Here is a 72,089-nt window from a genome sequence, read left to right as displayed (position 1 = left end):
ATTTCCTAAAATTTCTACAATAACGCTTTTGATAAGATCATGCATTGTAAGAGAGAAGATGCGAAATTCCAGTCATGGGGTATCAAATCCATAAACTATTACGAATAGATTTGCCAAGCAGGTTGTCCACATAAATCAAACCATAAGAAATCTCCTATATAGGAAGACAGATAGACAATTGAACATTTTTTCATATCTAAATTCCCATAAATACAACCTTTAAGTAATCTATAGGAAACTGATTCAACCATCCTTTGACATAGCATCCATTGTGCCAGAGAAGGCCTTCATAATCGAAATTAAATAAACTAATAGTTGATTATTCACAAACCATGTGTTTATGATTTCAAGTACCCAACAAATTTACCAACCCCACCAAAACAGAGCATAGATTTCAATGCCATCAAACCCTAGGTCTCAGTCCTGGAGATTTAGGGCGTATTCATATACATGGTTATTGCATTGCAAGTATCAATTTTGAATTTTTTTCCAAATAGACAAGAAACAAAGAAAATAGGTCAAAGATACAAGGGCAAGGGCAATATGGAAATCTTCCTATGGTGCATTGATGAAGACATTAAATGATTGGGAGAGTTGAAAGGTTCAATCTTTATTACATTTGGTTTTTGTATCAACTGAAATAAAAATTTAATAATTTTTGTAAAATTGTGCAAGGACCATATGATCGATCCTCTTACCTCCATTGAGAAGAGTTGCTAAGGTGCATTTTCATGAAATATTTGCAGAGAGCTTGCAATATTACCTTTGTATCCTTGAAATACTTCACTCATTCTCCCCGCCTATTCAAACAGCAAATCCAAAAAAAATTATGGATCAATCGGGAAGATCAATCGAACATATCCACCGATCTCCCCAAGCATATAGGAGAAATCTCCTTGGAAAGTAATATCGTGACGTGCTCTAGTCTACTGGCCTTCCTTTGTGAAAAATGGTGGGAAAGTGGATTATCATCAATTGTAATCTTAAAATCTTCTTTTAAAAATGGTGGGAAAGCAGATAACCAATTGTAATCTTAAACTCTTCTTTTACTTTTGTTTACATTTATTTGTTCTCAAACTCTCCCACATGCTCTTCTTTGTTGGCCTTCCTTTGTGAAAAATGGTGGGAAATCTGATTAATAATTATAATCTTAAACCCTTCTTTTACTTTTTTTTTATACTTATTTTTTTTCAAACTCTCCCATCCTGTCCCAAACATATAGAAACCCAAGTAAAATAACAATCTTATTTTGACCTTTTATTTATATCTAGTTTTTATTTTCTTTATATATCCAATAGCATTATTAATTTATATTATTAATTATAAACTTAATTTAGAGTCGATATATTTATAATATTGTTTAAACAATAATATTTTGTGATTTATGGTGTTTTTTTAATAATTTTTTTTTAAAGAAGTTTTTCTAGTTCAAAGACATGTAATGAGTTAATTTGAGTGGTTGAGTGTTGTAGATTACAAGTAGGAGTTTGTGGTATTAAATCCCTTGGATATCATCCTCATAGTTTAGATATTATTTTAGGAATGAGGAAAATTATGTGGTGAATTTTGTATACATTTATATAGAAAAAAAGATTTTATTATCAAGAGAATACTCTATTGATATGAAATTTATATTTTCTTTATTATACTCTTAAAGGATATTATAAAATAATGGTTCCAATGTTTTTTGAGAAAAGATGGAGTTTTGTTGCTTTCGCACTTTCTCTGACAACAAGTTTGTATACTCTCTTTCTTTTTCCCAAGGGTTTTCATTGTCTCGGCTGTCAGACAATGGGTCATATCAACAATTAATTCTATCCCGCCACAATTTTGAATGGAATTTGAATTAATTCTATCCCACCACAATTTCAAATGGAAGTTGATATTGTTGATTATGAACTCAATCATGTCCAGAGGATGCATTAAATCCCATGATGAATTTACAGGTTACACTTCATTGTCTTGATAGATCATCTCGAACCAAATCACGATTTGTTTCCAAAATGGATGGTGTTCCAAGGTATATATTTAATCTGAACATGAGTTGTCCAAGGTTGTTTTCATTTCAAGCAAAGATAGTAGTGCAAAAGAGATAAGCTCTCATTCTACTTTTGAGGTAGAAAAGTCTCAACCAAACTCCCTTTCATTTAAACCTTTTAAGCTTCTATTGGTCCCCCATGGTTCGAGAGCTTTTCCTAAGCCAAATTTCTATGTTAGAGTGAAACAAGATAAGTTTTCAATGGTCATTGGTAAGGATATCAAGTTCGAGGACATCCCAAACTTGTTAGAAACTACTTTGGTAGGAAGATTTTATGGTAAGACAATGCAAAAGGCATCTCTCATGGCATGGGTTTTGGACAATTGGATGTCAACCATGGGTTATATGTTGGTTTTCCATGGATTTGTTCATAGTTGGATATTCTTTCAATTTTGGTTGAGGGGGGACTATAATAAGATCAAGGAGGCAAAATGGGATTGGGGGCCATCGGGCCTAGTCCTAGAAACATGGCTGGTGGATTGTGATCTCACTGCAACAACTTTGGGCTATATTGTTGAACCCTCCCCTTGTCTTCTAGAGAGAGGAAGTCCTTCACATTATTGGAAAGAAGTTTGGTAGATTTATTTCTCTAGACCCTAATTGGTATGTTTCAATTAATAGGCATTGGGTCTGGATTCTAGTCAAAGTAGATATCAAAGATATTTTATTCAAGGCCATTGAATTGGTTTACGAGGAAAAAGTCTAGACCCATAACATTGATTATTGGAAAATCTCATTTCATTATTTCAATTGTTACAAAGTTGGACATGTTCAGACCTAGTGGTTAGAGTTGAAGGCACTTTTCTTCGACAACAAGTAAAGTTTTTCATGTACTCTCTTTCTTTTTCCCAAGGGTTTTCACTGTCTTGGTTGTCGGACAATGGGTCCTGTCAACAATTAATTACGTCCTGCCACAATTTCGAATGGAAGTTGATATTGTTAATTATGAGCCCAATCATGTCCACAGGAGGCATTCAAATCCTAGTATGAATTTACAAGTGACACTTCATTGTCTTAACAGATCATCTCCAACCAAATCATGAGGTGTTTCCAAGATGGATGGTGTTCCAAGGTAGATATTTAATTTGAGCATGAGTTGTCCTAGGTTGTTTTTCGTTTTGAGCAAAAATGGTAGTTTAAAAGTGCTAAGCTCTCATTCTAGCTTTGAGGTAGTAGCTATCCCTAAGTCTCAGCCAAACTCCCTTTCATTTAATCCTTTTAAGCCTCTTTGGTTCCCCCATGGTTCCAGAGCTTTGTCTAAGCCAAAGCTCTATGTTAGAGTGAAACAAGATAAGTTTTCAATGGTTATTAGTAAGGATATCAGGTTTGAGGATATCCCAAACTTGTTAGAAACTAATTTGGTAGGAGGATTTTATGGTAAGATAGTGCAAAAGGCATATCTCGCATCATGCGTTTTGGACAATTGGATGTCAGCCCTAGGTTATATGTTAGTTTTCCATGGATTTGTTCACGGTTGGATAGGCTTTCAATTTTGGCTGAGGGTGGACTATAATAAGATGAAGGAGATAGAATGGGATTGGGGGCCATCGAGCCTAGTCCTGGAAACATGGTTGGTGGATTTTGATCTCACTCACAAACATATCTCGATGAAACAACTTTGGGCTATTTTGTGGAGCCCTCCCCCTATTTTCTAGACAGAGGAGGCCCTTCACACTATTGGAAAGAAGCTTGGTAGATTTATTTTTGTGGACCCTAATTGGTATGTTTTTATTAATAGGCATTGGGTCTAGATTCTAGTCAAAGTAGATATCAAAGAGTGTTTATTCAAGGCCATTGAATTAGTTTACAAGGAAAAAGTCTAGACCCATAAGATTGATTATTGGAAAATCTCATTTCATTGTTTCAATCGTTACAAAGTCGGACATGTTTAGACCCAATGGTTAGAGTTGAAGGCTCCCATTTTGAGGAAAAAGAGAATTTGGAAGCAAGTTAGAAGCAAGTTTGAACGAAAATCTACATTTTCAAATAATCAAAAATTTCATGTTAGGTTGGAACCTATCCTTAAGATTTAGCGAGAAGTTCAAGTAAACATTAATTCCCCTTCATATTCTTGTTTGGTATTATCTCTTCATATAAATTCTTTTACTTTGATGGGTTTCCCTATTATTTTGAATTCTCCTCTCCATCTTCCCTCTCTTGTCCTTGCCCCTTCTATTCCTAATCTTATCTCCCCCTCCTTTGACCTTGAATTGTCAAGCCTCCCTAAAGAGGTTCAAATTGTAGTGAATAAGCCTAAACATTCAAATTTCCCCAGCACTCTCAAGCCTAAGGTTAGACTAATGGAAGAATGTTTATCGAAAGGAGGATTAGCTTCAGAAACACAAATCTCAAATGGAGCAGGTTGAAAATCTCACCTTCTTAACGCATAACAAAAATCATGACAAAATATTAAAAGTGGAAAAGGAAAAGGAAAATGAAAGACCTTTCAAAGACATTGGGAAAAATAAGACTTGTAGGAGGCAAGCCTACGACTGTAATAAGGGGTTGGGAAAAATTAGTTTCAGATAAAGGGAGACTTTGGGCTATGCATAACACTATTTTTTCAATGACTTGGCTGGGTTCCGAAATCACAAAAAAAGTAAGGCTATCTATAAGGGCATGATAACTAGGAAGTGCCAAAGTGTGATAGGGAATGACAAGAAGTGCTAACACATGTTAGACAGTTCCAAGACATGTTAGGCATTCCAAGACATGCCAAGATGTGTCAGGTTCTAGGGTGTGGCACCAACACATGTTAGGGAGTGCTAGGGAAACACAAGGGAGCACTAGTTTCAATTGCATGGAAGTGAATGAATAAGATTGTGTCATAGGGAGTGTTAGCGAGTTCCAAGTGTGCTAAGGAGGATCAACCCCACAAAATTTAAGCACACTAGCCCAAGGATAATCCAAGGATCCAATGACCCAAATTGCAACTAGATACAAAACCCATTTAAAAATACTCAACCTAGATGATTTCTAAGGAAATACATGTGTCAGATACTGAATTCATCAATTCTAAAAAAAAGAAACAACTCGGTTTAATTCTAAGGAAAATATGCGCTGGAGCTACAGACCTGTATTTCTGTCGACCCTCGGCATAAACCTCTGCCTAGTACTTGGTCTTACATATATCTAAGGGATACAATATGGTAGTGTTGATGAGCCTTGCTATGGATCCTGTAGTTGTGTTTGTCAAATATTCAAAATCAACCCCTATTGCATATAAATTCCACCGAATAAGATCTCTAATCTACTATATATATATATATGTCTACTCTGGGGGTACAAAATCAAGTATTCAGAACCCAAAGTGCGAATACAAAAAATTGATGATTGATGCTGGAAGTCCAATAATAAGAAGTTGGGTTGCTCGCAACTGAGATTCCAAATTAAAAAAAAAATCTCCCTAAGGGATTAGAACAGAGAAAAATCAACATGTTTAACTAATCCAATATATGGGAGTTTGATGCAAGTGATGACATTGGCTCTTGACTTACCTGGCTATCAGTTACAACGAAGTTTAGATTGCAGCCGTTGTTGATGATTTTGACGGTGTGGTACACGGTAGCATTGGATGTTTGGTGTCTCAATTAACCAAGCTGCAAAAAGTTCGAATGCATCCCTGTTCTGATTTGGATTGAAGTTAGAGTTTTTTTATGAAGCTAATTTTAAAATTGGGTGGGACCGTTTCATGTAACTACATGTAATGGTTCACGACGCTATTGAATGAGGTACTATGCACTAGTCAAGTGGACTTGGAATTGGAATTCAACATTGTTATTAGATTTATTTTAGATTTGGATTAATCAAGTATTCAAGAATTTAGATAGGTTAAATTTCTTTTTATTTTTAATAAGGAAAAAATTATTGATTTTCATTAATAAAAAGTAGATATATACTTTGGTATTTCATTGTTAATTTTTTTGAATGCCATATATTAGATTTTAAAATAAAATGGTTAAATTTCTAATTATCTTATTACTCTAAATTATAGTTCTTTTATTTCTGAAAATTGTCTACTATATCAATTTTCACAAAAAAAGCTTAAAGTTTTTTATGATGAAAAATATAACATATATGATTCAAACATGACAAAAGCATATCATGATCTATGAAAAATTTCATGGACAGATGACAAATAAATGAGATGAAGGAAAAAATTTCAAGGGCATCCCTTTATAAGTTAAAACTCCCTGAGTTGCAAAAGGATTCCTTTGTCGAAAACTGAGTAGAAAATCCTCCTTGGAACACAATTGCATCCCTTCTTTGATAGGAGATTTGCCACTTGATTCTACTCTCTATAGACAATATTAGAGGCCAATCTTTGAAAGGTATTCATAAAAGATCTTATGCATTGCATCCAAAAAGTAAGGGAAGGTGGTCCAAATTTTCTTCTAAATTGTACCCAATCTAGGATCATCTTGGAATCTCCAAACATAGGTAAATATTCAATTGTAAGCTAGATAGAACATAGAAGAGCCCCCAAGAGTATGATTAGCTCAACTCTGTTATTTGACCCTGTGCCACTATACCACTATACCAACTGAAATGGAAGGTGTTATCTAGCTTCAAAACCAAATGTGTCCCACTTCCACAAACCCTATTGGTGGATGCTCCATAAAAAAAAAAAAAAAAGTATGACAATAGCTCCATGAATCGAAAATGTATTCTAGGTTGTTCCTCCTTCATTATCCATATCTCCATAAAATATGAAAATATCTTTCAATAGGCGTCTCTAGTATCTGGTTCTGTTTTTTCAAAAATCTTCTCATTCCTGCTTCTCCATATGCCCCACAAAATATAGAAAGGCAAGGAACGATATGTCTTGAAACCTTAAAACCATTGAGTGAGACATCTCTAAATGGAAACCATGTTCCAAATTACATGTATTTAAAGTGTTTGAAGAACCCTACTCCATACCGAGATCGCAAAAGGACATGTTAGAAATAGATGTTTCACATCTTCTAAATATTCTTTCCATAAAGAGCATCTTCCAAGATCTTGAAAGCCCCTTTTATGGATATTATCCCAAGTTAGAATATTATTGTGGACCACCAGCCACATAAAACATTTTAATTTGATAGGTATATCGCATCTCCACATGTTATGAAACCAAAAAGCATTATCATTCAAGCCACATCCATGAGAAATATGTTTATAAATCTCTTTAACCGATATTTGTTCATTATACATAACACCTTCCCACTCTAGCTTTTATTTCTTCTCAATGAGTTTTAAACCTGTTAGTCTTCGTTGTGTTGTGAAATGTGCCCATTCCACAAATAGATCCTCTAGAAATCCAAGTTCAAATGCATTAAGCCAATAACTTCTAACAAAAGAAGATACTCAATCACAAGATATTTAGTTCATAAAGTAAAGCCTTTTCTTATGTAAATTTTCAAGGATGTGAATAGAAAGAGTATGTATTCCCTCCACTCCTTTGATATCATCTAGTCCTATTTCTATCCTATTCCCGCTTCCAACCTCCCATCTCAGATTTTGTAGTAGCCAATATTTGTTTCTCATCATGCTTCTCCATATATAAGATGCCACCTTATTCTTTGGAGCCACCTCTTTAATCCATTCCTTAAGCTGTCTATTTTTTATATATTTCTCTTTAATAACCTATTTCCAAGTACCTTTTCCCGGGAAAGGTTTTTATAATTTCTTGAAAATTAAAACCTTACTAAAACATTATGTGTCCTTTACACCCCACCCTCAATCCTTCTCATGTCTCACAAGCACCTCTAAATAGACCAAAAGTATCTTATTTGTTGATTTAGGCCTAGCCCAAAGTCACCTAGCTATAATAGCATGAATTATTTTGGTCTGAAGATACTGAGGGGGAAAAGATACTAAGGTTTGAGCCCTCTAATTGTGATATAATCACCTCCTCCCCATTTTCCATGAAATGATTTGAAGATGTCAATTGTTTAGGGTTTTGTAAAAAAGTACAGGAAGTAGGTTACCATGAGCATCTCATAGGTATATTTTCCCTCACCTTGAAGGAAGACAAGGACTAATTTCATGTTTTCAGTGGATGCCATCTCTCAAGCTACAGGCATACCAAACCATGGTGAAAACTAGTTCAAAGGCATGAACCTAGACCTAGAAGGTTACAAACCCTACTTGAAATCATAATACAAAGGAGCTCACTCACATGCTTTCCCATTCAGATATTTGTCGGAGAGATATGCACCATTGATGAAGGTTTTCATGAAGTTATTCACATGTGAGGGTAGATTTTCTAAGCTATATCAATACTACATAAGACTGCTCATGCACTTTACACCTGCCAAGTCTCTAAATTTATCCAACTACTTGTATAGGAGCCTAACCAAAATGTATGAAAGGGTACAATTGAAAGGAAAAGTGCATTATCCCAACCTCTTTCACCATAGCCTGATAAAGGTTATAGTACTCCATTAGTTGAAAGAGAAGAACATGAAGTGGGACACCTTCATTAAGGCAGCCTTGAAAACACGTATAACCACTTCACCAAGCCAGCACCAAACCATGTCAGTACAACCCATGGAGTTGGGGTCATCAAGCAAACATGATGAGACTAAATTTTCCAAAATCCACCTGAGGCTAGCTATCTAGCCTAAACTCCTTTACATTTCAGTCATCTCTTAGCTATGATTTCATAGAGAGAGCCCTCTTTGGTTTGGTAGGGTTAGCTACCAAACTAAGAGCTTGGTCTATGGCTACCTCTGTCGATCTCCTCATCAGCCTAGGATATTGTGGAGGATAACAGAGGGCATGACAAGTAGGGAATGCCACGGTGTTCTACTAGTGAATGTAAAGTTCCCAAGTCATGGAAAAATGTAATTCTAGTTGTGAGGTCATGACTAAGAAGGTGTGTTAGGGAATGCTAGGGCATGCTAACATGTGCTAGATAGTATGAAGACATGTCAAACAAGCTAAGATGTGCCAAGTGCTAAGGCATGCCAAGATGTACAAGGGTGTGACAATGCATGCCAGGGACTTTCAAGGCAACAAAAGGGAGGAAAAAGTTAAACTACAAGGAAATGAGCACATAATAGGGTTAATAAGTCATCAATTTACCTTTTCCATGAGGGGCATGCTAGGAACACCAACACTAGGTGCCAATAGGTGCCAAGTGCCAAGTGTCAATGCATTCTAAGTGCCAAATCTTCCTCCATTTCTTCTCATCTAGTTTCCAATAATTGATCTCAAATAACTTTAATATTAAACCATGCCAAAGCATACCAAGTCATCTCAACGCATGCCAAACATGCTAAGACTTGCCAAGTGCCAACACGTCTCTAGTGCCAATGTGCGTTAGGGAGTGTGATGCATGCTATGAAGTGGAAGAGCATATCGAAGAGTGCTAAGGTGTGCTAGAGTGTGCTAATGCATGCTGAGGAGTGTTAGGAAGTAGTAGAACAACACAAGGGATCACTAGGTAAAAATGCATGGAAGTGAATGATTATGAGTGTGTGTGTGGGAGTGTCAATGAGTGCTAGTTGTCATGCCAAGGAGGGAGTGACAAGGTATGCTAAGCACGGGTAAGGCATGCCAGGGAATATCAGGGAATGTCAAGAATTTATAGAGTGTGCTAGGTAGTTCCGGGGTGTGCTAACATGTGTCAAATAGTGCCAAGGCATGCCAAGTGCTAAGACATGCTAGGATGTGTAGGGTGCCAGAGTATGCCAATACATGTCAAGGAGTTTTAAGTAAAAAAAAGGAATAACCAAGCTAAAATGCAAGGAAATTAGCACATAATAGGTTTAATAAGTGATCAATTTACCTTTTCCATGAGGGGAATGCTAGGCACACCAACACTAGGTGCCAATAGGTGCCAAGTGCCAAGTGTCAATGCATTCTAAGTGCCAAATCTTCCTCCGTTTCTTCTAATCTAGTTTACAATAATTGATCTCAAATAACTTTAACATTAAACCATGCCAAAGCATACCAAGTCATCTCAACGCATGCCAAACATGTTAAGACTTGCCAAGTGCAAATTGCCAATGTGAGTTAGGGATTGTGATGCATGCTATGAAGTGGCAGAGCATATCAAAGAGTGATAAGGTGTGCTAGAGAGTGCCAATGCATGTTGAGGAGTGTTAGGGAGTACTAGGACAACACAAGGGAGCACTAGGTCAAAATGCATGTAAGTGAATGAATATGAGAGTGTGTCGGGGAGTGTTAATGAGTGTTAGCTGTCATGCCAAGGAGGGAGTGACAAGGTATGCTAAGCATGGGTAAGGCATGCCAAGTAATATCAGGGAATGTCAATAAGTGCTATAGTGTGCTAAGTAGTTACATGGTGTGCTAACATGTGCCAAATAGTGCCAAGGCATGCCAGGTGATAAGACATATGCTAGGATGTGCAGGGTGTCAGAGTATGCTAATATGCGTCAAGGAGTTTCAAGGAAGAAAAGGAATAACCAAGCTAAAATGCAAGGAAATGAGCACATAATAGGGTTAATAAGTCATCAATTTACCTTTTCCATGAGGAGCATGCTAGGCACACCAACACTAGGTGCCAATAGGTGCCAAGTGCCAAGTGTCAATGTATTCTAAGTGCCAAATCTTCCTCTGTTTCTGCTCATCTGTTTCCAATAATTGATCTCAAATAACTTTAATATTAAACCATGCCAAATCATACCAAGTCATCTCAACGCATGCCAAACATGCTAAGACTTGCCAAAAGCCAACATGTGCCAAGTGCTAATGTGCGTTAGGTAGTGTGATGCACGCTATGAAGTGGTAGAGCATATCGAAGAGTGATAACGTGTGCTAGAGAGTGCTAATGCATGCTGAGGAGTGTTATGGAATACTAGGACAACACAGGGGAGAACTAGGTCAAAATGCATGGAAGTGAATGAATATGAGGGTGTGTCAGGGAGTGTCAATGGGTTCTAGGTGTCATGTGAAGGAGGGAGTGACAAGGTATGATAAACACGAGTAAGGCATGCTAGGGAATATCAGGGAATGTCAAGAAGTGCTAGAGAGTGCTAGGTAGTTTCTGGGTGTGCTAACATGTGCCAAATAGTGCCAAGGCATGCCAGGTGCTAAGACATGCTAGGATATGCAGGGTGCCAAAGTATGCCAATATGCGTCATAGAGTTTGAAGGCAAGAAAAGGAATAAGCAAGCTAAAATGCAAGGAAATGAACACATAAGAGGGTTAATAATTCATGACTTTATCTTTTTCAAAAGGGGCATGCTAGGCACACTAATAATATGTTCCAATGCATGCCAAGTACCAATGTGTGCCAAGTGATAATGTTTGTCAATGCAATATTATGCCAAGGTGTTCTAGGGCATGCTAGGGACTACAGCGCATGCGAACAATACATGATAGGGGAGTGCTATGCTAGGGACTGCCAACATGTGCTTGGGTGTCCTACTCATGGCAAGATGTTCTAGGTACAAAGATGTTCCAAGACATGCGATGTGCCAAGGAATGTTAGTGTATTGTTCCAAAGCATGTTAAGGTGTGCCATGAGTGTTGAGAAGTGCTAGGTCTCTCTCATTAATAGAAATTATAGAGCTTAATTATGTGTTAAATAATATAGTTCCTACATACACTAGTGGAACTTTATTTAAAGGAAATGTGCTAGATAATAAACCTAATAGAGATGAATCATGTGTTGACTCATAGGAAAACTATATTCTTATGACTTGAGGGACATGATACACACTAATTACTTCTTAACAAATTGACTCACTATTATAACCACTATGACCTTGGACACATAATGAAAACGACTCCACAAAAATGGTTTTAAATCATTATCTTTTAACAAAAAATTTAGTAACATGTACATAGTGTCATAAAAAACTCATTGGAATGATCAATGATGATGAACATTTTTTGACCGTCACCAAAAGTAACCAAAAAGAGCATTGGTGAGGGTCAATAAAAGATCGTCACTAGAAGTGTCACCAAAGAGAGAATTAGTGACGGGCCTTTAATGACCCTCTCAAAAAGTGTCACCAAAGAGAAGAATTAGTGACGGGCCTTTAACGTCCCTCACCATAAGTGTCATTGAAAATGGTTTTGGTGACAAACCTTAAAGGGCCATCACTATATACACTTAAAACAATGATTTTTTAAATACCGACACCATATGTGACATTGGTGATGGACCTTAAAGGTCTGTCACAAGCATGAAGTGTCATCACAAACTCATTGGAATGATCAATGATGATGAACATTTATTGACCATCACCAAAAGTAAAAAAAAATATTGTTGGTGACGGTCAATGAAAGATCGTCACTAGAAGTGTCACCAAAGAGAGAATTGTTGATGGGCCTTTAACGACCGTCACCAAAAGTGTCAGCAAAGAGAGAATTAGTGACGGGCCTTTAACGACCCTCACCAAAAGTGTCATTGAAAATGGCTTTGGTGACAAACCTTCAGGACCATCACTATATACACTTACAACAACGCTTTTTTAAAGACCGTCACCATATGCCACATTGGTGACAGGCCTTAAAGGTCTATCACAGGCATGACCCTCACCAATGAACTTTTTTCTTGTAGTGGTACTTGGAACATCTTTGTACCTAGAACATGTTTCCATGAGTAGGATGCCCAGACACATGTTGGTATGCCATGGCATAGCATAACACTCCCCTAGCATGTCTTGGCATGCCCTATAGTCCCTAACATCCCTTGGAACACCTTGGCATAATATTTAATTGACATACATTAGCACTTGGCACACATTGGCACTTGGCATGTATTGGAACATATTATTAGTGTACCTAGCATGCCCATTTTGAAAAAGATAAAGTCCCAACTTATTAACGCTATTATGTGTTCATTTCCTTGCATTTTGGCTTGGTTATTCATTTTGTTGCCATGAAACTCCTTGACACATATTGGCATAATCTAGCACCCTGCACATCCTAGCATGTCTTAGCATCTGACATGTCTCGGCATGCCTTGGCACTATTTGGCACATGTTAGCACACCCCATAGCTACCTAGCACACTCTAGCACTTCTTGACATGCCTTGATATTCTCTAGCATGCCTTACCCATGATTATCATACCTTGTCACTCCCTCCTTGGCATGACAACTAACACTCATTGGCACTCACTGACACACCCTCATATTCATTTACTTCATTGCATTTTGACCTAGTTCTCCCTTGTGTTGTCCTAGTTCTCCCTAATACTCCTTAGCATGCATTGGCACTCTCTAGCACACCTTATCACTCTTCGACATGCTCTGCCACTTCATAGCATGCATCACACTCCCTGACACACATTGACACTTGGAAATTCTTAGCATGTTTGGCATGCATTGAGATGACTTGGTATGATTTGGAATGGTTTAATATTAAAGTTATTCGAGATCAATTATTGGAAAGTATATGAGAAGCAATGAAGGAAGATTTAGCACTTAGAATGCACTGACACTTGGCACTTGGCACCTAGTGTTGGTGTGCCTAGCATGCCCCTCATGCAAAAGATAAATTGATGACTGATTAACCTTATTATGTGTTCATTTCCTTGTAGTTTAACTTGTTCTTCCATTTTGTTTCCTTGACAGTGGATGGCATGCATTGTCACACCCTTGCACATCTTGGCATGCCTTAGCACTTAGCACATATTAGCTTGTTTGACATGTCTTCATACTATCTGGCACATGTTAGAATGCCCTAACATTCCCTAACACACCTTGGCAGTCATGCCCTCACAACTAACATTATATTTTTCCACGAATTGGGAACCTTACATTGCCTAGAACACCTTGGCACTCCCTAGTTTGTGACTTGGGAAGCCAACCAACTCATTTGCAAAAAAATATTGTGCCCAACCCAAAGTCTTCGTTTCTCTGAAATTTCTTTGTCCATGCCTTATCACAACCATAGGATTTCCTCCTACAAGTGCTACTCTGAACTTCTCCTAAAACACTTCATCCTTGGGACAACTGGAATTCACTTTCACTCCTTGGCACACACTCTTATTTGTTCATTTCCAAGAATTTCCACCTAGTTTTTCCTTGTGTTCCCCTGACACTCCCTAACACTCCTCAACATCCATTAACACTATCTGCCATGTGTTAGTACACATTTTCATTTCTTGGCATGCCTTGGCACTCCTTAGCTATCACACCTTCACAACTACCGTTACCTTTTTTTAGACTTGGGAACCCAACCAAGTCCTACCTAGAGTACAACAACTTAACCAAGTTACAACTACTACAAGTAGACTATGTCGTGTTCACTTAAGAAATGCCTATAACACATCTTAGTTTACTCATGTCCAATCTCATCTCATCCCACTTAACAAGTTACCAAGTCAAGGATCACGCATAACCGTGGCCATAAAACAACTAAGAATCATAGTTTACATCTTGACATGCCATAGCACTTGGAACATCTAACAATCCCTTAGCCCTATGTGGCACGTGTTAGCATCTCCTACATTTCTAGGCATGCTTTCCACTCCCTGGCACACCCCAGTGCTTCCTGACATGCCTTGGTACTACCTAGCATATAACCTTTTCACTCCCTCCTTAGAAAACTTGGAACTCATTGACATTCCTTATCACACACTCTTATCTCTTCATTTCCATGAATTTTGAACTAGTTCTACCTTGTGTTTCTATGGCACTCCATAACATTCCCTGGTACACATTATCACACCCTAGCACCGAGCACATTTTGGCATGTTTCCTTGGAACTCTAGCATTATAGAGTTCAGGCTTCTGTGATCCATATCAAGTTGTGAGAGATTTTTCAGTGTAAATCACATGGAATACCATTTGTCGACGCGTTTCGAACCAACTAGTGTGGTTCATTGTCAGGACAAGTTGAAGAAACAGATCCAGCCTAGCAAGTTAAATAGTCTGAGCAGAGCCTCCAACGGCTAACTAGGCCAACGACTAGTTTGACTCTAGGACCGGGGTCAAAATTATTTTATTAATTTAATTAGTAATCTCAGGGATCAATATAAATATATAAAAATTTTAATGGGTATTAGTCCAAAAAATATTATAAAAATAATAAGTTAATTAGTATTTAAAGGAAAACCAGGACCTTATAATATATGAATAAATTGAATAAATTAATTTTATTTAAAAGAATTATTAAAAATTATAAGTTAATTAGTTACATAAAGGGCATAAAATAAAGTAATAACCAAAGGGATGCTAGGTTAGTTAGAAAATTATTTAAAAATATAAGTTGATTAGAAATTAATTGGAAAATTAGTTATGAAAAGGACCTTATAATAAATTCTATGCATAAAATATATATATATAAATAATTGAAAAGGGGTGAATATTTAGAGGAATTATTAAAATTAAAAGAAAATTAGTACCAAAGGACCTAAGAGAGAATTAAAGAGTATAAATAAATAAATAATAATAATAATAATAAAATAAATAAATAAATAAAATAATAATAATAATAATAATAATAATATAAAAAATATGAAAATAATAAAATAAATTAATACATAAATAAATAAAAACAAAAATAAAAATAAAAATAAATAAATAACTAAATAACTAAAAAAAAAAAAATACAGATAAAAAAAATAAAAAATAAATAAATAAATAAAAATAAATAAAATAAAAAAATAAATAAAATAAATAAAAATCTCTCACAACTCTAACATTACTTTGCACTACCTAACATATCTTGTCACTCCCTCCTTATTAGACATAGAACTCACTAACACTCCCTGTCAGATAGTCTTATTCATTCATTTCCATGTATTTGAAACTAGTGATACCTTTCGTTTCCTTGGCACTCTGTAACAGTCCCTAGCATGCATTGGCACACCCTAGCACCTGGCACATCTTGGTATGTTTCCCTAACCTCTAGCATGCCTTAACACTTCCTACCATACCTTGTTACTCCCTCAACACACTTGTATCTCAGTGACACTTCCTGTCACAAACTCTTGTTTGTTCATTTGCATGCATTAATTTTACCTAGTGCTCCCTTGTATTTCCCTGGCACTCCCTAACACTTCCTAGCACATGTTAACACACCCTGTCACTTGGCACATATTGGATACATGCCACCCTAGAAATCTAGCATGACTTAGCGCAACCTAGCATACCATTTCAATCTCTCCTTACCACTCTTGGAACTCGTTGACACTCCCTATCACACACTCTTATTCATTCGTTTCCATGCATTTCGACCTAGTGCTCCCTTATATTTACCTGACACTCCCTAACACTCCTTAGCATGCATTGGCACACCTTGCCACTTAGAACATCTTGGTATGCTTCCCTAGCACTTTAGCATGACATGTCACTGCATAGCATACCTTGTCACTACCTCCTTAGCAAACCTGGAACTCACTGACACTTCATTTCCATGCATTTGAAACTAGCTTTCCCTTGTGTTTCCTTGGCACTTCGCCCTAACACTCCCTAGCATGCATTCACACCACACCTGGCACATGGCACATATTTGTAGGCCTTAGCAGTTGACTTGTCTTAGCATGCCCAACATGCCTTGGAATTGTCTAGCATCTGTTGGTACTTCCTGGAATTCCCTAATTTTCATACCCTCATAGGTAGATTTACTATTTTTGTGACTTGGGAACCCAACCAAGTCATTGGAAAAACAGTGTTGTGCCCAACCCAAAGTCTCCCTTTGTTTGAAACTTCTTTGACTAACCCCTTATAATTGTAACCATAGGATTTCCTCCTACAATTCCTGTTCTAACCTTCTCCTAACACACTTTGTCTTTGAAACACCTAGAATTCATTGACACCCCTTGGTACACACACTTATTTGTTCATTTCCATGCATTTTGAACTAGTTATCCCTTGTGATGCCCTAATAGTCCCTATCATTCCTCAACATGCATTTTCAATGTTTGACATGTGTTAGCATGCCTTTTCATTCCTTGGCACGCCCTAACACTCCTTAGCTATAATTCCCTCATAACTACCCTTACTTTTTTTGGGACTTGGGAACCCAACCATGTCTTGCATCAACTACAACAACCTGACCAAGTTATAGTTACTACAACTAGACTATGCATTGCTCACCTAAGAACTGACTATAACTCATCTTATGCTACTCATGTATACTTTCAACTTATCAAACTTAACAAGTTACAAGTTACCATGTCAAGGCTCACGTCCAACTGTGGTCATAAAATAACTAAGCAACATAGTTTACATCTTGACATGCCATAGCACTTAACACACCTAACAATCCCTTGGCACTATGTCACACATGTTAGAACCCCCTGCATTCCTTGGAATGCTTTGGCACTCCCTAGAACTCCCTAACACTCCCTGACATGCCCTGGAAATCTAGCATGCCTTAGCAGTGCCTAGAATATAACCTTGTCACTCACTCCTTAACACATCTGGAACTCACTAACACTCCCTATCACACGCTCTTATTCATTCATTTCCATGAATTTTGAGCTAGTTATCCTTTGTGTTTCCAAGTCACTCCCTCACACATGGCACATCTTGGCATGTCTCCCTGACACTCTAGCATTCCTTGGCACTACCTAGCATACCTTATCACTCACTCCTTAACAAACCTAGAACTCACTAACACTCCCTACCACATACTCTTATTCATTCATTTCCATGCATTTGAAATAAGCGATCCCTTTTGTTTCCATGGCACTCCCTAACACTCCTTGGCATGCATTGGCACACCCTAGCACTTGAAAAATCTTGGCATATCATTGCCCTGACCTCTAGCATGCCTTAGCAATGCAAATAATATCTTGTCACTCCCTTAACAGGCTTGTAACTCACTGACACTTCCTGTCACAAAATCTTATTCATTCATTTCCATGCATTATTTTGACCTAGTGGTCCCTTGTGTTTCCATGACACTCTGTAACACTTCCTAGCATGCATTGGCACACCTTGGCACCTAGAACATCTTGGTCGGATGCTTCCCTCACACTCTAGCATGCCTTAGCACTGCCTAGCATACCATGTCACTCCCTCCTTAACACACCTGGAACTCGCTGCACTCCCTGTCACACACTCTTATTCATTCATTTCCATGCATTTTGACCTAGTGCTCCCTTGTGTTTCCCTGTCACTCACTCACTCTCCTTAGCACACATTGTAACACCTGGAACTTGGTACATCTTGGCATGGTTCCCTAGCACTGTAGGATGCCTTGTTACTTCCTAGCATACCTTATCACTCCCTCCTTAGCACACTTGGAACTTGCTAACACTCCCTATCACACACTCTTATTCATTAATTTCCATGCAATTGAAACTAGTGCTCCTTTGTGTTTCCTCGCACTCGCTAACATTCCCTAGCATGTGTTGGCGCCACACCCTAACACCTAGCACATCTTGGAATGCCTTAGGACTTGGCATGAGTTGGCATGTGTTGGCATGAAAATGGGAACAGGGAAGAAACCCTAGGTTTAGGGACAAGGGGCCAACAAGGCTCCGATGTAGTCTAGAACAACGTCGACATTTTCACCTTACCCAGAGAGGGTAAGGAGTCTCACCCGAGGCGTGTCATGACTGAAGTGTAAGGGGGTAGAATGAGGCACCAAACTACAAGCTGCAACCGATCTTAACTCATAACAATCAAGCACCCATTGTTATCCAACCATACTATTCTACTCACATTACCTTAGGAAATCATACAACATATAGACAAATATTTAAAATTTTTAATGAACCAATATAGAACTCAACAATACATCATAAGTGAAAATTGTCTCTTTCATTATGCTTCATAGAAAGAAATACATAAATAAGAATATAAGGCTCAAAGCCTGATCATCAACAACAAGAATGACCCAATCGAAAGATGAGAGACCAACAGAGTAAGGGTGTACCCACCTTCCACAACTCAGGAAGGTTGCACTGATCCCTGACTCACTTCGTTCATCAACAACTAGTAATCACCAACCCTTTCCCATCCTTTCTTTTGCCTTTTATCCTCTACTCCTAACCCAGACTGTCAGTTCCACTTATTTGCTGCTCGGTTGACTCTGCCTTTGGCTACCTTTGCTCTTTACTTGCTCGGCTTCTCTTGCTCTCCCCTGCCATCTTTCTACTACTGACCGACCACTCCTGGCTCGTGTTCCCCCCCTCGGCTTTCAGCTCTGCAACTTGACCAGTCATCCCCACCACCTGTTCCTATCTTTTCCTTGCGCAAAAACTAAAAACGAAGGCCCCAACAACATGCCTAACATGCCTTGGAATTTTCTAGCATGTGTTAGCACTTCTTGGCATTTTTTGGGACATGTTGGCACTCCCTAGTTGTCATGCCCTTATAGAGAACCTTACCTCTTTTGCGACTTGGGAAACCAATTCTTTTAATTTTCAATTTTATTGATTTTAATATGTTTTACTTTAAACATCGACAAAGTTGCACACTATAGAGGATATAGATAATTTTTCACACATATGTAACTGATATTAAAATAATGTAAAAATAATTATTTACAGAGAAACCATAGATATGGGTAAGAATGAGTGATGCATTGTTCCCACAGTTCTGAAGTGACCATTGACACAAGTAAAATTCAACGACAATTCATATTGTACACCAGTGGTGAGAATATATGTGTTATGAAAATAGGTATTATTTGTTTTCTTTTTTAAGGAAATTACAATTTAAAAATCACATCCAATACTAAAACTTATCAATCGATTCCATTTTTGTTATGGAGTAATTTCTATTAAGAGAGGATATGTGGCAATTTGAATATTATTATAACAAAATTATCTTATTTACTAAAAAAAATACAATACCATATTACTTATAAGTATACATCTATGGAAAAAAAAGTAAAATATCGAATTTACATTCTAAAGCAATCTTAATGTTAGTTAATAAAGATTCTTCTTCTTTTTTGGGGGATTTTTGTTTAAGCATATAATATTTGTGCTCAACATTGAAAACAAAATTCGGTTTTTTTTACTACTAGGTTTTTCAAAGTCATCTACATGTTGTGGCATATGAAAATTTTTATCACTTAAACTTTTATGAATACATTGGCATATGCAAATTTTTATCACTTAAACGTTTATGAATACATATAGATGAATACAATGTACACTATGAAGTTTTTCAATGAGAAAAGTAAAATATTTCCTAGTTTGCAATTACTTAGGTAAGATGTTATGCCATTTGTAATATATTATCAAATCTTTGGCTTCAAGATTGATTGAGTGATATGTAATTTGGGCCAATATTGTAATCAATGGAATATATATAACCCATTTATCTACAATCTCATAAACAAATATATTTATAATCAGGATTGACATTTCGTAAACTTCATATTTGAAAAGATCCCAAACTTCAAATTTGAAAAGAGAACTAAACATGTATAAACATAGGTATAACTTAAATATACTTCAATAATACCTATGGCTTACAGTAAACTTCATATTTGAAAAGATTCCAAACTTCAAATTTGAAAAGAGAACTAAACATCTATAAACCCACATATAACTTAAATACACTGTAATAATACCTATGGCTTATAGTAGACAACAAAAATAGAAAACAAGGTGATATAAACCTTTTTCAAATGTTTATAGATGGCGTGAATATATATTTCAAAATGGCTCGAGCTAAACCATTTAAAAGAAAATAAAAATCACATATTTTCTACAAATTTAGAATAAAAAAAATATTTTTGCTACATATTTAGTAGTGAAACGATCTATTTATTCTAAGCCAAATTCCATGTGTGTGGAAAAAATCTTATGTTTCTTGCTTTGCACACGCATTGCTTCTGTACACCCATCCTTTCACACATAGCCCCTCTTTTGCACATCTTTTATTGCATGCACATCCCTAACTCTATGCACCTCTTGTTCTACATAGTTAATTCTTCCCCTAGACAAATGTATAGCTTGTGCTTTATCATCAAAATTTAGACAAGGCTATGATAATTGTCTATGATAATTGTCTATATGTGAGAGTGCTACAAAGGTGAAGCTGAGATGAGTATATTTTTAGTATTCTCTACACTAAACAATGTGGTTATCTAAAGTAAATTGTGAACTAGATTTAAACAAATTTTCAAAACTATAGTACTAATAAATTTGATTATATCTATCCTTGTAAAGTTATAGGTAGAAGAAATTGACAATTAACATAATGACATGGGATTTAGATTTTAGTAGATTTAAATTTAAGTGTGGTGGCTTAATAATATACACAAATTAAAGACTCATATTTATTTTCAATATAGTTATGTCTCTTTTCTTTTTTTGAATTTAATTTAGTACTAATTAAAAGTAACTTTATATGACCTGACTTACTAGTTTTTGAGCATTTGGTAATGATAAGTCATATTATGGGCTAATAGTATTGTAAGAAATCTCAATGATAAATTAGAGATATATTTCCATCATTAGAACTCTAGTTACACGTTTCTTCTAAAATGTATATATTTTTAATTTATTAGTATTTTAAAATAAAGTTATAATTTAGACAAAATTTGTTACAATGGTTATAGAAATACAAATAATACAATATAGATTTGTATTGAGCCTAGAGAGGTTCATTGTACAGCACAATATGATGTGTAAGGATTTTCATCCATCATCAAAGTTGAAATTTGGTTCATGTACGTCAAAATAAAAATTTAAAAAAAACTAAAATTTTAAAAAATTAAATAACCATACAAAACATTTAAATAATCTCAGCTCATAAAAAAAATTGCACTCGCCTCATGTTATATCGATATTTAATATAAATCTATGCTGATCTATATTTAAGATGGATTTATGCTGATATATAAAAGATTCCAAAACTTAAATTTAATGTGTACACTTACACAAGCTAAATTTCTTATCTTTCAATTATTTCCCTCGTTTATAAACATTTATCCACTATCAACTATTTGTGGCCATGTTCAACCAAAGTACCTCATGAGTACCTACCTACCCAATATATATTTCTGGAACATGTTCAACCAAAGTGCCTACTGAATACCCACCTATCCAAAATATATTTCTGGCCGGAATGATAAATGTTGTGGGGGCAATGGTGACTGTGATAGTGGACTTATGCCGCGGCCTTAGAGCTTCTGCTACATCAACTCTGATCACAATGCTATATTGTCAAAAACCTCGATACGAGATGTATTCAACGCACGCAGCGCGAGTACTTGGTCAACCCGCTTGTTTCAAGGGGCTGAAGGGGCTGAGTGTGGGCATGTTGTTGGCCTCCTCCCGGCACTTCTAGACAGAAATATATTCTTTTCACACGAAAAAAACCTATTTGGGTTTTTATTTCAGCTACATTCAATCGCATGCAGCTCCTGCCATTCAGCACTGCAGACCTAAACCAAAAAAATACAAATTTAAACCTAAGAAACTTCCTGCAATTTTCGTTTGGTCTTTTCTGCTTATTTCATTGTATTAGTTTTATGTTATCATGCATATCGATGCAAATTCTCTACATCTAGGTGTTTTTTTCGTAAACAACAAACATGGAGTTGGAATCAATGTACATTTTTGTTTTTGTCTCCGTTTTCGACTCGAATAATGTGAAGTCATCTGTTTGAATTTGTGTATGATGGTGTTAGAATTTGGAAATGATAGAAATTTGAATTTTAACGTAATGAAATTTGAAAACCAATAGGAATGTTGTGAACATTGGTTGTAATTAAGGGTTTTAATTGTGAAATCTATATAATTTAAATGCACCAAGGTTTTTTCAATCTATTATTACATATGTATATATTAGATTGGGATGGAAAAAGAAAATTAAAAGAGCACAAGTGTAAAAGAATTAAAATGTTTCTTATAAATAAAATTATTAAAATATACTTAATTTAGCATATGTTAATGAATTTTCATATATATTATTATGTAAATAGGTGTGGCTATTTGGAAATAGACTTTTATAATTTTAATTTAATTATCAATAATTATTAGGTGAATGATAGGCTTGGATCTCCATAGAATATTATACAATATTCTTATTAGTTGAGATTTATCTCAAATTTATGTTTTTCTTCAAGTAAATTGATTAATTAAAAAAAAAGGTTGTAATATGAATATGAGTTATGGTTTTTTGGACATTTGGTATTATTAAGCCAAGATATTGGCCCATAATATTCTAACAAAACTTAGTACGAATCCCCATGGTTAGTGATATTGTTACTCATATAATAATTATTTTTACAATTAATAATAATTAAAAATAAAGTTATAATTACACAAAGAAGTGTGTCTATTTTGGAATATGGTTTCTAAAATTTTAATTTAATTATCAATTTATGAAGTCGATCTGAGGGATTTAACTTAAAAGGAATTATCATCCTTCCATTTTAATTAAATTGATTAATTGAAAAAATGTCATATGAACAAGAGTAATATGAAGTGAGTTATGGTTTTTTTGGAATGTGGTATTGATAAGTTGTAATATTGGCCCATGATGTTATAACAAAGATTATTGTGAGATGTATAAAAAGATAAAATTTACTAACTAAAAAATGTCATATGAACAAGTGGCATATGAAGTGGGTTATGGTTTTTTGGGCATGTGATATTGATAAGTTGTGATATTGGCCCATGGTATTTTAACAAATTTTATTGTGAGATGTATAATGAAATAGGTTCTTTGATGTGTATTATATATTGATTCCTATAGTTGTTTACCATTTACCAATCATTTAATTTATATGACTACACTAGTTTAGTTAATTTTTTATGATTTTTTAAATATAAATATTGAAAATGTGAGATGTACTATAAGATAACTGCTTTGATGTATATCCACCTTTACCATTCATTTAATTTTTATAGTTGTCATAGTAATTCAAGATATTTTAACATTAAAATAATTTTTGAATAAAATTTAAAAATGTTTCCTTTATTTTATTTTTATTAACATTATAATATAATAATATCTAGTTTTTTCATCATTAACCAACACTACTTTTATTTTTTTATACCTTTGCTAAAATTATAACCAACATAAATCCATCTTAAGTTTTGATTTACCAAGAGGGATCAAAACTCTTTTCACTCTAAAAGAGGTTTGTACCTTGAGATTTGACCCCTTTCAAAGATTGGTAAATCAGGAGTTAAGATGGATCTAAGCTCGTTATATATATACACACCATTGGCAAAACCATGGTGATGGGTCGACCTCCAAAATAGGAAAATCATAAGGTCCATAAATCCACTTCTGACCACATAAAACCTATATTAAACCCATCTTTTGCACTTAATGATACATTTTCTTAACTTAATGAGTTCTTACAAGAAACAATCAGGTTTTTCATATTTTATGTGCCTTAAGATGCTTATTATGCAAGATTTGAAGAGATATTTCATATATTTCAAGAAAACAACATTAGAGATATTCTTGGGACTTGTTCCCTACTACAAAGGAGCCTCCATTTAGCTAGTTAGGAGAATTTAATGCCCCTTCCTGTTGCTACGAGGTGGACTAGGAGAAAGATCACATTTTTTTGTTTTCTTGGGAGGCAAAAATGATTCTCTGCTCAGGGAGGTTTTGCCCTACTTATTGTATAAATAAGAGGCTCAAGCAACCCATTGAACATGTAGAGAAGACTCTGTAGAATAGGGAGAAAGACTATTTTTATATTTCTAAGAAAGTATTGTAGTACTGTAATGTGAGAATGTTTTCTCAGTTAATGAAATTGGAATTTTATTTTAGCTCCTAGTTTGGCTTTACTCTAAGGACTTTAAGCATCCTTGGGCAAGGCCTACCCAAGGAGCTCCAAGGCCCTCTTGTAATATATTTTTTAGTATTATGTTTTTATTTATTTTTACACCATTTTTGAAAGTAACCTTTTCATAACACTCATGCACGGTTAATTAGAATTTTTTTCTATGAATAACTCTTTCTTACAAGTTATTTCAACATTTGATTGTACTAGTAGAACTAGTTAATGTCATTTCAAATCTTCATCTACTTTATTTCTCCTACTATTACAAATTTATTGTTCATTGCTTTCTCATTTTATACTCACTTTTTTCTTTTTGATGTGAAATCATTTTTGCAGTTATAGGAAACGCATCGAGTTTAGTTTTGCTAGGGTAAATTTGCAATAGGTTGTCTTGAAGCTTTGATAAGGTTAATTGTATTATTTTCTATGACATTTCTATAGCTTCGTGCCTCTGAGACTCACAATTTTTTTGGTTACATGATCACTGGACTTTCTCCTGTAGCGAAAGAGGGAATCCTAAAGAAGCCTCTAGACAATCCTTTGTTTTCACTTGAATTTGCAGTCAATTCACAATTTGGATTATGTAGCATATTAAAAAACTCCTAGAAAATTGATCATGGATATTGGAAATATAGAGACCTTATAATTTTCTTTAGAAAATTTATTTTCCTTACAAATTAGCATTTTAAATTCTCAGTCTTTCATTTCAATAGTGTGTTTTTCCTTTCCGATAGTATATAAATGTGCAAGTTTTTTTTCTTCCAGTGTAAGTAGCTTAGGTTTGTGTAAAATTTTCCTTTCATCAAGTAATTTTATCCAATTATTTTTTTATTATAGAATAGATCAACTAACTTTGTCTATGTACATCTAGCTTTCATTTCAATTCTTCCACCTACATAAAAATTAACGAGAGAAGGAAATGGTTCTTGTTGCACATATAATGTCATCCCCTCTTAATTTTTCACAAACCCCAGGTTGATAATTAAAGATGAGATCCTTGGGAGCTGTAGCGTTTTTCTTGCAATACTGAGGGCCATCAATTTTTGGTTCAATTTCCAAGGAGATTTTAGAGCATGTACTGCTTTTTTCTTTAGTTTATTTTGTCTTTCTTTCATTTCATCTCCTGCAAAAAGAGAAAGAACACATTTAGAATCTTATTTTGATAAAATCAAGATAATAGAAAAAATAAATTCTTTTCTTTTGTGCCTCAAACATTTAGGGACAATATAGGAAAATTTCTACCAAAAACCCCTACATCCACTAGTAGCTAGCCCCTTTTGGATGGTTTTGAGCCTCTTGCCTTATCCATAGGGAGCTTTGAGGCCCTTTTTGGTGAGAAAACAAGGATATCTAAGGAGCTTGTTGAAGGAGAAATACCTTCACAGCACACCAAAAATATGGATGAACATATAAAACTAAAAGTTTTTAATTTTCCTGTAATTTAGAGAAACAAGTGGAGAAGCTAGAATGAGGAAAATTAATCCATCAATGTTCCCACACATTTATGGTTTGATTACAAGGGATCCTAAGGCATTCATATTTGAGTATGTTGTTGTATGCAAGACTTATGATTACATAACTGATGAGAAGAAGCTCAAATTGTTTCCTTCCACCCTGAAGGATGCAACTCTTTGATGGATCATGAGCCTAGAAGGAAATAACATCAATACATGAGAACATGTGCAACAAGTCTTCAATAACAAATACCAAGAGTACTACAAAGAAAGGGATGCCATATATGAAAGATACAAAATGATCCAAGGATAAAATGAGTCTTTGGAAGACTTTAAGGAGATATTCTAGTTATGTTATAGAAGAGCACATAATTGCAATTTGAACCTAAACTCCTTAAAGCTAGTTCTACTACGAGGAGTCACAAAATATCTAATGGAAACACTAAACTTGTTGTCCAATGGATATATATATATATATATATATAGAGAGAGAGAGAGAGAGAGATATAGATATATATATATAGATATATATATATATATATATATATATATATATATATATATATACCATCTATCTTATGATGACATTAAATAGGTATTTAAAAACCATTTAAGAGTTATTAGAAAGAGAGGTAGAGAAAACTAAAGATCGATAAGCCTTTCCTCCGCTCTGCTTACTGAGAATGAAATAGGAGGTATGTTAGATGACATGAATACCAAGATATTACGTACATTTTCCATGTAGATCAATACCTTATAGATAAAAATAAAATGGGAGGAAGGAAAAAAGGCATTAGCCATAGTTTGCCTTCAATGCAATAAAATGCATCCTAGGAATGAATGCCCATTAAATATCATATAAGTATGCTTTATATGTGAAGAAATCCATTTCATTGACAAATATCCATATTTTCTAGATCTGAAGGTTGTGTACCAAGGAGCCAAAGGGAGAATGGAGAAACTATGCTTTGTCAACCACAATAGGCCACAAGCTCCAAGGTAATTCCAACAAGGTATGGACTTCTGTTCTCCTTAAAAAATAATTATAATTCTCGCTATTAGCCATGGTTACCTTCTAATCCTTCACCTTAGACTATACCCACTCCTTAGCGATATCCTCCTCAAATTGTTGTTCCTCTCTTCTAGCAATATCCTAATCAACCTGCTTAATGGGGGGATCCATCACAAGGATGGATGCCTCAATTGGCCCAACCACCTTATTTGATTCCTTCTCATCAACAACAACAAGTACCTTAGAATGTTCCTCCAAATAAACCCAAAATTCTTTCCCAACCAAATTCAAATCCCAATAATAAGTAGGACCAACTAGTATACAATGGAGAAACTTTCTACTAAACTTATGGTGTAAAAATGTAGGAAATCAACCTTAAGCTAGGGAAGGTCCTTCTAGATGTTCATCCACCTTTTCCAATAGAAAATACTATGGAAAATAAGGATTATTTTGTACCTCGGTTCACCTAATAAAAACATCGCTTTCCTGAAAGTTTGATACCCCAAAAAGCACACACCCAAGAAGAAGTTGAACCTCTAGGAGAACTAAAGAATTTGTGTGTTAAAATTACTTTCTTCCAAGACGAAAAGGATGCTCCTATGTATAACAAGTTCATTAAAGAGGAATGTCTAAGAAGTCCTAAAAAAATAAAAGGCATGCCCCTACTATCAATGTCATAGGTAAGCTAGCAAATTTAACACTTGTGAGAGTAATCATCCCCAAGTCCCTGGATCCTGGAAGACCAGTAGTAGATGTGCACATCAATAACATTTCAGTTCCAAAAATTCTCATTAACTTGGGATATACAATCAACGTCATGACCAAGGAAACCATTTTGAAACATAAACTCCAAGAGTCTCTAAGAAAGACAGCTATAATGATGCAACTAGCTAGTTGATCCACAATAGCTCTAGAAATTATCATAGAAGATGTAATAGTATATGTTGATACCTGGGAGTATCCCATAGAATTCCTTGTCCACCAGCCCAAAACAAAGTTTAATGGCCATCCATTCATTTTAGGGAGACCATGGTTAGCTACTACCGATTCATACATAAGTTGTAGGGTTGAAAACATGACCATCACTAATGGAAAATTCTGAAATTATCTTGGATTATACCCCCTAGCTCAACATATTATTTAGAATGAATTTCCTACATGGGTAGATAAATAAGAATAAGATGATTATTTTCTCTCATCATCCTACCCTATGTGTACATTAGAAACCACCATTAGTAGTGAGTAAGCTGATGGAGATGATTTAACTAGTAATTTTCTACAAAACCAATATCCTGTTGCCATGAATATTGATAGAATAAAAGAAGAATTATCCCTAGGGTATCCTAGTTCTTCTTCAATTATTCCATGGGTAGATTTGTTGATTTTTGGTTATATGAAAAGTAACATAAAAATAATAGAAATTAACCCCTCTAAAATGATGAAGATGAACTCCCCACTTTCAACTCATCAAGAGGACCAATTGCTCACTATCATAAAAAAGCTTGTTGATGCATTTGCATGGGATCAAAAGGGGATGAAAGGAGTAGATTATCTTTTCTAGACTCAATGCATATACATCGAGGAGGATCACAAACTTGTTCACCAACCTTAAGGGCGAATGAATCTTGCACTAAAAATATTGTGAGGGAACAATTGTGGAAATTATTAGCCGTGGGATTCATCTATCCAGTCTGGGAAAGTGAATGGGTGTCTCCTTTGGTAATTTTCCACAATAAATATGGCAAGTAGATAATCTATGTTGACTACAAAAAAATAAACAAGGCCATAAGGAATGATAATTTCCCCTTGCTCTTCATTGACCAAGTCCTTGATGTTCTTGCAGGGAAAAAATTATTTTCCTTTTTGGATTGGTTCAATGGGTACAATCAGATCCAAATAAGTCATAAAGATAAGCATAATACCACCTTCACATGTTCTTTGGAGATTTTTTCTTACAAATTCCTCCAATTTGGTTTGTGCAATGTCCCTGCCACCTTCCAAGGGCCTCTGATTTATATATTTTGTAATCTTGTCCATCATTTGGTACAAATATACATGGATGACTTCACAGCCTGTGGGGATGATTTCTAGGAGGATTTCCCAAATTTGAGCAAGGTATTGCAAAGGTGTGGAGAGATGAAATTCTCCATAAGCCATGAAAGGTTCTTATTCCTAATGAATGAGTGAATTGTTCAAGGAAATTTCCTCTCCTTAAAAGGAATCAAAGTTGACTTCAGTAAAACATAAATAATTAGAAATAACGTTGATCCTCAAAATAAAAAAAGATTTCAAAAAATTCTTAGTCCTTGCGGGATATAATCATTGATTTATTAAAGATTTCAGTAAAATTACCTCTCCTTTATTTTCATTATTGACCAAGGATGCTAAGTTTTGTTGGATAGATCCATGCCAAAAAAAATTCAAGAGTATAAAAGAAAAACTAATGACAACACATGTCCTCAAAGTTCCAAATTTAACCTTTCCCTTTCACATTCATACAGATGCATCAAACATGGTAATTAGGGCATATTTGTCACAATTTAAAGGTAAATTCCACTATGCCATTTATTTCATTAGAAAAAAATTGTCCAAGGTTGAATTAAACTATACTATAACTAAAAAAGAGTTCTTTACTATTGTCAATTCTTTAGATAAATTTAGACATTATATCACTGGTTACCAAGCCTTCGTGCATAATGACCATGTTGCAATCAAATATATAATGAATAAACCATCTGTGAATGTTCACATATTTAGGTGGTTATTAAAGTTGTAACAATTCGACTTGACTATTTTTGACAAATTAGGAAAAAATAATGTTTTTGAAGATTTTTTGTCAAGACTAACCTTTTCTATAGAGGAAGACGTGTTAAATGATCAATTGCTATATGAACATCTTTTTTCCATATCACTTCTTTCTCTGTGGTTTCCTGACATTAGCAACTATCTAATTACTGGCCATTTCGCTCCTCACCTATGTTCAAAGGAGAAGTGTAAGATTGTGAGAAAAAGTGTCTCCTATACATGGATTGGCAAGAACCTATTCAAGTTGGTTCCTGATTAGATTTTGAGAAATGTGTGTGGGAGGATGAAGTATATAAAATTCTCTTAGCTTTCCATGATGGACCTTGTGGGGGTCACCTTATTGCAAAGAGAACAACCTACAAAATCCTACAAGTGGAATAGTTTTGGCTAACCCTTCATAAGGATGCCTTGAGATAGATTACACGATGTGGTGAGTGCTAAAGGATAGGAAATCCTAATTGGAAGGATGAGATTCCCCTTCAATCTAAAGTGTCTTTTGAGACATTTAATAATGGGGCATGGAATTCATTGGTGATATTGATCCCCAATTTAGAAAACTAAAATAAATCATTATATGCACTAATTACCTAACCAAATGAGCTCAAGTGTAGGAATTCAAGGAAGAAACCAAAAAAGAAGGTGGTTTAATTCTTGAGGGAAAATAACTTTTGCTAGTTTAGTTTTGCAAGGGAGTTGGTGAAATACAAAGGCTCCTCATTCACCCCAATCTAATTGAAGGGATAATGAAGAAAGAAGACATTCACATTTGGAATTCCAATCCATACTATGCCCAACAAAATGGGAAAGTATAATTCTCTAATAGGGAATTAGATAACACTCTTACCAAAGTGTTCAGTGTAAGAAAGGACTAGGAAGAAAGGATTTTGTAGGCCACTTGGGTGTATAACACTACTTTGAAAACCACCACTGGTTTTAGCCCCTATGAGTTAGTCTATAGGAGGAAGGCTTTATTGTCAATTGAATTTGAGTACAACACACTAAGGATGAAAAACCAACTTGAAATTGAAATAAACTGGAGTAGATTATGATAAGATACAATAATTGAATGCATTATATGGGTATAGAATGCAAGCCTTGTTACACACTGAGGTAGTCCATCTATAGAGAAAAATTTAGCATGAAAAATACATTAAAACTGGATTGTTCGAAAAGTGTGATTAGGACCTCCTGTATGTCTCCAGGTTATGAAAAATATCGATCATATTGGCTTCATAACACACTAAAGAAATGATATTACCTTTCCTTTTTAGCCAGGATTTATATTTCGAGCACTCTTTCTTGATGTGCTCTTTCTTCTTGTAAAAAAGAACACCTGATGGTATCCTTGTTTTCAACTTTACCAGTTACCATGTTCTTTTGCTTTTTTTGACAGTGAGCACCCTTTTCTTTTCTTGAGAATCCCTTTCCATAAGTCACTAGATGAGAACTTTCTATTTTATCCTACAAAGGATCTTTAGTGTCCTTGTGGGATATGGATTCCACTTCAATGTTTTGTGGACTACAATGAGGGCTTGGGTCTTTGAATAGGACTTCAATACCATAGTTCTATTATGAACGTTTTACACCATGTATGGCTCTCAAAGCCTTACTTATGGTTAGGGAATAAACATAGGGTGCTTAGCTTCTGTTTGAATCTTCTCAAAATCATGTTTTTGATGTAGACCTTGAAGAACCATACAAGGTCTCTGTAGAGTATCTTTAGCTTTTGTGGGAGTCCTTTGCCACCATTACCTTTTGTTGGCTTAATAAAGGTGGATCTTAGGGCCTATCCAATCACACACATAATAAAGAAGAGTATTAGGGCCAAAATAAATCTTCTTTGACTCAAGGGTTATAAACCAAGCCTTGAAGGACCTCATAAAGTCTCTCCAAGGGAACTTTGGCCTTTGATTTTGATATGAGCAACATTAGGTCAGTTTTTGTACCACATATTAGAGTTAAGTCTTGTACCATGGTTCAGGAATAAGAATAAGGGCCTTAAGTCATAAATGAAGCTTCTCAATCTTAATGGTCTTGAAAAAGGCTTCCAACTATGAATGGGAACCATTAGTATTCCTTTTAGCATAATATTGGGTCCTAGGTCTTTACCATGTCTAGTGGTGGAAAACAAGGGCATTAGGCCATAAAACAATCTTCTCAAGATTAGTACTTATGAAAAATGAATGAAACCACCAAAAAGATACTCTCTAAGGGGTCTCCAACCTTTTGGTGAGGTATCCATGTCATTTGGAGGTTTTTGTCATTATAATTAGGTTTTGGGGCCTCTACACTAGACCTCCATACTACTAAGAAGTTTTCCGCACTACCTATGGCACTTATGGTATTGACTATGGTTAAGGCATGAACATAAGGTGTTTACAACATATTTAAATGTTCTCAATGTTAGGCTTAATTAACTAGTCCTAAAACAACCACCTTAGACCTTTGTATGAGATATTTGACTTCTGGCTATGAATATAGGCACCATCAATATGTTTTCATAATAAGAAGGGCTCTTAAGGCCTATACTATGGTTAAAGGAAGAAAATAATACCCTATGCCCTAAATGAAGCTTATTGGCCTCAAGGGAAATGGAAAATTTCTTGAACCACCATACATATCCTCTTTAAGGGATCTCATACCATGATTTGTAATATTTACACCATCTATACACCCATATTGTCTCTTTACAAATAGTCAATATTAGTAGGCATGGGTGTAAAGATGAGGTACCTTTGTATCTTATTTTAGAGATTAGATGGTATCACGGGTATATTTTACGATATCATCAACATTGGGAAAATGGATAAGCATAGTATATTCTATGGTGATGGAGGAGAAAAGGATAATGCTAATTAAAAAAGGGTAGTTCATTTGGTTTAATGTAGGGATGTTAATAGGGATACTAAAGCATGATGATATGGTGAGGCTTTAAGCTATATATCTTTCAAGGAGGTTGGTAAAGTTGCGGGGTGGTGTTAGAAGAAGGTACAAAGGTTACTAAGTAATGTTATGTGTAGAGTATGGAAGGAGCAATAGAGTAGGGTTCTTCCTCCAATACTGAGACAAGAGGAGGGGTTTTTATTGTCATAATTGATTCTAGGATGGTCCACTAAAAAAGAGAGGTGACATGGAGGGTTGGATGCATGTGCCTAGTGGATTAGGGTTGTTTGATCCAAGGATGTTAGGTCCATCAATTTGTAGGGATATATTACATACCGTGTCCATGAATGGGATAACACTACAACTATTGATATTATTTATTACATATAAAGAGATATAAAAAGTGTTTCTGCGCATTCTTTTATAAAAATAATGTATATGCATTTAGAATTCAAAATTTGTTTAGAAAGATTGAGAATTACCACTTATATTGTTAATGGCTTGGTTGGTTAAGGATTGTCTTCAACATGGAAATTAGTTAAGTTGGAATTTTTATTTGTTTTTAAATGCTTTTCAATATGCTGATTTTTTACCTTACTTTCATGTTATTTTTAATCTTGACATATACACATTTAAAAACATAAATGCCATTGATTCTTGCTATAACTTTTATATTTTACCATTTATTTGAGACCTCACTAAAGCAGAAAGGGTAAGCGGCTCGAAATATGGAATTTCCATTCAAATTCAAGTTTACCTCTACAATCAGAGCCAGATATTTCATTCTCCCTCAACTAGCATAGAAACAAAATTGTGATGACCCGAGTATTTGTAATTATTTAATTACTGCAGTTAAACAAACTAAACATGACTATTTAATTTTTAATATTATTATTTTGATTAAATGTGCATTAAACAATGATTTTATGACTTACATGTAAACTCTCACATGTCAAGTAGTTAGGGTAGGTAGTTACCTATCCCTAACTACTTCCAAGAAGATTTATTCTCCAAGATCAAGAGGGTAGGGGGTACCTGAGATAGGAGAGGAGAGGAAAAGGAGAGAGGAAACTGAAGGAAAAAGCTATGTGTTGATATGTCAAACAAAGGGTTTATATGCTATGTCTGGTGAAGACCAGATGGCTATGATAAAACTGCTAGTCTTACTGCATTGAGCAGCAGCTCGAGGGGAGACTCAGGCTTGGAAGCGAGTCTCAAGGTTAGGAGGAAAATTTGGTAAATTATAGTTGTTCTGGACCAAATAAGTACCCTATGAATTAATTCCAAGAACATATAAGTATTCTTTTACTTATTGAGAGTTAAATGCATATCAAAGAGAAGTGCTTATGCTGATTAATAACAGGTTCTTGAAGTAGAATAATGTATACTGATAAATACTTGTATGTCTGGAAATAAAAGTGGTTAAACTGTTGAGTTAGGGTATTCTGAAATAGAATAAGTGTTATGCTGGTAATTAGTATAACTTGAAATAGATGTTTTATGCTAATAAATGATTAGGTGCTTGAACGAAGACAAGAATGAGTGTCTTCTGGAACAAATATATAACCATGGTATACATGAAACCTGAAACCAGGATTTGGCATTCTACTAAAGGAATTGACTGAACTAGTAAATTTAGAGGATAGATGCCTACCTATGAACTGTACAAACATGGAAAAGAAAACTTGAAGACAATGTGTGCAGCCTACTAAAATAAGAGCAACAAAACTTTCGAAGGGGATTCTTTCCCTAGGGTTACATAGGTAAACACTTTGGGGTCAGAGTAAAACCAAATTACTAATGAAATACCAAAATTAAAATATACGAGAGCTTACAACATGCTCTTTCATTATAAAAAAAGGCAACAGGAAACAATTATAGTGGAAAATGCTGGGTCAAAGAGCCAACCCTGTTACTACCAATTTCATTTAACAGAAAAGAGAAGGGTATCGGTTTTAAGTCGGACTTAAATAATTAAAATATTAAACCAACCAACTACAAAACTATAGACAAGAGTATCACCATAAGTAAAATCACCCATTTGAGATTACACAATAATGAATTAAAGAACTCAGGATAAGCTGCCAAACCACAAGAGCTGAAATTTATATTTCATAAGGGTTGATAGAAAGAAAGCCCCAAATCTCTGAAGAGCATGCATAAATTCAGCCACCGAGAATGGAAAACAGAATACCCTTCTCCTATTTTAAATGCCAGATAAAATCTTCATTTCCAATATAAATTGCAAGACAAAAAATTCATTAAAAAGTCATAATCATGTATAGACAAGTCTTCAAACTAGAGATTCCAAATATGTGAACTGAGTCCTCGAACGAGGAATAAACACTATCATAAATTATTACAATTTATCCAAGTAAACCCTTGCATCATAATTTGACCAAAACCAGTGTGGAGGTATTAGACTGAAGATAAACTGAGTATATTAAAGCGGTCACAAAGGAAGCAAATTTCTGCCTCATAAGGCTCAAAAAGTCCCAAAACCCAGATCCAAGAAGACTCTCTAAACAATATTCATGTTACCTAGAAGCGGAAGTAAAGGCGGGTCCGCAACCTTGGAACCAGTTACCAGAAGGGAACGTTGTCGTCGCAAAAACATCATCAAGCAGCATGAAGACTCCCTCGGTATCTTGCAATCACCATAGCAACAATTAGAGGGGAGGACGAGTATACTGTAAGCTTGGGAACAAAATAAATCATACAAATAGAGAAACACCCCATACCTAGTTTGAGATTGAACCTCGATGCAGTGCCTCCATAGCAGAATCATCAAAACCCTCCTTCACCTTTATGGCAGTGCAAGTGAGGTATATTATCACTACAATAGAGAATCTGGAGTATGGTAAGGGAAATAGATGCAGGGTAAGGGTATGGACCTGTAAGTTACTGGAGCCGAGCTCGGAACTGGAACACGAAGTCAAAGGTGGAGAAAAATGGTGGATTAGCAACTCACGAACAAACCAACAAGGTAAGTTAAGTCCCTTCACCATTGGATCAAGCCCCACAGTGGAGAACCATCGATGTCAAGGTGTGACAGTCGAGGTGGAGCGAACAACTGGAAAGCTCAATGAATCATCCAGAATTCCTGATCCTGCCAACTCACGATGGACTAGGATCAACATTAGGATTCCATTAATAATATGGTACTGGGTAGATCTCCAAATCCATAACCGTATATTACGTGTAAACCATTACCATTAATGCTTGTATGCAAACCAATACCATGTATATAAATGTATTCGATACAAGTGTAATGTGTCACGACTGTAATAAATTCAGTATAGTTATTTGAACAGTTTAAGGTTGGTGTACATAAACAATTAAGCAGTGTAATGATGGCACACATAAATGATTAGTTGATGCTATAAATATTACAATGCATGTGGTATATAATTAACATAAATAAATAAAATATTTACATTCTAAATGTTATTTAGAGATATGGAAAGTGGTATCAAAGTGCTTAGGTTACAATGCTAAGACCTCTAGAAATAAAAAATTAAAAATAATTGTGATGTGCATAGAGAGAGAAAGCAAGAAAGGAAGTAGTTAGCATGAGGAGGACTAGAATTACAGCCCACAGATGAGTGATAGGAACAGGACCAACGTCTTTAAAAGAATCCAATCCTGAAGCATGGGTGCAATTGGGGGAAGAACCATGTAATGCCAACCTTGCAATCTTGGAAACTATGCAAGAACTGAAAGAAGAGATGGCCTAGCTACGAGCAGATAATCAAAGGGTAATGCAGGAGCAGGAAAATATTATGAACAGTCTATATAATAGAAATAATTAGCGACAAACAATTCCCATCCTAGAGCATGGGAACATGACTGGTGAACATAATTTCGAACAAAGTATTTAGGGACGGAAGGAGGCAAAGAAAATCAAGAAGAGAAATTTGATAATGCATTAGAACACAAAATGTGGAAAAGAAAAAAGATAGAACTGCAAGGATAATTGTGGAAAATAAAACCTCTCCTCTTTGATGGTGAGCAGGAAGAGGCGGATGAAGCCTGGCTTATTAATATGAATAAGTACTTTAAACTGTATGAATACGACCATAACTTAAAATATCGCTTGGCCATCTTCCAATTGCAAGGAAAGGCCACCCTGTGGTGGAAAAAAGTAAACACTGTGCGTGGAGTGAGTGAAAAGAGCATAACATGGGAAATATTTCAAAGATATTTTAAGTAAAAGTACTTAACTGCTATGATGAAAAGGCAAAGGAGTTTCACAATCTTCAATTGGGTCAGTTTTCTATGGATGAGTTCATCATAGAATTTACATCCTTACTTCGATATGTTCCTTACATACGGGAGGAAAAGGCAAAGGTGCAATGATTTATCAGTAGTCTGTCAATATTCATGAAAGAGCGTCTCGAGTTTGATAACCCAAATACCATGGATGAAGTATACGAAAAGCTTGGATATGCTATCAACGAAAGAGGCAAAAGGGAAACATGTGGAAAAGATGGATTAATAAAGAGGGAATTAAGTTTCCTACTTGCAGCAAGGGAAATAAAGCCATAATCAATAAGGGACCCCATAAAGGGAAAGTAAATAGAAATATGAATAGAAATCAATCCAGATTCAAACTTCCAAATGAATCCAAAACTAATGAGCAATCAGGCAGAACTGAAGTAGAAATAGCAGCAAGACCCCCGGTACAGTGCTAGGGATGTGGAGGACCATATTATGTCAAAAATTGTCCCAATTGTAAGGGGACTGATCAGATTGCATATATTTAGGAAGAATCAACTATAGGAGAAGTAGCCAGAAGCATTCCGAAAATCAATTCTTCCCTTGAAGACCACTAGGTGGAATACCAGCCAACCATGGTGGAATTTGAAGGTAAAATCTTCGACCAAACTATATCTATTTTAATTGACCGAGGAGCTAATTTGAGTTATATTAGCCCTAAGATAGTAGAAAAATACTACTTGAAAGCTATTAATTTTAAGAGTCCTTGGTTAGTACAGCTTGCCATGGGGACAAAAAGAAGGGTGTTGGCTAATGTGAACAACTGCCACTTAAAAATAATAGGTCAGTCTCTTGTACTAGACCTAAACGTATTGCTCCTAGGATCATACAACATCCTAATAGGCGTGGATTGGTTGGAAAAGCATTGGTCTCTCATTAATTGTAAATAAAAGCTATTAGTTATATGGATGAAGAGGGAAAGAGGCAGGAAATTCAAGGCATATTAAGACCCCTAAAATTAAGACTAGTTGTTGGGAGTGGGATCCCTCAAGGGCAATTTTGGGGCTAAAAGCCCATGTTTAAGTTAATTTTTGTAATATAATTCTAAAGACTCCATATTTTGTGGTAGTGGAACACGAAGGTATTATGTGTCATAAAGGGTAGTCTGCCCTTAGTTTTTTAAAGTAAAGTCGACTGTAAGAGTTCTACCCATGGTTCGCGGACCATGGGAGTGTATAAAAAGAGCTAAGCTCTAACTAGTTTTAGAGATATAGAATGGCAGATCATGTAGGAGAGTCATAGCTTTGGAGCAAGAAGTCTGAGTTTTGAGTCGTAGCGTAGGTAGAGGCTCTGTAGCTTAGTGCGCAGAGGCCTAGGGTAGAAGTCTGCAGCTGAGTTTGTGAACCCCTGCAGCTATGTGCGCAGGGTGGACAGAGTCTGTAAACACTTGGGAGATACTAATAAAGAGAGATATTCTACAATTTCTTTGTCTTTGTTCTTTTGATGCATTTGGTTATTTTATGTGTGAATTTCCTTTATTGTGCTTATGAGATGCGCGGAAAACCGCTATTACATTAACTAATTGAATGCATTTATGAATATTTGGTTACGTGGTGTTAACTATAACTGTTTGATAAGATAAGAAAGTCACTTAGATTAATTGGGGAACTTGTACGACACGCTGCTCTAGCAGCGTGAAAGTACCTGAGTAGTAGGCTAGGGTTGTGTGAAGGTTGATCGTATACTTTCACGAAGGTATTGAAGGTTGGAATAGAGGGTTTGTCTTGCAAGCCTTAGAAAGAAGCAACCTGCGTGAAGGCAGGGATAGAAGGAATCAAATGACATCACAACCATCTTAGGGTGCGGAAACTTGGTTCCAGCATCCCCCCATACTGCTTCGGGTGAGACTTCGGTCCGCGCTCCATGGGCTAATGCCGAAAGGGCCAGTAGTGTAAGGATTTGTTTGGCTAATTAACGTTGAACCTAGGTCAGGCCCCCTTAAGCTAACAAATGGTTTTGTTGCCAGAACTGGAATCTGCATAAGAGATGTGAGATGTCGTATCACTGGAATCCAACTAAGAAGAAGATTGGAGACTAGTTGGATAGAAAGATCCATGAATTCGTGGTGCAGGAGAACAGGGACCTGCAACTGACAAAGGAACAGTGGTTGGACAAATACTTGTATACAGAGATCCACGAGATCATTTTTTTCTCCTTCCCTATTGAGCCATACGAGTGGATCGCAAAGCTAACAGATAGCTAAGGAAGGTGGAAACTTGATGGTTGTATTGTTTGGACCCCAGAGCTGATACAGAAATTGGAAGCATCTGCGGACAACATCACCCGTGCTGTCAATCATTGGATCGATCATGTCATAGGAGGATTTGTGACTGAATTCGTGGTCGGCACCTCAGTCAGCTACATCGAGGTGGAGTGACATTTTTTGAAAGGACCGCGAGGTAAGTACATAAAATATTTGAATAACTGGATTAAAATTGTATTGTGAGAAAAATGGGTTAGACAACTACCTTGATGTTCGGGACAATGCAAAGCGGAAAAAATTACAAGAACTAAGGAAAAAAGGGTCCAGAGTATAGTCCGTTGATTTCACCTCTGCGAGGTGACGAAGAAGGGATATCGAAGGTTTCTCCGCGAAGTGCTATTCAGTTAATAAGACAAGGATTCCTGTGAATACCACCTCCACCCACACCACCTCCAACTTCACCACTATCACCTTCAACTTCACCTGTACCACATCCACCTCCACTGCAGTTCAGTATGATGAATACAGTGAAGCTTCCTTTGTTCAAAGGATTGGGAAATGAAGACCAGGACCAATTCTGGTTCGTTGTGAGGGCTGTATGGGAAGCTTAAGGTGTTACAGATGATCATATAAATAAGGCAACACTGGTTAGTGCTCTGCAAGATTTCACGCTAACCTGGTATATTAATTACTCTAATGATAACCCGAATGTTGGAGTCACTGACATCCAGGTAGCACTGAATAGAGAATTTAGTAGGCCTAAATCTGAGGCACAGTCGATTATGGGATTCAAAGAAATCACGATGCAACCAGGCAAGATGCCTTGGGAACTAGATCAGAGGTTGAAGTGTACAATCCATGAAGCCAACATGAATTTGACAGATGGATAGCATTGTGAGTGGTTTGTTGCTTCGCTCTTGCCACACCTAAGGGCTGCGCTATCACAGCAAAAGATAAAAACTTAGGCAGAGGCCTTGGAGATTGCCATGAGATGACATGAAAATTCGATGCAAGATCCAAATCTAGGAGTTCAGTAGATCCATGCACAATTAAAGAATCTATGCCTTGGGATGCAAAGTTTGAAGTAGGACAGGATGGTTCGACTAGAGGTGTGTGATGAGGTATGGTGCTTGAAATGCAAGAGTCAGGGTCATGACAAAGACCATTTCCTGGTCTTTGCAAACTATATTGCAAGAGGAGGACTAATGCCTTTAAGGCCAGAAGCTCAAGTAGGACCTAGTGCGGGACTTGCATTATGGTGTGCTATTTGTCAGGTAGCCGAAAAATATGCCATGGATAACTGTCACTTGCTACAGAAGTTTGTACGGGCACCGTAACAACTATTCTGCAACTTTTGTAGGTTGGTAGGACATGATGAGAGTACTTGTAGGAGCTATGAATTGATGATGGATAGAACTCCCGTCTATAGGGTTCAGGCCAAAAGACAACCCCTTGACCAGAGCATAGGGATGGCGCAGACAGGATTTTAGGGGTGCGGACAAGGCCGAGGTGGAGGAGGACCTAGCAGAGGTCGAGGATAGTTGATTTGCTACAATTGTGGAGGACCAAATACTATAACCACAATTGCACTAATACAACGCTTCCATCGTGCAAGTATTGCACATTGTTTGATCATGAAATGGAAGAATGTCCTATGCTGATAACTAGGATACGTGACAAAGGGGTGCTACCACCTCTGCCGACTCAAAACCTACAGATGATGAGGTTTGAGCCGTGTGAAGAGGATCCAAATGTAAATATAGTGCTCAGAAGTGGAATCGCGACAGGAGATGACAAGGGGAAACAACCAAAACATAGTACATTGGTTCGCAAAGCTCCGGTGAAGGAGGCTGAGTTCTATTTGTAGCACACATGCGAAACCTTCATGGAAGCTAAGAAGAGCTTCATTGAGGCCTCCACCTTAGGAAACAAGGATAAGCCTGAGCAGGAGATGGACCCCTCTATGCTCACAACTTTCCTGGAGACCTATATGAAGTTACTGCGAGATAGTCAGGTTATGAAAGGGTTACAACAACTCATCAATATATGTGCTGGAACCACGTTGGGTGAGCTGCACGTAGTACAAAAGATTGGCAAGCATAAAACAAGGATGGGATGGGAGATGAGACTAGCCGCGCAGATAGGAGAGTATGAAATGGATCAGGTAATTTTGGATCTTGGGTCAGACGTGAATGTTCTACCAAAGTAGACTTGGGAACGAATGGGGATACCTTTGCTGCAATGGTCTCCAATTCAGCTAAGGATGGTGAATGAATAGAATATCATCCCCATGGGGCAGCTGCAGGGGGTGACTGTGGATATTGAGGGAGTGAGCGTGCTGGCTAATTTTGAAGTGATAGAGATAGTGGATGACAACAATCCCTATCCTGCACTCCTGGGAATTGACTGGGCTACTGATATGAACGGGGTAATTAATCTGAAGAAGCGAAAGATGATATTTGAGAAGAAATCAATGCGCGTAATAGTACCCCTCGATCCTGCTAAAGGATCGTGCTATACTGAACTAGTCTGCAATTATGAGAGTGATGACAATCTTGACAGTATCTATAAGATAACAATGAGAGACCAAGATTGGGTGAACCCCACCATGGATGGATGGGTTACATGGGATCGTGAGAGTTCCTGCACTTCGGACTCCAATGAAGAAATAGAATGTCGGCAGAATCGTTACATGAAGTAACTACGCTGAATTGCAACATGATGACCCGATCGTTGCACTGTGTGTTGTCAGAGGTAAGAAATATTCCTACTTATGATGGTCTGAATGAGGTAGGTAGGTTTTTGGATGCATTTGAAAGGTAGGTACCAGAAAATTAGCGCTTCCAGGTGTTAGACTGGGCACTGTGCCCTACTCTCGCAAGATGGTGGGGTACGCATAAAGGAAGCTCTGATGATTTGCGCGAATTTAGAACGATGATGAGAAAACGATTTGGGAAGCCTAAAATTGAATGAGAGACAAGTATGATGGGCATGATGATCCACATGCGCATTTGTCCAAATGGAACCAGGCTTATGGAGAAAAGCCCCAACCTGAATAGGTGCAATTGTTTTGTCACACCCTGGATATTGTCCCGATGAACTGGTATATAGAAACTGAGCTCCGCCATGGGATAGGCGAATGGGATATCTTGCGTGAAGGGTTCAGGCTGACATTCAATTTTGAGGATGGGTTTGACAGTATTGATGAAGTGCTACAAGAGGTGAAAGCAACAATCTTTAAGATACCGCAGGATCCTTTAGACCTGATTCAGCCGAAATGGGCTACTCAGCTGAGTCGTGTGCTAGAATGTTATAATGTAACTATTGAAGAAGAGGACGAGGTTTCATGGAAGATTAACATTCTAGAGATAGAAGGTCACCGCAAGGTTGAAGGGCCAAAGATTGAGAACCCTAATATAACCGCACCTGAAAACGAAACATGTAAACATTGGTACTGAGGCTAAAACCAAATTCGTGAAGATTGTAGATTACTGGGATGATGCGACGATGGATAAGGTCACTAAATTACTTCATGAATACTAGGATTTATTCCCTACCAAGTTTATGGATCTGAAAGGGATAGTCGGGGACCTAGGAATGATGAAGATCATGTTAAAGCCCAACACGAAGCCTGTTAAGCAAAGGCCTTACGTGTCAATCTGAAATATAAGGAGAAGGTCCACTTAGAGCTAGACAAGATGCTCGTAGCAAGAATCATTGATCCTATGGAAGAATATGACTGGGTAAGTCCAATGATGGTACAGGAAAAGAAGCAAAAGGATCAAATAAGGATATGTGTGGATCTCAGGAAGCTGAATGACGCTTGTGTACATGATCCTTTCCCAACTCCGCTCATTGATGAAGTGTTGGACAATGTAGGTGGCCAAGAAGCATATTCCTTCACTGATGGGTTCTCCAAGTACCACTAGATTAAAATCGCATCAGAGGACAGGAGAAAGACAACCTTCATGACTGAATGGGGTTGCTTTCAGTATACTGTAATGCCATTTGGGTTGAAGAATACACTTGTGATCTTCTCGCGCGTAGTTGTTGCCGCATTCAAGGAATTTATTCATAAATTACTGGAGGTATATTTTGATGACTGGACTATCTTTGGGTTGGTTAAATTCCATGTAGCAAGCTTGCGACTGATGCTGGATACCTGTCAAAGATACCAGATTACAGTCAATATCATGAAGTGTTTGTTTTGTTTTCCTTTTGGGAACCTTTTGGGGCATGTGGTTTGCAAACAAGGACTAATGGTATATCCCGCGAAGATAGCGGTGATATTGAACTTGGAAGCACCAAGGAGTGTGAAGCAGCTCCGCACTAGCCTGGGACATATGGGATACTACAGGAAGTTTATCAAAGGTTATGCCCAGATCACCGCACCTATGGATAAATTACTGAAGAAGGATGTCAGATTCTATTGGAACAATGATTGTAAGAAAAGCTTGGATATATTGAAAGAAAAGATGGTCACCGCATCGATTCTAGTCTTCCTGGACTGGAAGAAGGAGTTTCATGTGCATGTCGACGTGTCATGTATAGCGCTGGGAGTAGTACTAACATAGGCTGGCAGAGAAGGCTTGGAACATGCTATCATGTTTGCAAGCTAAATATTATCCAAAGTAGAGAAGAATTATTCCACCACCGAGCACGAAGGGCTAGCTATGGTGTATGCACTCCAGAAGTATAGAAACTACTTGCTGGGAGGCAGTTTTAAGATGTATACGGATCACTCCACGCTGAAGTACTTGGTCAATAAGCTTGTGTTGGGGGGGAGAATCTGCAGGTGGCTCTTATTGTTCTAGGAGTATGATTTTGAAGTGGTTGTGAAGCCTAGAAAATTGAATGCAGGACCAAACCATCTGTTGCGCATCAAAACAGGGGAGGAACCTACTAACTTGGAAGAAGGATTGCCTAACGCATAACTATTTGCAGTGTGTGTCGCAGATGGTCATTTCGAGGATATAATACACTTCCTAACAACAGGAGCTACACTGGAAGGATACACTATCTAGCAAAAGAAGGAATTAGTGGTGTGTGTGGCAGATTTCTCTATCATTGCTAGGCATTTGTACAAAATGGGGACTGATGAGATATTGCAACGGTATGTACTTGAGTTCGAAAGAAGAAGCATCCTCACAGACACTCATGGGGGTGCTACGAGAGGCCATTATGCAGGGAGAGAAACTGCGTAGAAGATTCTACGCGCAAGGTTTTGTTTGTCAACCCTTCATCAGGACTCAAAAGCATATTGCAAGGCCTACAATGTGTGTCAAAGGACTAGGAGACCATCGCAGAGGGATGAGATGCATTTGAATCCATAGATGATGTTGCAGCCCTTTGAGAAGTTGGAAATAGATTTTGTAGGACCTATTCCACCACAAGGAAAGACGGGAGCAAGGTACATTATCACTGCAATGGAGTATTTGACTCGTTGGGCAGAAGCGTAGCCAGTGAAGGATTGCATGGGAACGACTACTGCGAAGTTCCTATTTGAGCATGTACTAATGTGATTTGGCTATCTGAAGATCTTGATGAGTGATCTTGGTACGCACTTCCTGAATGAGACGATCAACGCGCTGACAGAGGAGTTTCAGGTATACCACCAGAATAGTACGCCTTATCACCCGCAGGCTAATGGGATAGTTGAAGAATTCAACTAAGTGCTCGAAAAGACGCTAACCAAGGTTTTCAATGCTCAGCGAAGTGATTGGGACCTACGCATACCTACAGTATTATGGGCTTATCTAACGACATGCAAGAAGTTGACTGGACAAACCCCCTTTAGGCTTGTCTATGGGGTTGAAGTGGTGATGCCCATGGAATATATTGTGCCTAGCCTACGCATAGTAGCGCTCATAGGTATGATGGATCATGGAGCCCTGGAGGAGAGGCTCGCACAACTGGATGAGCTAGAGGAAGAAAGGTTTTTAGCTGGGTTTCACCAACAGGTCCAAAAGCAGTGCGAAAATTCATGGCATGATCGACACATTAAGTTGCACACATTTAAGGTAAATAACATGGTTTTGCTATATGATAGTAAGTTTGATAAATTTCCATGGAAAATTAGGATGCACTAGTTAGGGCCCTACATCATTAAGGAAATTACCGATGGAGGAGTAGTACAACTGGTCAAATTAAATGGAGAACCCTTCCCAGGAAAGGTGAATGGCAGTCGCTTGAAGCCATACACCGGTGGTTTGGCCATGTGACTAAATGAAGGTAGCACAGTCTTAGCACTCTAGGCAGTTGAAAGGAGGTGCAAGAATATAAACTACACTGCCCAGGTTGGGGAGTTGCACGATTGGAAGATGGTGCGAAGCAAGGAAGTGTCAATGGGTCCATGACAGCGCAGAGGGCGGTGTGCTAACCAGGGAGAAACTACCCAGGTTAGCTAGAAAGTGACCGTTACGGTCACTGTTCATGAAAAGACGGTAGAAGTTAGGCCAAATGGAGTGGGCAGCTGACATTTAAGACAAAATTTATGGCTTAGATCCTTGAAAATTTGCTGCCAATCTGACATTAATGAACCGATTTTGGGGGGAATGGTCAGATTTGAATTTGAAATGCCTTATAAATTACAAGTAGCTGCCCAGTGAAAAACACTTGGCATTTTGAGAATTGAGTTGTTGCACTCTCAGGTGCACATGAACCATGAATTATTTTAAGATCTCACAGTGAGTCTAGCATTTGAACAATTCTCAAAGGAGACACAGGAACTAGTGAATAGCATCATGTCGACAAGCGCAGAAGCTATGGACATCGAAGAAGTGGCAGCTGAGGAGAATGTGCATGAAATTGATATGGAGTCCAAAGAAGCTACCCCAAAGGTTGTCGAAGTATTGGCAGAGGTCCTTAAATCCCCAAGAACACTGAGACTGAAGCAAACCCCAACCAAGGAAACCATGAAGGACAAGAAGGCAAAGCAACCTGCCATACCGGTGCGCTCCTCGCTAAGACGAAACACACCAAAGCCCACTGCATAGGAGAAAGTCAAGGTTAAAAACTTAGAGGCAAAGGAGGAGGACATCGAAGACATCCTGATGGACGATGAGGATGTGGTGGTTGAAGTAGAGGAGGTTGAAACCCAGGGTGCAAACCCATTTACATGGTTGCCGAAGTATGTCCCACCATGCAAGCCTAAGTCCAAGGTCCCAAAGTACATTGATGAGAGTAAGACTCCCCTGCAAACCCCTCTGCTACCCGATGAAATTAATTTCGATAGTCCGCGCTTGGCCCGAGTGCCGATATTGAAGCTTGAAGACTGGGACTTGGTGGACCACAAGATGTTCCCGCACCTGGCGACTAAGCAACTGATGCACCACATCATAGACAAAAATACAGGAAATAACACCTTGGAGCCATGGAGGCAGCTCAAGGGGGTAGAGAAGGCAGGATTGTTGAACTTGCTCTGGGTGTTGCACTATAATTGCACCCTGGTGATAGTTTTGGTAATCAAGCAGTTGTTGTGCTTGGTGCATGATGGGTGTTTGTGGCTGGAGGAGACAATACCCATCACAGATATGTTGATTCACCGCATAACGCGTTTGCCATATACAGGCGAAAATCCAGCTATGATCTTTGGCGGCAAGGGTGGTGAGCAAGCACCGGTAGAGCCAATGAAGGATAAATTCAAGCTGGTGAAGAAGCTGCATAGGTACGCTATCTCCAGTATCTGCGACCCTGCTGTGAAGGTAGAAACATAGATCCTTGCAGGGAAGGTGATGCGGAAGTGTCACACTGATGAGGTGCCAACTCCTGTCATCACACTTGCACAGTAGTGCGCAAAAGGAGTCCAGTTTAACTGGTCGAACTACCTTCACGGAGAGTTCCTAGCAAACTACTGTGAAGCGCAAGAGCAAAGAAATAAATTCCACTATGCATGGCTCTTGCTGTCGATTGTGCTAGTAGTGTGGGAGCTACCAAAGGAGAGCTATTTCCCTTCGGTCATGGCAGACCTCCCTCGAGCAGTGAACTACGCTTCGCTGTGGGTGACCAAGGATGCAGAGTGAGTTTAGGATAATAAGATCTTCTGGATCTTTATGGAAATGAATATCAGAATGGCCATCAATCGCAAGCTGCGATTTTCACCCATGTTATAGGCTAACCTGCAGAGCTATGCTGAGTTTAAAGCTGATTTCCATCAAATATCAATCAGGGCATGGAAGGACCCTCCGTAGAAGTGGTATGAATTTTTGTATCTAGCCATAGATGATGCCATTGATGCAGTGCCTGATAAATGGATGATGGAGTGGCGCACTGCCATGGACTTGGCGGTGGGTGGAAGTAAGTCTGCTGCATGAAGAAGAAGAAGGAGGTCATGCTGAAGATGGTACAGCTGGTCGAAAAGAGGAAAAAGGAGGCTACTGCGAAGGCCCAGGCAGAACAGGCAGGAAAACAAACAGGTGGCACAGAGCGGGGCTTTGACAACGTCTCGTGGTCGCCTTCACCTAAGACCGAAGAGGAGGACACAGTGCAGCACGGTGCGGACCCTCAAGAGACGTCTTCCCGCATTAAGTGCTTAAGAGAGCTAGAGAAGGGAGGGTCCAGAAAGAAATCCAAGTTGACCATGGCCTTGCTGGACCCTATCACATTAACGAAGGGCAAGTTATATGACATCGGTGACACAGTCAGGGATGTCACCACGTGTGTTCAGTTGGAGCTAAACCTACAGATTATAGAGCTCTAGTTGAGGACCCAGCCTTCAACACCACCATAGGTAAAGGAATATTGGGTGCTCACTGTCAGAGAAGCAGTTGCAGCTACTACACAGAGTTTTTTGAGCAATCGTTTGAGGTCCTGAAAAGCTTGCAGGGGGACCCAAACATCTAGAGGCTAGAGATGGGAGTGCGCGAACTCTAGCAGCGCTATGATGATGTTAAGGGAATAGCGAGAACCATCGTGCTGACACAGAGGCTAGCCAAGCAGCTGAAGGAATAGGTGGATGCGCCACTACACAAGGAAGCAGTGCTGAAGGCACGACTAAAGCCCTGGCTGGAGGAAGCTTACGTAGTCACATGAAACATCAAAGGCAAGCTTGTGACTCTACAAGAGACGCAATAAAAGCTTCAGGCTAACAACGCTCCTGCACTAATCGAGAAGACAGTTGAAGATGCGAAGTAGGCATCAACTCATTGCAAAGCCGAGGTTACGGTCATCCGGGTTGACCCAGACGAGCTTCGTGCAAAGATATTCACACCTACTGAGTGACTAAACGGCGAGTCACGATGTTTGTGTTGGGGGCTTGTTGGGAGCGGGATCCCCCAAGGGAAGTTTTGGGGCTAAAAGCATATGTTTAAGTCAATTTGTGTGATATAATTCTCGAGATTCTGCATTTTGTGGTCATAGAGCATGAAGGTGTTATGTGTCATAAAGGGTAGTCTGACCTTAGTTTTTTAATTTAATTAAAGTTGGCTATAAGAGTTCTACCCATGGTCCGCGGACCATGGGAGTGTATAAAAAGTGCTAAGCTATAAGTAGTTTTAGAGACATAGAATGGCAGATCATGTAAGAGAGTCATATCTTTGGAGCAAGAAGTATAAGTCTTGGGTCATAGCGTAGGCAGAGGCTCTACAGCTAAGTGTGTAGAGGCCTAGGGTAGAAGTTTGCAGCTGAGTGTACGAACCCATGCAGCTATGTGCGCAGAGTGGACAGAGTCTGTAAACACTTCGGAGATATTAATAAAGAGAGATATTCTGCAATTTCTTTGTCTTTGTTCTGTTGATGCATCTGGATATTTTATGTATAAATTTCATTTATTGTGCTTATATGGTGCGCAAAAAGCCACAATTTCATTAACTAATTGAACGCATTTACAAATACCTGGTTACGTAGTGTTAACTATAACTGTTTGATAAGATAAGAAAGTCACTTAGATTAATTGGGGAACTTGTACAACACGCTGCTATAGTAGCGCAAAAGTACCTAAGTAGCAGGCTAGGGCTACGCGAAGGTCGATTGTATAATTTCGCGAAGGTATTGAAGGTCAGAATAGAGGGTTTGTCTTGCAAGCCCTAGAAAGAAGCAACATGTGCGAAGACAGGGATAGAAGGAATCAAATGACATCACAACCATCTCAGGGTGTAGAAACTTGGTTCCAACACCCCCCCATACTGCTTCGGGTGAGACTTTGGTCCACGCTCCGCGAGCTGATGCTGAAAGGGCCAATAATGTAGGGATTTATTTCACTAATTAATGTTGAACCTGGGTGAGGCCCCCTTAAGCCAACAACAGTAACAACCTCTCAGTTAACAAAGTGTATCAGAAAAGGATGTCAAATCTATGCGATACAAGTAGGATATGCTAATTCCAAAGAAAAATCTGTTTCTCTAGAAAATATACCTGTAATACAGAATTTTCTGGACGTATTTCCTGAGGAGATTCTGGGACTTCCTCTGAAAAGAGATATAGACTTTACCATTGATTTGATTCTGGGAGCTACTCCAATATTCTAAGCTCCCTATCGCATGAGTGTACTGAAGTTGACAGAATTAAAAATGTAGTTACAAGAACTGCTTGATAAAAAGTACATCTGCCCAAGCGTATCACCTTGGGGAGCCCCGGTGCTTTTTGTTAAGAAAAAGGATGGAACCTTGTGAATGTGCATGGACTATCGCTAGTTAAATAAGCTGACCATTAAAAATAAATACCTGTTACCTCATATAAATGAGCTATTTGATCAGGTGAGAGGAGAGACCATGTTTTCAAAGATCGACCTCCATTCAGGTTACCATCAGATCATAATCAAGGAAGAAGATATAGCAAAGACAACCTTTCGAACTCGTTACAGACACTATGAGTTCGTTGTGTTGCCCTTTGGGCTAACTAATGCCCCCACGACCTTCATGTGTCTCATGAACAATATTTTCCACCAGTATTTGGATAAATTTGTGTTGATTTTTATAGATGACATTCTAATTTATTCCCGGAATATAGAGGAACATAAGGAACATCTCCATATAGTTTTGCAAATCTTAAGAGAACATCAACTATACGCCAAGTACAACAAATGTGATTTCTTCAAAGAAAAAATTCAGTACCTAGGACATGTCATTACCAAGGATGGAATTGTTTTGGATCCAGAAAAGATAAATACTATAATGGAATGGCCAGTACCAAAGGATGCAGCGATATAAGGTCATTCATGGGACTAGTCAGGTACTACAGGTGATTTGTCGAAGGATTTTCCAGGGTGGCATATCCCATCACCTCTCTGCAAAAGAAGGGAAAAACTTTTAAGTGGACCATGGAATGTCAAAAGAGCTTTGATCAGCTTAAGCATTTACTTACCTCTGCGCCTATTTTGAGCATTGCAGACCCAAATAAGGATTACGTGGTTTGTACAGATGCTAGCAAGGAAGGTGTTGGTGGCATACTAATGCAGGAAGGCAGAGTGATTGCTTATGAGTCTAGGAAACTTAAGGAATATGAGAAAAAATATTCAGCCTATGACTTGGAGCTAACAACAATCATTCATGCATTAAAGATGTGGCGACATTACTTGATGGGTAAGAAATTTCTTTTAATGACTGACCATCATAGTTTAATTAATTATTTCAAGCAGCCCACTTTGAATGCTAGGCAAGCTCGTTGGGTCAACTTTCTAAGTGAATTTGATTTTGAAATCAAGCACTTGAAAGGTAAGGAGAACCAAGTCGCGGATGCCTTAAGTCAGAAGGTACACTGTATATATGAGGTCTCTTTCTGTGAAGTGCGAACTACCTTCAATGAGCTGATTAAAGAAGCAGCCATGCTAGACCCAGAATATAAATTTTTATGGCAGCAAGCTAAAATTTCAAACAACAATGAACAACAACTGGGATATGAGGTAAATTAGGAAGGTATGCTGATTTTTAAAGGAAGAATGTATGTACCTAACCAGAAAAATATTAAAGACTTAATTTTAGATGAATATCATAAAATTCTGTATGTAGGCCACCCTGGATACCAGAAATTAATTACTGCACTTAGAAAGGAATATTTATGGCCTGGTATGAAGAAAGAGGTGGCTGAGTATTTGGCTCGCTGTCTGGAATGTCAACAAGTGAAAATAGAACATCGTCACCTAGCCGGATTGCTTCACCCATTGCCTATTCCGGAATGGAAATGGGAAACCATTTCCATTGATTTTATCACAGGACTGCCTAAGTCTAAAAAGCAGAATGACTCGATAATGGTGGTAGTGGATAAGTTGAGCAAGTCTGCTCATTTCATACCAGTATAGTCAACCTACAAGGCTATACAAATCATTAACATATTCATGCAAACCGTTTTTAGATTACATGGATTACCGAAGATCATAATTTCCGATCGAGATGTAAAATTTACATCAGCTTTCTGGAAAGCCCTATTTGAAGGATTAGGCACACAACTGCATTTTAGCACTGCTTACCACCCTCAAATGGATGGGCAGATCGAGCGAGTAAATTAGGTAGTAGAAGACATGCTGCGAACTTATGTAATGCAACAACCATCTAAATGGGAGGATTACTTACATCTGGTAGAATTTTCTTACAACAACGGTTACCATACATCACTAAAAATGAGTCCATTTGAAGTATTATATGGCCGCAAATGTAGGACACCCTCAAGTTGGGGTGGGCTAGAGGATAAATTGATGTTAGGACCAGACATGTTAAAGGAAATGGAGGAGATGGTTAAAAATGTATGTTCTAATTTAAAGTCTGTTGAAGACCAACAAATGAACATTACTGTTTGGAAGATAAGTTTCCAGGAATTTCAAATTGGAGATCATGTTTATGTTCGTGTACGGGCCAAGAAAAGTACATTACAATGGAGCGGATGTGCTAAATTAGCACCTCGATTTTGTGGCCCTTTCCAAATCCTAGCTCAAATTAGACCGGTGGCCTACCAGCTCGCTTTGCCTAGCCACATATGTGTGCACAATGTTTTCCATGTTTCTATGTTAAAGAGATATATATATGATCCCAAACATATCATCAATTGGCAGGATATACAAGTAATTAGATCTTGAATAAATCTTGCCAAGACAAATTGCCAGGGAAAGAAACTGACTTAAAATTTTTTTTTTGTGTAGGTCGAACTGGAAGGTGAGTTCTCGGTCGAACCACTGGTTATACTCAATCGGAGAGAAGTAATGTTGTGGAAACGAGTTATCACCCAAGTTAAAGTGCAGTGGTAGCACTTTGGGCTAGAGGAAGCCACCTGGGAGGATGAACAAGTTATGAGGGAAACCTGTCCAAATTTATTTGCAGCAGAAAAACATTGGGACGATGTTTAATTTTAGGTGGGGAAGGTGTGATGACCCCAGTATTTGTAATTATTTAATTATTGTAGTTAAACAAACTAAACATGACTATTTAAATTTTAATATTATTATTTTGATTAAATGTGCATTAAGCAATGATTTTATGACTTACATGTAAACTCTCACATGTCAAGTAGTTAGGGTAGGCAGTTGCTTATCCCTAACTAATTCCAAATAGATTTATTCTCCAAGATCAAGAGGGTAGGGGGTACCTGAGATAGGAGAGCAAAGGGAAAGGAGAGAGGAAACTGAAGGAAAAATCTTTGTGCTGATATGTCAGAGAGAGGGTTTATACGCTATGTCTGGTGAAGACTAGATGGCTATGACAAGACTGCTAGTCTTACTGCATTAAGCAACAGCTTGGGGGGAGACTTAGGCTTGGAAGCGAGTCTCAAGGTTGGGAGGAAAATTCGATAAATTATAGTTGTTCTGGACCAAATAAGTAGCCTGTGAATTAATTCCAAGAACATATAAGTATTCTTTTACTTCTTGAGAGTTAAATGCATATCAAAGAGAAGTGCTTGGGCTAATTAATAGCATGTTATTGAAGTAGAATAATGTATACTGAAAAATACTAGTATGTCTAGAAATAGTAGTGGTTAAACTCTTAGTTAGGGTATCCTGAAATAGAATAAGTGCTATGCTGGTAATTAGGATAACCTGAAACAAATGTTTTATTCTAATAAATGATTAGGTGCTTGAACGAAGACAAGAATGAGTGTCTTCTGGAACAAATATATAACTATGGTATACATGAAACCTGAAACCAGGATTTGGCATTCTACTAAAGGAATTGACTGAACCAATAAATTTAGAGGATAGACACCTACCTATGAACTGTACAAATAGAGAAAAGAAACTTGAAGGCAATGTGTGCAGCCTACTAAAATAAGAGAAACAGAACTTTCGAAGGGGATTCTTTCCCTAGGGTTACATAGGTAAACCCTCCGAGGTCAGAGTAAAACCCAATCACTAAATAAATACCAAAATTAAAACCTACGAGAGCTTACAACACACTCTTTCACTGTAAAAAAAAAAAAAGATAATAGGAAACGATTACAGTGGAAATGTTGGGTCGAAGAGCCAACCCTCTTTCTACCAATTTCATTTAATAGAAAAGAGAAGGGTCTCAGTTGTAAGCCGGATTTAACTAATTAAATATTAAACCAACCAACTACAAAACTGTAGACAGGAGTATCACCGTAAGTAAAATTATCCATCTAAGAGTACACAATAATGAGTTAAAGAACTCAGGAAAAGATGCCAAACCACAAGAGCTGAAATTTATATTTCATAAGGGTTGATAGAAAACAAGCCCCAAATCTCTTACGAGCATGCATAAATTCAACAACCGAGAATGGAAAATAGAATACCCTTCTCCTATTTTAAATGCCAGATAAAATCTTCATTTCCAATATAAATTACAAGACAAAAAATAAATCAAAAAGTCAAAATCATGTCCAGACAAGTCTTCAAACTAGGAAGAGATTCCAAATATGTGAATCGAGTCCTTGAATGAGGAATAAACACTCTCATAATTAATTACAATTATCCAAGTAAATCCTTGCATCAAAATTTGACCAAAACCAGTATGAAGGTCTTAGACTGAAAATAAACTGAGTATATAAAGTGGTCACAAAGGAAACAACTCTTTGGCTCATAAGGGTTAGAAAGTCCCAAAACCCACATCCAAGAAAACTCTGTAAACAATGTTCATGTTACCCGGAGGTAGAAGTAAAGGTGGGTCCGCAACCTTGGAACCAGCTACCGGAAGGGGACCGCGCCATCGCAAAAACATCATTGAGCAGCATGAAAACTCCCTCGATACCTTGCAATCACCATAACAATATTTAGAGGGGAGGATGAGTATATTGTAAGCTTGGGAACAAAATAAATCATATGAACACAAAACACCCCATACTTGGTTTGAGATTGAACGTTGATGTGGCGCCTCCACAACAGAATCGTCGAAACCCTCCTTCACCTTTCTGGCAGAGCAAGCGAGATATGTTATCACTACAGTAGAGAATCTAGAGTATGGTAAGGGAAATAGACCTGTAAGTTACCGGAGCAGAGCTCGGAACTGGAACATAAAATTAAAGGTAGAGCAAAATGGTGGATTAGCAAATCATGAACAAACCAATAGGGTAAGTTAAGTCGCTTCACCGTTGGATCAAGTCCTGCAGTGGAGAACCATCAATTCAGAGGTGTGACAGTTGGGGTGGAGTGAACAACTGGAAAGGTCAATGAATCATCCCGAATTGTTGATCCCGCCAACTCACGATGGACCGGGATCAACATTAGGATTCCATTAATATTATAGTATTGGGTATATCTCCAAATCCGCAATCGTATTAAGCGTAAACCATTACCATTAATGTTTGAATGCAAACCAATACCATGTATATAAATGTATTCGATACAAGTGTGATGTGTCACGACTGTGATAAATGGAGTATAGTTATTCGAACAGTGTAAGGTTGGTGTATATAAACAATTAAGCAGTGTAGTGATGGCACACATAAACGATTGATCGATGTTATAAATATTACAATACATGTGGTATATAAATAACATAAATAAATAAAAAGATTATTTACATTTTGAATGTTATTTAGAGATATGAGAAGAACACTCACCATATTCCGTTAGTAATCTTCCTACTCGGCATTCCTACTAGTGGATGTTGCATTATCACCGAAGAGAGGCCCCTGGATCAATAGATCACCGCTAGAGTTTTTCTTTCTTACCAAATCAACCCGACCCTACCCCACCCAACCAATAGATAACAATCGAGCCCATAAATAGAGGGCCTTTTCCCAGGGCTATGAGAATGGATGAATGCATTGTTGATCGAGAAAGGAGAGACTAATCAGAACAGATGAGAATGCAGTTCCTTCCCTCCCAAGTGCAGGACTCAACCCGGACCTCCTCACCTCCTTAATAGAGAACTTCTCTCTAAAGAAGCTAAACAAGTGTTGAACGCTACCAAGCATAACCGATGGTAAAGGCCACGTCGTGGAATTGGTTCTATCTCTCTGTACTAAATGATACCTTAAAGGGTGAGATGCTCAAGGGAGCACTTTGTGGAAACACCAACCATGAAAAACACTAGGTCAGTTACTAAAATTCAATGAAAATGTGAAAAACAAAAGTGATTGGCATCAACTCGTATATAATAGGAAAGAACCATCCTAAGGTCCTGAAAGGTACTTTGATTTGTAGGGTTAAACAATTTTTTTTTTAAATGCCATACTAATAAAAATTGAGATCTACTACCTAAAATGAAATTGTTTAATTAAATCAAGTCCTTGAATGTTATCGTATCCTTCGAGCTCTTTATTCCAATCCTCTATCAACTTTTCAGATTTAAAAAAAATATAATTAACCCATTTGAAAACTTTTCAGATTTAAAAAAAATATAATTAACCAATTCAAAAAAATAGTAGTATACAATGCTCTAAAAAATTGTTAGAGATCATATTGAATTTTTTAATTTTTATCAACAAGGTATTTAAAAACTATATTAGTGGTAGATGAAAAATAACATACCATTTCTTAAATCTTTTACTAGCATTTGCACCAAATGTTGCAAAGGAAACGCCGTAAGGCATAAATTGAGGAACAATTCCGACATGGGAATGGGAAAATGTACATAAGATGCAGATATGTAGCATAAATGAGATTCTAAAGATGTATAAATTGAAGTTTATTTAGGGTGCTTAAGTCTATATTTTTTTTTAATTATTGAATTAATATTGCATATAAATCTCATAAAATTCAACCAACTTAGGTAGACATCTTTTTATGAGGTAGAAAGTTGTATGTAAGTTATTTTGTTGATATTAATAAAGGCACCTGAAGATGATCAGCTATGGTAAAGTGTCATAAGGCCTTTCATGAGTGGGGAACTGTTTACTTACGAAAATGGTCTCAAGCTAGCATAGCTGTTATCTTTATTGACAAATCCGTTGAAGTTGTCTGTATTGTTTTTTCTTTCACAGTAAACTGTCTTTTGGTATTTCAAATGTTTGTGACATATTCAGATTAACTGAAAATTTTGTGACAATTTCATGCAGATGTTGTAGAAACCCTGGTCAATAGTGGAAAACAAATTGAGGCAGTCAACTTTGCTCATGCATTTGGGCTAACAGAGAAGTTTGCACCTGTTCCTTTGTTGAAGGAATATCTTAAAGATGCTAAGAAAGCTTCTCAGGCAAGTTTAAAAAGCAGGAATAACTCTACTGTTGCACAAGTACGATTGTATTACTGTTATACAAAATGTCTTGTTATGTGATGATCATTTTGGCTTAGTATTGTTGGTTATATCGGAAGTTCCTTTTTTGACCGATATTTTTATTTGCTGCTACAGAATGAAGTAAATAAAAAAGAGCTTTCTACTTACAGAGCTGTTATAAAGTGCATTGAGGAGCACAAACTTGAATCGCAGTTCTCACCAGATCCTCTTCAAAAGCGTGTAGCTCAGCTAGAGAAAGCTAAGGCTGACAGAAAAAGGTCTACAGGTGCTGTTAAGTCTCAACCTAAGCGTCCTCATGATAATGGAGGAAATGCTGGTGTATATATGCCTCCGTTAAGTGCAGATGAAAGAACTCCGACTCTTTATGCTTCTTCCAATGGTGCAAACAGAAGCTTTTATAGGTCTTTGGATAGAGTACAATATTCTGGTGCAGCTCCAGGTGTTACATCCTACAACCTACAGGGCCAAAATGCATATGACAGATCAAACCAAGGATTATATGGAGCAGGCTATGTTGTTGGAAATAGGACTCCAGTCTCGCTCTCAAGGCCATATATGTATCCATCAAATAACATGGGGCCTTCGTTGTTGGGTTCCGATTCTTACAATTCCTCTACTAATTACAGCAACCATCACTTTGGCAGTAGACTGCCTGCCCCTCCTCCAGCTTATCAGTCTTCTTTTATACATTAGGTAGGTACGGTGCTTATCTTACCGTGGTCAAGCAAGTTCTGATCTTATCAGGCCCCATAAAACCTTTTCTATTGGATGTGGCTGGTAGTAAGCACTTAGCTTTGAAGAGGTTTTTTGACTTTGTTTCTGTAAATCTAAAAAATTGGCAAAGTTCATTTGGCAGCTTTTCACAATTTTCAGTGGTGTTTTCTTCTATTAAGGAATCTTCTATTAAGGAATTTTATTTTTGTATGGTATTGAGTGCTTCATCACTTTCCTAGGTTACTATATACTGTAGTGTTTATAGTTCAAAGATGATTCTATGCATAATTTTGGTATTTTTTCATTTGTTTGACAAATCAGAGAGGATCAATCTGTCTCTTTGTGGAAGATTAAAATTTGGTGAATAATATATCATTTGTGATCTTGTTCGGAGCTCATAACACAAGACTTTCAATTGCATTGTATGCCGAGGGCTGGTCTTGTGCTAAATATGATTTAATTGTCCACTTGCACGTTACCTCATTGGTACCTGTTTACTCTACGCCTATGAAGCGAATCAGATTTTATTTTGATTAGTCCAATTGTAAGGCTATTTTTGAAACTGGACCCTGCCCCTCTTAAGCTGGACCCTGCCCCTCTTAAGCTGCTGCATGATTTAAATCCCCCTTTTTGAGCAGAAATGATTTGTAGTGCTAGTGGTATAGTTGTTATACCCTGCATTAATATTTTTGTGTTCTCTGTAACGAGGACAAAGCACATTGGAGTTATATGTCCCATCTAGAACTAGCAATTGTCTCAAAAGGTACAAAGAGAGGCCGATAGGATTATTAAATTAGAATTGTTGAATTTCTCTAGAAGAGATATTGGTTCAAGCCTACAAGGAGCAAAGAGATTTGATGTTTGGAGTTCTATGCTTTTTAGACACCATATTTCTTAAAATACAACTTAATTTTAGAAAAAGTTCAACCGCAATGCAGTTCTGCCATGCAAACATACACTTAAATCGCTATTGGGCTTATGATATTGACAAATTCAAAGTAAACTGGTATACAAGATAATGTACCAAGCTAAACCACAAGTTACACATCTTCAGACCTAAAAAAGTACATAACAATGGTTTGGCATATCAATAGCGATATCATAATTGCTTTTCCTTCCACATACATACAATTGCTCCAAAGGCAAGGACAAGAAAATTTTTCAGCTCTAGTGAGCACCAGTGGGTCACCAAAACGAGTGACCACTAATGGCTTTCACATTTATACAAGGAATTGGCAAGGGACTTTACATGGACTCCACTCAACTTCAGACACAGCTTCAGCCAATATGGAGAGTGATTGAAATTGAACATAGCTAAGTAGTGGCATTGGCTCACAGTAATACACCAAGTATAAAATATTTAAGCTTTTACAGAAGCAAGGAGTAAGAAAAATTATGAAGCTCAGAGAAGTATATTTAAATCAATCAAATCTTGTTGAACGGCTATAATGTCCATAGAAATAATCTTCCAATGTTCTGCTCTCATGTACAAGATTTACACTTTGATCTGGACTACTGTTTGATACCAAATCATCATCAACTCCAAGCATTGCAAGTGATAGATGAGTTTGGATGTCACAACTCCCAGAGTTTTCTCCAGATTCATCCTCAATCAATTCATCTAATTCCATGGACATTGTCAATTACCTCTTGGTCCAATAAGGTAGGTCATCTCCTTCTCCTCGTAGTAATTTCAAAGTCTGCAATAATAAGTTACAGACAAACAATGAGGAAGAATAAGTTCACGTTCTTACATTAACATTTATCCATTGTTTGAAATTTCACAAAGTCAGTTTAATGCAAAGGTAAGCCACTTTATTTGGGGAAACCAAAGCTTTCAATTCAAATCTTGCAATCCAGATTTCAGCTAGGATAGTGATTCTCAAGAAAACTATATACTCTCTTGATATTGGAGCGAAAGCAGATGTGCTGGCTCTTCTTGCCTATTCAGGGAGGGTTAATTTGCATACTGAAGCTTTGGTTTGAGATATGATGTAATCTCTTTTGCTAATATTCAAAGAATATTATATTTCATTAATGGAAAAATAGATTATTGGCAATTGAGGCTTTGAATATTTTGCCATAATCCACCATCAGCATTTAGGGCTAACCTGTTTAAGGGTGATGATTTTACAAATTGAACTACTAAACAAATGTTTAGATTACAACCCTAAACACTAGGTCTAAACACCCTTTACTCTATGTCATAAGGATATCAACTCGATATTTCATGTGCCATTCTTCGTTATGGGAAAAAACAATTCTAGCACTAACTCCTCACAGGAAAGGAAATGTCTTCAAGCAACTAAATTTGACATAAGATCAGAAACTGAAACATATATATGCAACTAATGAGAATAAGAGTAATTACTCTGTTCATTCGAGGTCGAAACTAAGCTGCCTGTCTCAGACAACATGCTGCACCAATGACCATTCTCTTCATCTTCCTCATGTCATAAGCATCTTCCAAAAGTGGATCTGCAAGTTCTTTTACAGAGCCAGCTGCCAGTAATGGCCTTGCCTAAATTTTGAAATTTACAAGAGATTAAGATTCTGAACCAAGACAAAGAAACCAAAAGAATCCAAAATTATCAAATACAAAACAAGCAGCCTTGCCTAAATTTTGAAATTTACAAGAGATTAAGATTCTGAACCAAGACAAAGAAACCAAAAGAATCCAAAATTATCAAATACAAAACAAGCAAGGACACTAGAGCCCTACCCACATAACCAAGCTTTCTTGGCCTTTAGGATTCTTGTCATTGATTGGTTTTCTTCCAGTTATTAGCTGTAGAAGAACTACTCCAAAGGAATACACATCCATCTTCTCATTAACCTTGCCATACATGAAATATTTTGGAGCCAGATACCTGAAATATGATAGCAGCTAGTTTTATGAAGGCTTGATTATAAATGACATTTATTTTCCTAAGGAAAGAGCTAGTGTAAAGAAAGAAATGGATATTTACCCAAATGTACCTACAACATCACTACCTATTATCGTTTCTCACCCCCTCGAGAATAGATTCACTAATGGATTCCCACAGTTTGAAATAGAATCCAAGGCATCAAAAGGTAAACCTAGGATACCCACTTATTTAAGACATGTTCTCTAGAGACTGTCACTTTGCATTTAAGTAATTTCATTCATCCTCTTATGCAGATCTCAACAAGTTTCTTTCAACCAATCATCTTGGGTACCTGCTTGAGGTACTAGAGAATAACGAAGATGAGCCTAAGCGGGACAATGATGATCAAGAAAGGTAGAGACCCTCATCCACAGTCTGCAGTTCTGTAAAATAAAGAACATGACAAAGATTTTACTTAGAAAACAAGCTGTCAATAATGGGTTCCTGGAAGTAGTTGAATAGAAGCTACTTTGTTTTGTTTTGGTGATTATTATAAAAAGGTAATGATCAGTGAGTTTCTTTCCTTGCAACAGCTATGGACATAACCTTCCAGAGAGTCCATTTTCAAATCTTAATGGATCCAATGGTATTAAAACAATATTATATACTACAGAGAAAACAATGGGGAACATGCCCACTATTTCCAAAGTTTTAACACAAGCATCATCAACATCTGCTATCGATAAGGAACTTACTTGTTCTATATTCCTGGGTACTTAGAATATTCGTTTTTTTACATTGTTATTCCAACGATTTATCTGTATTCTAAGAACAGACAACAAAATCTGAAACTTCTACCCATAAATCTATGTGCAGATGCCGTTGTGGAGCCGAAGCAATTAGTGTGTAGCCACTTATTTTGTTTCAAATGTGTGCCAAAGGTGAGATAAACCAAGCACTCATTTGCATTATTAAATCAATATATTTTTGAAAGAACATATATAACTGATTCAGGCTACCATTTCTGTGAATTCTATTGGTGCAGGTAGTTAAATTGTCTGAGGAGTGCCCTATCTGTGTGCAACACAAGGGCAACCAGGGCTTTAAACTTTCTGCAAGAAGAGATTTACAATTTGATTATTACCCTTGGGAAAGAGAGCCAGTCCCACACCAAATGTGTCGTAGTTATACAAAATATACATCATGATACTCAGCTTGGTCCATTTCTCAGATGGCACTGGGTCTAAAATATAAAACAATTTGAAAATGGTGCAAATGCAATCCTTTGTACCTATATGAAGATACAGATAATGTACACAGTGCTTTAGGATACATCAAGGTTCTGCCCTGGGGCCTGATTTATATTTTGTTTTTTCCGACTGAGATCTGCATCCCCACTGAATTGGGATTTTCAAACTGAGCAGGCAGCCAGGAAATTTGTCTACAGATAACTATAGAAAATTCAGAAGATGCCAAAAAAAGTATAGTTTACAGGAAAAGTGTTGGGTATTTTAACCTAGGGAATAATTATTACCTAGTCTAGTGAACTACTGCTGCTACTATTGCTATGACTTGCAGTTTTAGAAAACAACTATAGCCGTGATCAAGTTGTAATTCTTCAGTATAGAAAAATGTGTATAGAAAACAAAAAAGCATAGAAGAATTATGGAAAAGCTCCCTTTCATTGTGGCTCAAAGTATCATTTGTTATAAAAAGTCTTTGAATAGTACAATGAATGACGAAAAGATTTTTCACATGATGTGTATACAACTTTCATACATTTGGTGCTGATGGTGATTTTTATGTGGATGAATCATATTTGGTGATATATTATTTGTTTGAATGGACTTTGTGGGACACATATATATAGATAGAAATTAGATTCTTCAATTCACAGACCAATTAACACACGTACAGTTATCACATGCTGGGCTGACCTGCACTCAGGCACCACAATTTGTAGTGCAAGAAAAAGATATTGTTCTGCACGGTTCTCTTTTGAAACTTTCCGTCGTTGGGTTTGCTGCAGAAACTGAATGCGTTAGTAGTTACAAGTATTGTCATGATATGTATCAACAAGTGAGTGTGTGGTGGAAAAGGCATAGTTGAGTTGAGACTTTAGGCCTCCCTCTGGCTATCACAAAACACCCCATGACTAAAGCACATTGAGCACCTTTGTTACATGGTTAAAACGATTGGTAAATTAACTGTCATCCACTTTTTGCAGCCACTGAAGGGACAGAATGAATCTCAACATCTCTTCTGCGTACCATCTGACCCACCTTCCACAAAGCATTCTTACCTTGATGATACCGCAGCTGGCTCTTCTTGCCTATTCAGGGAGGGTTAATTTGCATACTGAAGCTTTGGTTTGAGATACGATGTAATCTCTTTTGCTAATATTCAAAGAATATTATATTTCATTAATGGAAAAAGAGATTATTGGCAATTGAGGCTTTGAATATTTTGCCATAATCCACCATCAGCATTTAGGGCTAACCTGTTTAAGGGTGATGATTTCACAAATTGAACTACTAAACAAATGTTTAGATTACAACCCTAAACACTAGGTCTAAACACCCTTTACTCTATGTCAGAAGGATATCAACTCGATATTTCATGTGCCATTCTTTGTTATGGGAAAAAACAATTCTAGCACTAACTCCTCACAGGAAAGGAAATGTCTTCAAGCAACTAAATTTGACATCAGAAACTGAAACATATATATGCAACTAATGAGAATAAGAGTGATTACTCTGTTCATTCGAGGTCGAAACTGAGCTGCCTGTCTCAGACAACATGGTGCACAAATGACCATTCTCTTCATCTTCCTCATGTCATAAGCATCTTCCAAAACTGGATCTGCAAGTTCTTTTACAGAGCCAACTGCCAGTAATGGCCTTGCCTAAATTTTGAAATTTACAAGAGATTAAGATTCTGAACCAAGACAAAGAAACCAAAAGAATCCAAAATTATCAAATACAAAACAAGCAAGGACACTAGAGCCCTACCCACATAACCAAGCTTTCTTGGCCTTTAGGATTCTTGTCATTGATTGGTTTTCTTCCAGTTATTAGCTGTAGAAGAACTACTCCAAAGGAATACATGTCCATCTTCTCATTAACCTTGCCATACATGAAATATTCTGGAGCCAGATACCTGAAATATGATAGCAGCTAGTTTTATGAAGGCTTGATTATAAATGACATTTGTTTTCCTAAAGAAAGAGCTGGTGTAAAGAAAGAAATGGATATTTACCCAAATGTACCTACAACATCACTACCTATTGTTGTTTCTCACCCCCTCAAGAATAGATTCACTAATGGATTCCCACAGTCTGAAAAAGAATCCAAGGCATCAAAAGGTAAACCTAGGATACCCACTTATTCAAGACATGTTCTCTAGAGATTGTCACTTTGCATTTAAGTAATTTCATTCATCCTCTTATGCAGATCTCAACAAGTTTCCTTCAACCGATCATCTTGGGTACCTGCTTGAGGTACTGGAGAATAACGAAGATGAGCCTAAGCGAGACAATGATGATCAAGAAAAGTAGAGACCATCATCCACAGTCTACAGTTCTGTAAAATAAAGAACATGACAAAGATTTACTTAGAAAACAAGCTGTCAATAATGGGTTCCTGGAAGTAGTTGAATAGAAGCTACTTTGTTTTGTTTTGGTGATTATTATAAAAAGGTAATGATCAGTGAGTTTCTTTCCTTGCAACAACTATGGACATAACGTTCCAGAGAGTCCATTTTCAAATCTTAATGGATCCAATGGTATTAAAATAGTATTATATACTACAGATAAAACAATGGGGAACATGCCCACTATTTCCAAAGTTTTAACACAAGCATCATCAAAATCTGCTATCGATAAGGAACTTACTTGTTCTATATGCCTGGGTACTTAGAATATTCATTTTTTTTACATTGTTATTTCAATGATTTATCTGTATTCTAATAACAGACAACAAAATCTGAAACTTCTACCCATAAATCTGTGTTCAGATGCCGTTGTGGAGCCGAAGCAATTAGCATGTAGCCACTTATTTTGTTTCAAATGTGTGCCAAAGGTGAGATAAACCAAGCACTCATTTGCATTATTAAATCCATATATTTTTGAAAGAACATATATAACTGATTCAGGCTGCCATTTCTGTGAATTCTGTTGGTGCAGGTAATTAAATTGTGTGAGGAGTGCCCTATCTGTGTGCAACACAAGGGCAACCAGGGCTTTAAACTTTCTGCAAGGAGAGATTTACAATTTGATTATTACCCTTGGGAAAGAGAGCTAGTCCCACACCAAATGTGTCGTAGTTATACAAAATATACATCATGATACTCAGCTTGGTCCATTTCTCAGATGGCACCGGGTCTAAAATATAAAACAATTTGAAAATGGTGCAAATGCAATCCTTTGTACCTATATGAAGATACAGATAATGTACACAGTGCCCCGAGATACATCAAGGATTTTATCAGTATACTTGGTTGTGGCATCTGTCACCTTTAATACCCTTCCAAGGCCCTATTACCGATTACAGTATGGTGCCCATTCTCAAGCTGTCAAATGAATGAAATAGTAAAAACCTACTGGTTGAAATTGTTCCATGCTTGCAGGCTGACTATTTTGTTAATCTACTCTTCATTCTTAGCACTTGTGTTGATGCATAACAGATTTCACTCAGATAGGAATCCAAAGTTGACAAACAATTTCTCGTGGCTCTCAATTAAGAGTGGAGATACTCACAGGGAACAGTAATCCGGGAGCCTATAAATATGGCGCTGAAGCATTATACTCAATAAGCACTCTGTTTCGTCTGGGAAGCAATCATACAGGAGAAGGCGCCCTGGAAATATTATGAACACTATCAATTTCATCAAAATTATAACTAAATGAAATTCACCAAAATTCTAACGTGAGGAAAAAGATAAGATTTGATAATTTTATTAATCTAAAACCAATTAACATAAAAGTAGGTAAATCGGACTTTAAAAGCACATCAGTATAAAAACAAGTAGGATGCCAAAGCAGATCCTATACCTAGGCTATCAAACCCAAAAAAACAAAATAAGTATGTAGAAGAAAGAGGCACAAAAATGTGGCATCAAAACAAATGTATTCTAGACACAGATGAACAGAACTTACCGCAACCAATAACAGCCGCAAGCTGAAGGGTAGGTGTTGGAGCATACAGGAAGGGGGAAATAAAATGGAAGACAGTTTGTAAACGAATAGTTGAATGGTGGATAAAGATCAAATCCATCAGACATGCCAGCAAGTATTCACGCATGGAACAATCCTCATGATAGAGTGCCATCTCAAATATAGGTAGAAGCCTGAAAAAAATGAGTCTGGAATTGAAGCAGCAGGAGCATGCCAATTTAAGTGCCAACAACTTGGTCTCTGAATCTTTAGATTGCAATCCATTTCCAAGATAAATTGCTAGTCTAGACTTCATCAAAGCTTCCTCCTCCTCCTTTGCCTCTTTCTCCAGCACATACTAAAAATCACCAAAATGAAATAACCATTAACTTCTGAACATAAACGTTAAACGCTAAACCCTAAACCCCCATTTTAATAATAAATCCTAAACGTTAACACTCGGCTACCTTCGAATTATAAAATCTAAAACCTGCACTCTAGAACAGAGCCGTTTGCTGTTGGCATTCTCAAGTCTAAACCCTAGACTCCTAAGTCAGATATGCAGTTTAAAATACATCATTTATACTCCAAACACAATGTTAATGGATCCTTAAAACCGAAATCATGAACCCCAACCTATCGTTGCAGTTTAAATTCTAAGATATGAATCACGAACCTGGTCGATCTCTACTGAACTTTAAAATTCAATCCTGAACCTTAAATGAGGTAAATTAAATACCTCTAAAAGACGATCTTGATCGAAAATGGAGCTGCAAATCTTCTCTTCCACAACATAAAGCATCTTCTCATTCGAGGATTTGCCAAACCCTAATTCGAACATTGCTTCCCTGAGGGCATGAAAACTGAAATCTACAATGCATTTGGCGTAATCCACCAAACTCTGGGCCTCGACAACGGAATTGGCGTTAAGGGCTCGGCGGAGCAGTTGAGAGCAAAGTTGTTTGCGGGTACTGAATGGCAAAACAAAACCCTCAGATTTGAGGGAATCCAAAATTCCGCTCAGGGCCCGCAGATATTTGCACTCGGACAGAAAATTGAAGCGGTCTATCCGCACTGAATTGGGATTTTCAAACTGAGTAGGCAACCAGGAAATTTGTCTACAGATAACTATAGAAAATTCAGAAGATGCCAAGGAAATCGAAACTCCAGCGAAGCCATCACTACTGTCTACGAAGGGTTTCGAGCGGGTAATCTCTCCAGCATGAGATAAACAGGGAGTTCAACCAGCGCTGATTAAAATTCCAACTATAATGATATGATCCAACGACACAATCTCTTTTAATCGTCTAACACATCAGATCAATGGTCGAAAATAGGACACGGTGGCATATAAGGGAGTTCTTCCCAGAGGGAAACGCCTTACGGCGTAATAAAAAACTATATACTTATATAACATTTTTTTTTATAAATTAAATAATATATTTGGAATATAAATTAAATTTTCTATATTTAATATTCTCATACTATATTTAAACTAGTTATAAAATATATTTAATTATCTATTAAAACAAATAAATGATTTCTTTTTGTTTATATTACTAATTAGAGTAGTCATATAAATTAAATAGCTAGTAAACATCTATCTGAACATATAGACATTAAAACGCTTAAGTTATAGTCTATTTCACATTGTCAAAATTAAAAAAAAATCCTAAAAATCAACTAAATTATAATTTTATTTTAAATTATTATCAACATTGTTATTAATTATAAAAAGAATTAATATATGAATTGAACATACATACATCTAGAAAAATATGTAATAAGATCCAAATCGCCATGGAGAATTTTAACTTGTAAATAACTCTTTCCCTTGTTTGGTAGATCTCGGCACTTGGTAGATCTGGAGTTTAGATAGATCTAGACTAGTTTGATTATTAATTATAATTATAAATATAATTATTTTTATTTTTATTTTTTTTTAATTTAAATTTTATTTTTATTTTTATGTAATTCCACTGAATTAAAACTTTTAACATGACAATATAGGACATTACAACATCTGTTCCATACTGGGTGCAAGAGGGCCTCACTTTGCAATCATTGACCATTATTGTGGCTTATTACTACCACATGCCCAAAAAACCATAAGTAAGGTTCATATGACACATGTTCATATTACATTTTTTTTAATTAATGAGGGCCTCTCTCTACAATCATTCACCATTATTGTGGCTTATTAATACCACATGCCCAACAAACCATAAGTAAGGTTCATATGACACATGTTCATATAACATTTTTTTGAATTAATTAGTTTACTTAAAAGGGTTAGAAATGATATAACTATTTTCAAGATAAGTCTCAATCTTTGATTTATGGATATTTCTAAGAATATTATTATATGATTTTTAAATCCTTACGATCCACTTAATAATTATCAATAATTAAACCAAAATTTTAGAAGCATCATTTCAATACATATGACTATCCACATAATATTATTTAAAAAGCTAAAATTTCAATTTATCTCCACAAATGATGTTTCATGTTTCATGGTTAAACGTTGAAGCCTAACGGTAATGAGAATCAGAGTTATTGTTATAATGAACATTCCCCGCTCACATTCCATGGGTTATCATTGAAGCCATGTTTTATAGTTAAAGATTGAGGTCCGACAATAATGAGAATTAGAGTTGTGGCTAATGACTTTTCCCGTCTTGTTCCATGGTCCCTCTTATTCCATGGTTAATCATTAAACCCAGAAATAATCAGAACCAAAATAATAAAAGGTGCAACTGCTTTTGCTAAGCAGAATGACTATATTAGAAGATCGAATTAGATCTTCCCACCGTAATAATCAAATTTCCAAAACACAAGCTTCCGGCTGTAAATTGCGATGCTCTTCAAAAAGGTAAGTACGATGCTCGTCAGTTTTTTCTGTGAAATTGAAATTGAAGCTATTGAACCATGGGAAGGTTGAACTGAATCAGAGCCATGGGAAGGCCGCTCAACAGCAGCAGGTGGAGCTGAGGCTGAACCAGGTCCGAATAATTGCTCTTTGCAGAAGTTTAAGCTCTATAATACAAGCTAGGTATATTCTACCATCAATTACTCGGTTGCAGAGGTTTTATTTAATAGGGAGCTATAAGCATAAAAGACATTTCAGAGGGCTGAAGATCTACTCGTGGGAGCCTTCATAACTCAATATTAGCTAAAACCTCGTTGTACCAGCAGGTCAAGAATTTGTTGGAGGATTGTTTGCAAGGTTTTCCTATTATTATTTACATTTGAAATAACAAGGTTGGTATTACGTGTATGATTTATAAAAATAGGTATTAATTTTTTTATTCGAAGTTTGATAATCATTTTAGTGATTGAGATTAATTTTAGTTTAGAGGGATATTTGTTTTGTTATAATTATTATTAATTTAGAAATTATATTTTAATTATATTTTTTTATTTTTTTAAATTCGGTAAGAGTTTATGTTTGTATGGAAATAAGTAAATAAGATATTATTTTAAGAGTGAAGATTTATTTTTTATAAATTACTAATAAATTATTTTAATTGATATGATTTTATTTGAATAAGAGTGGGTAGGTAATTTACATTATTAATAGCAATAACAAATGAAGAATATTTTTAACCATTAACAAATGAGTTATGGAGATTTTACTAGCTTGAAAAAAAAATCAAATTTTAATAAATTATTTTTAAAATATATATAAAAATAGTTATTTCTCTTTTATTGATTAAAAATTAATATATCCTACTTTATCTTAAGTTTAGCTCTACTAAAAGCCAAAAAGATCAAATCTATTGAGATACAATTTTAATTTAAAGTAAAAAAAAAACATAACTCTAAAAAAATTCCAAAAATAATATACTTAAATTCAAATCTTATTACTAATTTAAAAATTCCTTAAACACCAATTAGATGAAACATGTGACTTAACTTTTTTCCAATGGACCATGGAGACAAAAACCAAAAATGTGCATACTTATTCAGGACTCCATTTTCTTTGTGAAGTTCAGTCCGTTTATGAACGGCAGCACAGACGGAACTCATATATTTTTAAATTCGTTATTTATGATTTATAAGTTGGTTTAGACGAGCAATACTAAATGGCAGGGGCTGCATGCGAATGGAATGTATGTGTAATAAAGGTAATTTGTTTCGTTGGTGTGAAAAGAATATAATTGAGAGTGTAAAGGTGGTGGGAGTAGGCCAATAAGGTGCCCATATTCAGCCCCTTGAAACAAGCGTAAAGGGCAGTTGTAATATCCCTAAATAGCTGGGTGGAAAATTATATAGTTGAGTAAATAGTAATTTTTAAAAAGGAGTTATGAATCAGTTCAAAAATCGATTCTTGATTTTCGCTAATTCGAAATAAGGATGCATATAGGCTTAACCGCTACTGAGAACGCGGAGGAAGTTATGAACATTCATCGTGGTATCCAGTGAGGACTGGCGGGAGGTTGCAGTGGTTTTTACTTATGAAGCATTAACCTATTATTATTTCTCTGCCATCTTTTCGCATGCCTAGGTTGCCGACCCAACCTTCTGGGTGCATGTTGCTTATCCCCCTGCTCTGCTAGTTTAGAGGTTCAGGGATCGATCCTGTGTGAGGGACTATCAATGTCTTCATGGGCAAAGATTGACGGTGATAACATGACAAAGATCGAGGGTGTTGCTGTGGATAATGGCGACAACTCTTCTTTAAGTAATACTGCCAAGAACAAGGGTTCTAGATGAATGAGAAATAGGGTCAAGAAGGAGCGTTGTTTTTGTTTTGATAGCAAAGACACCAAGCATGCCGAGAGTTATTCATGTCTTTGTCACAGCTCTTTACTACCATAATTTTCTTAGTTTAGCTGATGGTGTTACCATGAATTCGCCCATCCACTAGCACGCTAATATAGTGGTCAAGCAAAGAGAGTACCTTCCAGGGCAGTATTGTTGGCAATTAGTTTTCTGCCGCATAACCTGAAGTATAAATGGTGGTGGGCGAAAATTCTAGCGAGGGTTTTCATAGCCAGCGGAAGCCCCTTCCGCGAAGAGGGCAGGTGAAGTCAGCCATTGCCGCAGCTCTTGTGCACTACATATCTACTGTCGCTTTAGCTTGATGGCGGTAAACTGAAAAGATAAGTATCTATGACAAATCCTGGAAAATATAGGAGTTTGTGTTAGTATTGGAAATGAATATTTTATATGTTTTCTTGGTAGAGAAAGTATTTTAATGCATGCAGTAAAACATTGATTATTTTATAGGTTTTCTTGGTAAAGAAAATCTGTTAATGCATGCACTTAAAGATTGACTATTTATATGTTTTCTCAGTAAAGAAAATAGGTAGTTCCTCTTAGAAAGACTACATGTGAGTCTTGTGTGTGAAATGCTTATCTCTTGTCATTTTCTTGGAATAAAATCCTTGCTAAATATAGCCAAAATATCTTCTTGAGAAAAGAAGGTGACGCATATAAACGTCGTGAGGACAGCGTGAAAAGTGGCCAAGTTTTTTTGAATTAAAATATGTATTTTCATGAAAATTTCTTGAAAAATGATATATGCTAATTGCATTATGATACTAGCTAATTTTCTAAGCTCCTTGTGAAATAATTATGCATTACATGCATGATAGAATTAGCTAATGAAGCGCTTCTAGGCTCATAGATATTCATTTCTATAGTTTTCTTTTTAGAAAAGTGTGCATACTTCATGTATGAAAATGATGGCTTTTATGAGAAGATCTATTGAAACAAAATTAGAGTTTCCTATTTTTGAAAGACATATGAATAGTGTTCATATCATATCAACAATCCATACTTGTTTCATGAAAAGATTATGTGCATTGAAGTAAAAGTAATTGTGTTAGGAAAAACACATATTCCATGGACATAAGGGTAGCTATTGTGACTGTGGAAGTATGATTTTGTGTGTACGTAGAGAAAGTGATTATGTTAACTTTCTTGAAAATAACAATCTCTTGAAAGGTTTGTCTTGTTAGATGAGTTGTGTCGATTTCTTGATTTTTAGTGCATAAAAGGGTAAGTTAACCTTGTTATTGTATCTTGATAAAGATGGATATCTAATTAATTTCTTGAAAGGGAAGCATGAGAAACCCTCATATAAGAAGATAGAGAAATGAGGTTATAATGACTTCCTTTAAGAAATAATCATGTGGTTTGTTGCATGAAATGATGGTAGTATTCTAGTGAAGGGAATATGCATCACATACATTAAATAATGGGTTATTATGATAAGCTATGGTATGCACAAAGAATAGTCATTGTGATATAGAGTTATGTTCTTTGTATGTTAGAGAAACTATGTTGAGTTCTCGAAAAATAACTATGTGAAAAGAACACATGTGCATAAACATAGGAACAACAATTTATTACATGTATGAAGATATAATGATTGTGTTATACATTTTAGTAGAACTAATGGGTTAGATCTCTTAAAGAGAATTATGCATTAATGTGAATAAACATTGTGGAAGTAAAACAAGTATTTACTTGAACATATGTACTAGTTAATTAGTATGTCATGC

General features: G+C 36.8%; 2 protein-coding genes and 1 long non-coding RNA gene across 3 annotated transcripts; 1 reads left to right on the top strand and 2 right to left on the bottom strand.

Annotated features, from left to right (window-relative positions):
• The first annotated feature begins 56,475 nt into the window (after window positions 1–56,475).
• LOC149227890 (FRIGIDA-like protein 4a) lies at window positions 56,476–57,552 on the top strand. Its single transcript, XM_089380612.1, has 3 exons — window positions 56,476–56,584; window positions 56,681–56,856; window positions 56,974–57,552. The coding sequence occupies exons 1-3, from the start codon at window positions 56,476–56,478 to the stop codon at window positions 57,550–57,552; spliced, it is 864 nt and encodes a 287-aa protein (XP_089236738.1).
• Window positions 57,553–59,216: 1,664 nt separating this feature from the next.
• LOC149227889 (uncharacterized) lies at window positions 59,217–60,313 on the bottom strand. Its single transcript, XR_016247169.1, has 2 exons — window positions 59,945–60,313; window positions 59,217–59,273 (listed from the first exon to the last, which is right to left on the bottom strand). It is a non-coding gene; the product is annotated as an uncharacterized LOC149227889 (long non-coding RNA).
• Window positions 60,314–65,112: 4,799 nt separating this feature from the next.
• LOC149227888 (uncharacterized) lies at window positions 65,113–66,441 on the bottom strand. Its single transcript, XM_089375595.1, has 3 exons — window positions 66,314–66,441; window positions 65,578–65,932; window positions 65,113–65,278 (listed from the first exon to the last, which is right to left on the bottom strand). Exons 1-3 carry the CDS (start codon window positions 66,413–66,415, stop codon window positions 65,175–65,177), a joined length of 561 nt encoding a protein of 186 aa, XP_089231721.1. The 5' UTR covers window positions 66,416–66,441; the 3' UTR covers window positions 65,113–65,174.
• Between the last annotated feature and the right edge of the window lie 5,648 nt (window positions 66,442–72,089).

This window comes from Pinus tabuliformis, chromosome J (assembly GCF_031772625.1).
Source record: "Pinus tabuliformis cultivar Carrire ecotype Pingquan chromosome J, CPIR1, whole genome shotgun sequence".
NCBI classification, from domain to species: domain Eukaryota; kingdom Viridiplantae; phylum Streptophyta; class Pinopsida; order Pinales; family Pinaceae; genus Pinus; species Pinus tabuliformis.
The sequence above is the reverse complement of the archived record's forward strand: the minus strand, read 5'-3'. Positions and strand labels throughout refer to the sequence as shown.

Excerpts from the sequence above, each read along its gene's own strand:
- LOC149227890 (XM_089380612.1), top strand. The coding sequence starts at position 56,476 with ATGGTAAAGTGTCATAAGGCCTTTCATGAGTGGGGAACTGTTTACTTA. Across the intron at positions 56,585-56,680 it reads CAAATCCGTTGAAGTTGTCT|ATGTTGTAGAAACCCTGGTC; the intron begins GTATTGTTTTTT and ends AATTTCATGCAG. Across the intron at positions 56,857-56,973 it reads ATAACTCTACTGTTGCACAA|AATGAAGTAAATAAAAAAGA; the intron begins GTACGATTGTAT and ends TTGCTGCTACAG.
- LOC149227888 (XM_089375595.1), bottom strand. The coding sequence starts at position 66,415 with ATGTTCGAATTAGGGTTTGGCAAATCCTCGAATGAGAAGATGCTTTAT. Across the intron at positions 65,933-66,313 it reads ATCAAGATCGTCTTTTAGAG|TATGTGCTGGAGAAAGAGGC; the intron begins GTATTTAATTTA and ends GGTGATTTTTAG. Across the intron at positions 65,279-65,577 it reads TGCGGCTGTTATTGGTTGCG|GGCGCCTTCTCCTGTATGAT; the intron begins GTAAGTTCTGTT and ends TAATATTTCCAG.